Source organism: Cibotium barometz, chromosome 52, assembly GCF_041138505.1.
Source record: "Cibotium barometz isolate CiBa-2024 chromosome 52, ASM4113850v1, whole genome shotgun sequence".
NCBI classification, from domain to species: Eukaryota; Viridiplantae; Streptophyta; class Polypodiopsida; order Cyatheales; family Cibotiaceae; genus Cibotium; species Cibotium barometz.
This window is the reverse complement of record NC_141097.1, coordinates 2583103-2655191: the sequence shown is the minus strand read 5'-3', so window position 1 is coordinate 2655191 and position 72089 is coordinate 2583103. Positions and strand designations below refer to the sequence as shown.

Here is a 72089-nt window from a genome sequence, read left to right as displayed (position 1 = left end):
ATCCCTCAACTTTTGTAGTTATCAAGTGCACACTGCATACTTGTGCATCAATGGGTTCAAGGTATGGTCTACCTAAGGCTACCCATGTCTCATAATATGAGATCAGGTTATGACTTGATCTCATATCTATTAGTGTAACACTCATTGCATGGCCTTTAGCTGTAGTGAGTTCCACCTTCAGTCATGCTGGCTTAATGTTCAGTTCCTCTTTGTCCGAGAGAGTCAAGGAGGCCATGTTGAGGTGTAACAATCTCTTATGGAGTAATTGTTTAGCTTTGGCCTCCCTTGCCTCGGCCTCTTCTTGAGCTTGCTGGATTTTTTCCTTTGCGAGTTGTTTTTGTTGTTTAAGATATGTTCTTTGCAAGATCATCTCTTGGGTCACTGTTCCAAAATATTTTCTGAGTGGAGGTGTGATCTCAGACACTCGAAAGGGTACCAGGCCTTTGTATTTGAGTTTCGTTTTTTTGGTGCTTCCTACACCATACATGATGACAAGGTCCCCCGTTTCCAGTTCTTTTTGTTTCAAATTTTTATCACTTCCTACGTAGTTTCTCAACCATGAGTCCATGTGATGCTATTAGCCTGGCCTCATCAAGCTTCTCTAAATCAATTAGCCTTTCAGGTAATGCATTCTCGGTCAAGCATTCTTGCACTACAATCCTTAAGCTCCAAAGTAGGTATTCCATAGGCATTACTTCTTCAACACCATAAGCTAGACAGAAGGGAGTCTATCCCGTCGCTACCTTATATGATATTCGGTGTGCCCACCATAGGGTCGCTATCAGCTTATGTTCCCAGTTCGTTCGACTTGCTTCCAAGGTTTTCGTCAAGATAGTACATAAAATTTTGTTTGTACTCTCTGCTTGACCATTAGCCTGTGGATAATCTTCCTAGCACATTGTCTTTGCCCAACTTATATAGTTCTCCCACAATTAATTGATAAGGTGCAGCAAGCTTGATAAGCCACTGCATTTTATCTTTGTTCAAGGGTTTTTTCGATGGAAAACCATGAGCTAGATAATCAGATATCTCCTCACTCCATTCAGGTACCATGTCCAGTTTAAACAAACAAGCATCAGGGAGATAATCTTCAACACTAGGTTCCCCATTTGGAATTCTTGACATATGATCAACTAACACCTATTGTGCCCCTTTTCTTACCGTAACTGTAAAGTCAAATTCTAACAGTAATAGCAACCATCGTGTGATTCTTCCCGTGGTGCAAGGCTTTTTGACTAAGTACAACAAGGCTTCATGGTCCACAAAGAATATGAATTTGTTGGCCCAATAGGTAGTGTCGATACTTCTTGATAGCATAAACCATGGCCAATCCTTCTCTCTCTGTGGTGGTGTAGTTCACCTCTGCATCATTTAATTGAAGACTAGCGAAGCAGACTAGATAGTCCAATTTGAACTCACCGAGCTGGGCTAGTACGCATCCAATAGCAAAGTTTGATGCGTCAATATGCACATGAAATATAAGGTCCCAATTGGGGGGTTGTAGAATTGGCACGTTAGCCAATGCCTAATGCAATCGATTATATGCTTCCTGGCATTCCTCAGTCCATTCAAAGACAATGAGTAGCTTGTACAATGGCCTAGCAATTTTAGCATAGAAAATTATGAAGTGACGGTAATACCCAACATGGTTCATAAATCTTTGCACACCTTTGTAGTTAGTGGGTGGTGGTAGCTCCAATATCAATTTGACTTTGCTATCATCCATGGATATACTGTTCTTTGAGATAATGTATCCCAATATCACACCATGTTTGACCCAAAATTGGCACTTTAAAAGGGTTCAGGGTTCAGGGATATATGATATAATCGACATTGCTCGAACACCTTCCTTAAGTAAGCCAGATGGTCCACCCATCAAGAGTGTGCACACAGATCATCACAATGAATACCTCCAACCACTTCTGCAAGTAGTCTTTGAAGGCTATGCACATCAATCATTGGAATGTTGTTGGGGCATTGGTGAGACTGAAGGGCATGACTTTGTATATAAATGTCTCCCACATTGTATTGAAAGCTATCTTATGCTAGTCTTCTGATGCTATATGGACACCTGATTGTAGCTGGAGAATCCATCCAAGAAGCTATAAGCTTCTTCACCAGCCACTCTCTCCAAAACATGTTCCATAGAGGGCAATGGATAATGGTCTTTCCTAGTCACTGCGTTGACCTTTTTAAGATTGACACATACCCTAAGTTCCCCATTCTTTTTTGGCACTATTACGATTGGTAACAACTAATCTATGTGCTCTATCTCATAGATGAAATCCACAGCAACAATGAGCTTGTCTATTTCCTCCTTTACAATCGTCACATACTTAGGATTCATCTAGTATGGTTTTTGCCTGGTTAGCCTTGATCCTTCCATAATTGGAATCGTAATGCTGCACTACCTCAAGTGGTACACCCTTCATCTCCTTGTAATTCCAGGTGAAACAGTCCTTAAATTCCTTAAGCAGAGCAACGAAATCATCTTCTTCCAGCCGAAGTCCAAGTCCTTGGCAATGAATACAGATCTGGATTCCTCCCCTAATCTCGCAATATCAACTTCCTTGACTTCCACTGGGCCATCGTATGATGTGGATAGTCCATCCTCCTTAACCCTTGTTGCCGTCAATCGGACCACTTTCCATTCGTCAATAGTGTAGGTTTTGAAGTGGTCTGGTATTGAGAGAAAGTCTGGTTTTTTCTCATTCTCACTTTTTTTGTTTTAGCTATGACTTTTCTAGCCTCACATTCGGCTTTTGCCCAAATTTCTATTCTGTTTTTTACGCCCATCTTTTGTAAGCTTAGGTGTTTCTAGCTCTTGAAGGGTGACTGTCTCCTTGTGTTTTCCTTCCAGTGATATCTTGCCTAATTCCTCACCCCAATCCTTGGAAAACTCATCATGTACCTTAGTGGCCTCAAGGTATCTCAGCCACTCGGCATCCGTGGGTTTTCTTCATAATAGGGCATTTCATCGGGCATTATATCATTTCGGTTTTTGCCACCTTTTGAGGTGTTGAGCGTTGATATGGCCTTGTGTTACGGTCGCTTCTATGCTAGAGGTCTCCTCTTTTGATTTTTCATCAATGGTTTGCATATTAACCATACAAACATAAGTCGTAGGGATAGTTCCATATCCCATATACTGGGTCCCCCTGGGTTGCATCACATCCATGGTAGCTAGCGCATGCATCCACTTTTCACTGAAGTCCAAAGGAGGAAGTGATGCATACATTTCCATTTCCTCTTCTTCCTTAGAATTTTCCACCATGGTTTGGCATATTTGTACTACAGATGCGGTCCGCTCCATCGTGACCAAATCATTATCAAACAATTGCCCTTCTATGAGGTGTGCTTTCCATGTTCTCAGATCTATCTTTAAAATTTACGAATCCCTACGCACATACACGTGACCTAATGCCCAATCATGCACCAATTTGGATTCCCTCATGAAGGGTCTCCCCAATATTATGTCATATGAGTCAGGTTGGCACAAGAAGTCCATTACCACAAATGTATGATGGTAGGGAAATGTAAAGAGTTTGAGTTTCACATTCTCCAGAAGTCCAATGGGCCTTGAAGATGTTCTGTCAGTTATTTTAACGATTAGATCTACCCTTTTTAGATCGGGTTTTCCCCAATTCTCCCAACAACATTTTGTGATGATGCTAACCACCGCCCCACCATCCAGGATAGCCAATGCTTGGTACCCGCCATGATGAATCAGGATTGTAGCATTTGTGTTATCGCTTTTGTAAATAACGTGCCAGTTGATTAACTGGTATCTTAATGACTCGAGTTTTCCTTGTGTATATTAGGGTTCTTTCTACAAAGGTGGTAGAACCTCGTCTATAGTATCGGCGGTGGCTGGCTTTAGTCCGATAGCTGTGGACAGTATAGCTATTGCGAGACTTCCTATGTCTCTGGGTTCTCTAGTGATTAAGGGTTCTCCCCAAGTATGTGTCTCATATTCATCCATGGGGAAGGAATGGATGGACTCACCCAGCACATTTTCCTCAAACATTCTAGACATTGTGTTTGCTTGATATCCCTCTTCTGTTTCTTCTGGAATTGGAGTAGGTACGTCCAATTCCCTTTCCCTTGTTGACTCGTTTCGTGGTGGATGCATTGTATCCCTGACTTGGTTAGCCCTCCTTAGCTTGGCTTCACGAAGCCATTGACATCCTTCTACTACGGACCTGGCGTCTTTGATCTTTCTTATCTCCTCATTGGCATTGGGGTACTCACCGACTCCTTTACGAGTTGATGGTCGCTCCCTTTTTTCCTCTAGTAAAGGAGTCGGTGGTCGCTCCCTTTGTTCCTCTAGGTCCGGCCCTTTGTGGTTGATCCCTTGATCCCCATCTTCTCTCGACTGGGTGGATCCAGTATCCATCGTATCTTCTTCGGATCCATCTTAGATTGTGACCCTTGTGTCACCCTTACCCACTTTTTTCACTTTTCTTCTACGACCACTTCTAGAAATAGTCACATCTGCTCGGTTCTTCACCTTGTCTTCCAATTGGGCTTGGGTTCGTGTCAGGACATTGAGTGGTGTGATATTTCCAGGCTGCACACTAATGGTTCGGATGGTCTCTTGATTAGAAGTGGAAGCCGAACCACTTGTGCGATATGGACAATCCTTGATCAAATGATCAATACCACATTTAGTACAAGTAAGTACAAGCATGTCATTGGGCAAAGCAGTCACTTATTGGGGTTGTTGTGTATGAACCACATTCTTGTTTGGGCACTCAACGATTCGATACAGCCCTCCGCAGCCAATACCGTTTTTAGTGTCTTGGCAACTGTGAAGGGCACTGACCACGGAGTGCAAAGCTTTAATGGATGCAGTAATGCAGGTAGAGAGAGAGAGAGAGAGAGAGAGAGAGAGAGAGTATGTGGGTACAATGATGATGTACCACTAAGGTTTTTCAGATAGGTATATGAATAATGGTACAACCCCGAAGGGTGCCCAGACACTAGGCGGGCACGATGGCCCTTTATTCCCAACAACCTCCCCCCTAAAGGCAACGTGCCTAAAGGTAGAGGGAAAGAATCAACTAAAGTCTAAGTATGTACAGAGCTGAAAATCTATACCTATCCAACTCCCATCATCTGCCGCGGCAATGGGCAAACTGCTCTGCTGGAAGACCCTTTGTGAGAAGGTCTACAGGGTTATCATCAGTATGTACCTTGACTAGCTCAATGCTCTTGCTGTCAAGTACTTCCCTGATGAAATGATACTTCACCTGTATGTGTTTTATCTTTGCATGAAAGACAGGGTTCTGTGCTAACATGATAGCACTCTGACTATCACAGTGGAGGACAGGAACCTTAGTGATACCAAGCTGCTCAGGAACCAAATGTGACAACCATAAGGCCTCTTTGCATGCCTCAGTGGTAGCCACAGACTCTGCCTCTGTAGTAGACAGTGCAACACACTTCTACAGCCTAGATATCCAAGAGATAGATCCCCCTGTGAAGGTAAACACATACCCTGAAGTGGACTTCCTGCAGTCCGCATGTCCAGCATAGTCTGCATCCATAAAGCCAACGACAGATGCCTTCTGCTTACCAAAGTAGATGCACAAATCCCTTGTGCCCTTGATGTATCTCATAATACCTTTCACACTGCTTCCCAATGCTTCTTGCCAGGGTTTGCCATGTACCTGCTAACCACTCCCACTGCAAAGGCAATATTAGGACGTGTAGCAACCATGGCATACATCAAACTACCAACAGCTGAAGCATACAGAATCTTGGCCTTTTCTGTAACGTCCCTCCCAAGCCATGTATGTATGTGTCTCTTTTAATATAGATTTCAATAAGAAAAGAGAGTGTAATTAGAAAGAGTGAGACAATAAGGCTAGAAACATTAGAAAAGTGTTAGAATAAAAATATTAGCTCCAAAAATCCTAAAAGAAATAAGAATATAAGAATAGTTCTATTAAGAGATAAGTATCCCCAAAAATAGAATTTCGATTTTAGGTGATAAGAGGTCATATTTAGAGTACTTTTACACATTTAGAGTCCATGCATACTAAAAATGTGGAAAAATAATGCGTTTCTAAAGATGGTGCGTTTGTAGCTATATACAGACGTTTTTGCCTATTCTTCCCGCGTTGGCTTGTAGACTGAATGTCTTCCCGTTCTTTTGACTGGTTATATGACCATATTCTGAGTTTTTATCAGAGAGTTATGGCCAAAACAATTTGCTGTTTCTGTTAGGGTCTTTACATAGAGAAAACTGTGAGAAGACAGCAAGTAGCCTCAAGGTAATCCTAGAGTTTGAGATGCATATATCCCTTCATTCTTATCTAATATCTCAGAAAAGAAGCTTAGATTGCTATAGTCTTTCGGAGGAAGAGACCAAAACTCCATAGCTTTTCTTTTAGAGAAAGAATAGTATGCCGTAGCCCTGTAGGAGAAGGCTATTTTGCCATAGATCTTAGAAAGAGAGAAGAATCACAGTATGAGTAAGAGGAGAAAGCTTGGAGATTATTGGATGATTTCAATCAAAGGACAAGGTATTAGAAGACTCTATTCTCATATGTCAAGTTCTAAAGCTCTTGTTGACAAGAAAGGACAACGAGATAAATGATAAATTTCTATAAGGTATATACATATTTTGTTTTTTATTTACATATCATTCTTAGGGGTTGAGGTATGGCCCCGGCTTCTCTATTGATTGTTACAGTGATCTATTTGATTGATTTACCATTTAAAGTTTGTATTCTTTTAAGCAATAGCATATGCCTTAATAAAGAATGTCTTATCGCAATCTCAAGTTGAAATGCTAAAATCTTTGTGAAAAAGATTGTTTTCTTAAAGAAGGTGACATGAATCCTAGTCATATGGTTTAGTGAGTAAATGGATTATTATCTTGGTTAAATTAAGGAACAGGTACAACTTCTCCCTGCCTTGACGTTGCCCCGTTCTTGTGCTTGTGTAGCCGGACGGCGGAGACGTTAGTAAGGCCCGGAGTTGGCCCATGGTATCCCTCATACCATTGGGAGAATGAGGTTTGCCGATTGAGGCAAGTGATTGTGATGATGCTGCCTAGTTCTGAGGGCCCAGGCTAGTGCGGTAAATTAGCCCACCCTAGTGCGCAGACATCCCTCTGAGGGGCGGGAGGATCGAGCGATGGAGCCTGAGAGGGCGACAGGCCGGCTTGAGTCCTCGCCAGCGGCCGACGATGAGGTGTATGGTCCCGTAGGGTTTTGCCCAGCATGTGGAGGCTGGAAGACCGAATTCTAGATCATCGGCGGTATAAAAGAAAAGAATAAGAGAGCCAGTTTGGCTTGTATGAAATTGATTCATGTTTAAACTTTGTTTTTATAAATCTTATCTTTGGTATTATTGTATTGTGGAAAAAGGCAAAGGCTGTTTTAATAAACCTTGTGAAAGGGCCTTAATTAAGGAACATGTTTGTTTATGTCAAACAGTGTGGTAGGATTAATTAGAAAACAAATTGACGCGTGAGTAGGGTGGAAAGTGGGAGGATGGAATGCCCTGACGGCACCATCCTACGGACGGGTGGACCCGATTAGTCGGGTAGCTTTCCAACAGATTAAGTGAAAGCCCTACGTTAGATAAATAGATTCTCGAGCAATTCTATTCTAGAAGACTAGGCCAACGGCTGTGCCTTGCATGGATGAGAAAAAAAGCGTTGCCTCTAGAAATCAAGTCTTGTAGTTGCCCAATTTATGTGATCAATTACCCTATGGGTGATTTGATTTTAGAAGACCACGCTCCCCCTGCGGGATAGAACTAAGTCTTACCTATGAATCGTATCCTTGAATCTCTGTATGGTCAAGGTGTCAATGAGTAAGAAATTTTCTCTAAGATAAGACTTAGCGGACTATCTTAAATGTTTTCCCTATTTGTGGAAGGGGGGAACCTTACAAGTGGTATCAGAGCCGATCTTAGTTCCTAGGATTTATTTTTCATAGGTTAACTATCAAAGGGATTAAAACGAGTGATTGTTTATCATATGAGGACGAATCAATCATCTCTACTGGCCATAGAAGTGGTTTGAATATCCTCACATGTTGAGACAATCATCCTATGAAATTGTGCTTGTATCTTGGGGGTGCACACGCAAGATATTTGTACAATAAATTTGAGAAATGAGATTGGGGAGAAAACCTTTTGTGAGGAAAACATAGGGTGATCAAATTAAGAAACTAGTGAGAGACTGAATGACTAGAAGGATAGACCGAAACTTGTTTAGAGAAATTTTCAGGATATATCTCATTAACTTGCATATTATAAATTATTAAGATTGTAACTCCATTAAGATTTGAATAGTTGACGTGTGAATGCCATCCATTCGATACTGTACACTAGGACGATCATCCAAGATCTTTAATCCATCTCAGAAAGACAAACATGGGTCTTGGATGTGTAATTCCCAAAGGATCATGCTCTTAGATGTGTTAGTCCCAAGATACCAGACGTGTAATTCTCAAAAAAATGAAGATCTCAGATGTATTAATCCTGACTGCCTTCAAATGTGGTGCTATGATAAGTATTTGATAGTTTTGAACTTTTAATGGATACAATGAAAAAAGTAAGCTCACCCTTGCTCGCGTCTAAAAATCGTAAGAAATGCCAAATTAGTTGGAAGCATTGTTGTCAATCTAACCATTGGGGCTAGAAAGTTAGAAGCATTGTTGTCAATCTAACCACTGGAGCTAGAATCAGTTATGAGATGCCATGAAAGTACACCTTCGTGAAGGGTTTTGTCCTCTAGGATTTCGAGAGGATAAAATGAACAAATTTTTGGAGCTAACCCAAGAAGAAAGACCCTAAAAAAATACCACCCAACTTTTGTTAAACTTCTCCAATTTGCTCTCTAGAGACAGATGAGGTAACTCTTCTCCACCATCGATTCATTTAGAAGCTTAATCTACCTTTGAATAACCTCATCAAGAATGTAAAACTATCCTCTATTTTAGAAGCCATAATTATAGCTAGAGATTGTGATAAAGTTTTTTTTTTTAATATAGAAAGTGTCGAGAAGGACATGAGTCCTTCCATGTTAATCAAGAAGAGGTCTCCTAATTCAAGAGGAACGTCAAGCCCATCCCTTGCTACAAGGAATCATGAGCTAGAGCAAAAATTAGGTCAAGCAATATGGATAGCTGGGTTAAAGATAACTGAATTTAACAAGTATTTCTATGAGTAAATAGAAGAGGATTGGTGCAAGATTCATATGAAGTAATGTGCATGATGAATAGAGGTATTCTACTAGACGATACTAAGATTATGAAATTGCTATCATAGGATAGATTGCATAAAGGATTGATTCCCTTATGTTTTTCCATGATAATTTGTTAAGTACCATATTACATGGGGGTATGGAATAAGGAATTCGAAGATTCATATCATATGAGAGGTATATGGATGCATGAAATTAGAATAATAAGGCCAATTAACTTTAGAATAATAAAGACCTTTTGGAGGTACGACAAAATGAGCCAAACACTTGAAATAAAGGACTCTTTAAGAACAATGTTTAGATAAAAGAAGATTTTTACCTAGTGGAGATACCACTTTGAAAGAGACAAGAGGATTTACTTAGATACTACCCTAGCTCGCGAGATGAGGACATCTCGAATCTTTTAAGTGGGGGAGATTGTAACGTCCCTCCCAAGCCATGTATGTATGTATCTCTTTTAATATAGATTTCAATAAGAAAAGAGAGTGTAATTAGAAAGAGTGAGACAATAAGGCTAGAAACATTAGAAAAGTGTTAGAATAAAAATATTAGCTCCAAAAATCCTAAAAGAAATAAGAACATAAGAATAGTTCTATTAAGAGATAAGTATCCCCAAAAATAGAATTTCGATTTTAGGTGATAAGAGGTCATATTTAGAGTACTTTTACACATTTAGAGTCCATGCATACTAAAAATGTGGAAAAATAATGCGTTTCTAAAGATGGTGCGTTTGTGGCCATATACAGACGTTTTTGCCTATTCTTCCCGCGTTGGCTTGTAGACTGAATGTCTTCCCGTTCTTTTGACTGGTTATATGACCATATTCTGAGTTTTTATCAGAGAGTTATGGCCAAAACAATTTGCTGTTTCTGTCAGGGTCTTTACATAGAGAAAACTGTGAGAAGACAGCAAGTAGCCTCAAGGTAATCCTAGAGTTTGAGATGCATATATCCCTTCATTCTTATCTAATATCTCAGAAAAGAAGCTTAGATTGCTATAGTCTTTCGGACGAAGAGACCAAAACTCCATAGCTTTTCTTTTAGAGAAAGAATAGTATGCCGTAGCCCTGTAGGAGAAGGCTATTTTGCCATAGATCTTAGAAAGAGAGAAGAATCACAGTATGAGTAAGAGGAGAAAGCTTGGAGATTATTGGATGATTTCAATCAAAGGACAAGGTATTAGAAGACTCTATTCTCATATGTCAAGTTCTAAAGCTCTTGTTGACAAGCAAGGACAACGAGATAAATGATAAATTTCTATAAGGTATATACATATTTTGTTTTTTATTTACATATCATTCTTAGGGGTTGAGGTATGGCCCCAGCTTCTCTATTGATTGTTACAGTGATCTATTTGATTAATTTACCATTTAAAGTTTGTATTCTTTTAAGCAATAGCATACGCCTTAATAAAGAATGTCTTATCGCAATCTCAAGTTGAAATGCTAAAATCTTTGTGAAAAAGATTGTTTTTTTAAAGAAGGTGACATGAATCCTAGTCATATGGTTTAGTGAGTAAATGGATTATTATCTTGGTTAAATTAAGGAACAGGTACAACTTCTCCCTGCCTTGACGTTGCCCCGTTCTTGTGCTTGTGTAGCCGGACGGCGGAGATGTTAGTAAGGCCCGGAGTTGGCCCATGGTATCCCTCATACCATTGGGGGAGAATGAGGTTTGCCGATTGAGGCAAGTGATTGTGATGATGCTGCCTAGTTCTGAGGGCCCAGGCTAGTGCGGTAAATTAGCCCACCCTAGTGCGCAGACATCCCTCTGAGGGGCGGGAGGATCGAGCGATGGAGCCTGAGAGGGCGACAGGCCGGCTTGAGTCCTCGCCAGCGGCCGACGATGAGGTGTATGGTCCCGTAGGGTTTTGCCCAGCATGTGGAGGCTGGAAGGCCGAATTCTAGATCATCGACGGTATAAAAGAAAAGAATAAGAGAGCCAGTTTGGCTTGTATGAAATTGATTCATGTTTAAACTTTGTTTTTATAAATCTTATCTTTGGTATTATTGTATTGTGGAAAAAGGCAAAGGCTGTTTTAATAAACCTTGTGAAAGGGCCTTAATTAAGGAACATGTTTGTTTATGTCAAACAGTGTGGTAGGATTAATTAGAAAACAAATTGACGCGTGAGTAGGGTGGAAAGTGGGAGGATGGAATGCCCTGACGGCACCATCCTACGGACGGGTGGACCCGATTAGTCGGGTAGCTTTCCAACAGATTAAGTGAAAGCCCTACGTTAGATAAATAGGTTCTCGAGCAATTCTATTCTAGAAGACTAGGCCAACGGCTGTGCCTTGCATGGATGAGGAAAAAAGCATTGCCTCTAGAAATCAAGTCTTGTAGTTGCCCAATTTATGTGATCAATTACCCTATGGGTGATTTGATTTTAGAAGACCACGCTCCCCCTACGGGATAGAACTAAGTCTTACCTATGAATCGTATCCTTGAATCTCTGTATGGTCAAGGTGTCGATGAGTAGGAAATTTTCTCTAAGATAAGACTTAGCGGACTATCTTAAGTGTTTCCCCTATTTGTGGAAGGGGGGAACCTTACATTTTCAGCCTTCTCATCATCAGATGTAGAGTTGTCCTCTCTGCACTGAGTTTCACATATGGAGGCAATGGAACTCTGATTGCTTTTCCCCCCTCCATATTGAAACGCTGCAAAATCTTGGATACATACTCCTGCTAAGATAAATAGAGTAACCCCTTCAACCTATCTCTGAGTATCCGCATTCCAAGAATGTGATTTGCATCACAAAGATCCTTCATGTCAAAGCTACTGAGGCAGTCCGGGGCGGGCAACAAGAAGAGCGGCCTCTAAGCACTCCTCAAGGCTCTCGTGTTGCTCAATGGGCTTGGGGCACAATGCAACACAGACATAAGAACCCCAAAACCACACACCCAACAAGAAAAGGGGTACCACCTAGTTATGTGTGTGAACTAGGACACTAACGATCTTTCCTTATAGCCAATCAATACAAGCTAACCATATACATCAATTAAAAGACACACACACTCTCAACAAACACTCATAACATATGGTATTATGTGTGGAGGAGACTAGCATAACACAAACAGATGCACACCAAACTTGGAGAAGAACTTAGAGAGACAATATAAGCTTGATTTTGTTGTCGCTATGCACTTGGTCTTAAGGTTACAGGAGTCCTCTCACCATACAACCCTCTTACCATGAATTGAAAGGCAACAAATCAAAAACAAGCCCTCAAGCCTCCAAGCATAAAATCACACCACAAAATACAAGGATCAAATTTACCTTAAATCAAAAATCGGACCGCTTCACTAAATAAACTTTGGAGATGTAGAAGTCCAAGATTTTATACACAATTGCACCCAAACTACTAATCTTCTTGATGCACAAAGGCAAGATACAATTATGATAGGGAGTATGGCATCACTCAAGCCCTCACAATGACATGACTAGCTTCAAGCTTCTCTATGCAATCAAAGGTATTGATGTATAGAGAGAGCTCACAAGTTCACTATCTCCTTACACACTAGAGTTGGGAGTGGTGTACAATGTGTGTAATCTCTCCTTTACAAGGAATGGAGGGGGCTCTATTTATAGGTTTGAGAAGCCCCAATTAGGATTAAGCCTAATCAATCTTATTATAGAAAATCATAGATTATAGATTTTTTATTTTAAAATGAGAGTGGGCCTCTTCTTATCCCTTGAGTCACATGGATGTGGGCTCAAGGTGAGAGAATTATTGAAGAACTAGTCTTCCCTTGATGTAGCAATCTAATATAGGTGTAATGTCCTCATCCATCTCGGCTTGTGAAATTTTTACAACAGGCACACTCTCTTTTGTTTTTCTCCTAGTGCTCACGGCCTTTGTTAATTCCCTCCTAACTTGCGGACATAAGGCTAGAAATTGAGGCCACGAGATATCAGGACCCTTACCTCTCATGTCTTCCAAAAGGTTGTATGGAGCCATACCATGTCCAAGGGGGAAATCTTGGAGGTTTATACGACGTCGTCTCCTCTTGACTTCCTTGTTTTCCTTCACTTTCTTTCCTCGTCCATAGTCACTTTGTGATGCCACACCTTCCTTTTCCTTCTCTTTTCCACGCCCTCGTTTGACACCATTTGCTTCAATGTCTACCTCCTTGGCCTTTGTTACCTCTACCACATGTACATTTGGGTCTGGCAAGGGTGGCATTCCTTCCACTCCTCGTGGAGGTGGTCTTGTTGCATTGGGCCTCTGCAAAATCATCGGTTGTTGTTGACTAGTGCCTTCACCTGCATTCATCACTGGATAATTCATGTTAGGCTTCCCTGGCTCCCCACGAGGCCAAGGACAATTATACATCCCATGCCCTGACTCTCCGCAATTTCCAACATTGCAAGAGTCACCTAGGTCGCTGCTCTCGTTCTTCAACCCTTTTAGCTTGGCCCTTCTGTTCCACAGCTTGTGCAAAGTGGATAGACAAGTTATTTAAAGACTCATTTAACTTTTATATCACCTCGACTGTGACCTCAGGTAATTCTCTACGAGTGCAAGACTGTACCTCTTCCCTAGGCTTTGAGTCATCAAAGATAAAGCCCCCCCAAGCATACACCTCATCTTTCGGAGTTTCTTGGTAGCCCTAGCCTCAGCAGCATCAAATGTTGTGGGCTCTCCTGACTCTACTTGCAGTTTTAGTGATGGGTACATCCCTGCAATAAATCTCTCCTTCTTCAAGAATTCTGCACCATCTCCAGGGTTAGGAAGACTACGCAACCAAAGAGTCCAAAGACGTAAGAATTCTTGCTTATAACTCAAGTAGTCCTCTAGATCCTTTTGCTTATGAGCAACTATTTCTTGCCATAGCTTTTGTGTGTTCAAAGGAGTGAAGTAATTGTCTCGAAAAAGTTGCATGACCCCCTTGTAATCTACTCGTGCGGGTGCAGGTAGAGATTGAAACCAAGTGGAAGCATCTCTTCGTAGGACCAACTCAAACATGTCTAAGCATTCTTGGTCTCCTACCACTCTCTTTATGTGGAGTGCCATTCTAAAGTTTGATAAGAATAACTCGGCATCCTCACCGGGATCTCCAAAGAATAAGGGATAGCCACTCATTTGCCTAGTGGTATCCATGCTTGAGAAGAAGGAAGCACAAATATTATTGCACAAAGGTCTTCCTTCACTCTCTTTCTCTCTCACTTCTTTTTTTCTTTTTTCTTTTTTTCTTTTTTTTTCTTTTTCAAAGTAGAATGAAAATGTAGACGTCAAAGCTTATGTCATAACAAATTAAAGGCAAAATAAATGGATTAACTGAGGCATTAATGGCTGCTACTTGCCTAGGTCCAAACATACAACGAATGACACGCTGAAATTGTAACTTACTACCAACAACTATGTGTATTTCTTGCCTAGCATAAGAGATTGGCCTACGGTATAAGTCTTCTTGATTCATAAAACTAAGCTAAAACAAGATGAAAATATGCACATCAAAGGAAATGGTGTAATCTACAATGGGAAGTATGACAGGATCAGGTGATGCTAAAATCTCACTTAGTCTTTCTGGACCAAAAAGAAGAACCATGCGTTGTTGGTAGAAAATCTTTCTATCAATGCAAACATTTACTCTAATGGAGTGTACCCAATGAAACTGGTTGAATTGAATCCCAAGAGGATTAGGAGGAGGTGGATTGTTCATGAAAGATCACACAAAAGTACCACTTTCCTTCTTAAAATATGATACCCAACAAGCAAACAAGGAAACTTATGTGTTAGAGAGATCGATGTACCTTAAATACCCATTCAAAAACTGCTCGGTCCTCAGTGGGGGCACCAAAATTAAGGCAGTCCGGGGCAAGCAACAAGAAGAGCGGCCTCTAAGCACTCCTCAAGGCTCTCGTGTTGCTCAATGGGCTTGGGGCACAATGCAACACAAACATAAGAACCCCAAAACCACACACCCAGCAAGAAAAGGGGCACCACCTAGTTATGTGTGTGAACTAGGATACCAAAGATCTTTCCTTGTAGCCAATCAATACAAGCTAACCATATACATCAATTAAAAGACACACACACTCTCAACAAACACTCATAACATATGGTATTATGTGTGGAGGAGACTAGCATAACACAAATAGATGCACACTAAACTTGGAGAAGAACTTAGAGAGACAATATAAGCTTGATTTTGTTGTCGCTATGCACTTGGTCTTAAGGTTACGGGAGCCCTCTCACCATACAACCCTCTTACCATGAATTGAAAGGCAACAAATCAAAAACAAGCCCTCAAGCCTCCAAGCATAAAATCACACCACAAAATACAAGGATCAAATTCACCTTAAATCAAAAATCGAACCGCTTCACTAAATAAACTTTGGAGATGTAGGAGTCTAAGATTTTATACACAATTGCACCCAAACTACTAATCTTATTGATGCACAAATGCAAGATACAATTATGATAGGGAGTATGGCATCACTCAAGCCCTCACAATGACATGACTAGCTTCAAGCTTCTCTATGCAATCAAAGGTATTGATGTATAGAGAGAGCTCACAAGTTCACTATCTCCTTACACACTAGAGTTGGGAGTGGTGTACAATGTGTGTAATCTCTCCTTTACAAGGAATGGAGGGGGCTCTATTTATAGGTTTGAGAAGTCCCAATTAGGATTAAGCCTAATCAATCTTATTATGAAAAATCATAGATTATGGATTTTTTATTTTGAAATGAGAGTGGGCCTCTTCTTATCCCTTGAGTCACATGGATGTGGGCTCAAGGTGAGAGAATTATTGAAGATGAGAGGAGAGTGTGATGTAGACGTTTGAGCAAATAACTTGTAGTAATGCCTACTCCAAAAGTAGTAGAGTGGGTGCTTATTTACAAATGTTAGTGGTTAGTAGTTAGTAATCACTATAAAAGGTTAGTAATACAATGTACAAAATGAGTGAGAGAAGTAAAGATTTGGAAAGATCCTTGTGTGGTTGAAAGCTCGAAGAAGCTTGGATTCTCCCGTGTGTAGATCTTTAAGTTAACCGCCGGTCTCCCTCTTGCATTTGACGCCACAAAAGTTGATTGAGGTGAAGAACGTGGGGGTTTTTGTAGATGGAATCCCCATATTTGCAGAGGTTAATAGGATACATTCATGCTGAATTTTATGTATTTTTTGAGATTGGGAAAATAATTTAGTAATATGAAAGTAGTAGGGAGAGAAATGGAGATGAGGTATGGGTGTAGAGTAGATATGAGAGCAAATATGAGTAAGTGTGTAGGAAATGAATGTGTAAGGGAGGTGAGAAGAGACTAGGTGTACCTTGCCAAAAAGTGGGCAGACTGGGGTCCAATAAAAAATTCATATCTCACCACCATTAGCTCCAAAAATTCTCAAAAAAATTGAGCATATTCCTAAGCTCCCGAGCTAACTTTTGTCTTTTCATGACCAGTCCAAATTCGGAGTGGAGGCGGGCGCAAAAAATTCAGCAGGATCATGTATTTTTTGAATTTTTAAAATCTTTGTGTGGGTCCCCATTGGTGGAATTTCTTGATAGCTCCAAGAGTGAGCCCCCCAATACATCATACCCTGACCTTAGAGACTCAAGTGTATGTGGACACTTGCATGGAGGAGATTTTTTCCATTTTATAAAGGATTTACATAATAAGAAAAAACAAGCTAGTATTTAACTAGTCAACATATCATGACAATATGGTTATTATGATAGAAAAATAAAATAAACAAAGAGATCTAATTGTGAATAAAATATACAAAAATAATTGATATATAAAAAAGTATTTAATAAAAATATATAAAATATTTAATAGTAAAAAATATATACAAAAATACTAAACTATGGAAGTCAAAAGGGAGGGAGACCCTCATTATTTTAGGGTAGATGAGAGAATAAAAGATGAAATAGTCTAAGGGAAAAAGTGATTTGGGTAGTAGGCTTTCTACATGGTGTGGATAGAAATGTGAGGGCATTGGATTTACTTATGTATGGTGAAGTTGAAGCATATGTACAATGATGGTCCAAAAGTATTATGAAGAATAATAATAATCGTAATAAATAAATAAAAATATATTTAGGTTTTGTAATACACACACCTAATGAAGTATTTACATAATTAGAGAAAATAGAGACCCCCATATTTAGGCCCTTATATGAAATGAAATATTTACACAAAATGGGCCGTAATAATTTTATGTATTTTTGATGAGTAGCTAGCAAAAAAATATATATATAGAAGATATGGGTAAAGTCCCTAACGCACACACGCCTATTTACAGTGAAAAGGTATTTATGACAAAGAGTTTATATGATTTTCCTTGGCCGAGGTAGCTTCTTGTGGTAATGTGGATAGCCAAAAAAATGGCTATCACTACCATGTAGATTCTATTTCAATGAATCCAAGGCATGAGTATCCCTGCCAGCAAAATCAGCATGTCATCAACATACAAAACCAAGATAATCAGGCTACCATCTGCTGCCTTCTTGGTGTACAAGCAGTGATCAACTTGACTCCTCTGATAGCCTTGAGACTGCATGAAAGTATCAAACTTATGATACCATTCCTGCGGTGCTTGTTTCAGCCCAGACAAACTCCGTTTGAGTTTACATACCATCTTCTCTCTGCCCTTAGCAACCTATCTCTGAGTATCCACATTCCAAGAATGTGATTTGCATCACCAAGATCCTTCGTGTCAAAGCTACCATGTAGATTCTATTTCAATGAATCCAAGACATGAGTATCCCTGCCAGCAAAATCAGCATGTCATCAACATACAAAACCAAGATAATCAGGCTGCCATCTGCTGCCTTCTTGGTGTACAAGCAGTGATCAACTTGACTCCTCTGATAGCCTTGAGACTGCATGAAAGTATTAAACTTATGATACCATTCCTGCGGTGCATGTTTCAGCCCATACAAACTCCGTTTGAGTTTACATACCATCTTCTCTTTGCCCTTAGCAATAAAACCCTCAGGCTGCTGCATATATATGTCCTCATGCAGATCACCATTGTAAGAATGCGGTCTTTACATCCATCTATATGAGCTCCATATCTTCAGCTACAACCAAGCCCAAAATGGTTCTTAGAGTAGTCATCTTGACTACAGGAGAGAAGATTTCATCAAAGTCAATTCCATGTTCCTGCTTGTACCCCTTTGCAACCAATCGTGCTTTGTACTTTGGCGAGGAACTAGAATTGACCTTCATCTTGTAAACCCACTTGCATGGAAGGGTTTTTTGCCCTTTAGGCAACTGCACCAAGTCCCAAGTACCATTCTTTTCAAGTGATTCCATTTCCGACAGCATGGCTTTAAACCACTTTTTGATGTTCGGTCTAGTCATTGCTTCCTGGAAGCATGACGGCTCACCATAGTCACTAACCATGACATAATCAGCAACATACTGTACACCAGGAACAAACCTATCAGGTGGCCTTGATGGTCAGGTCGACCTACGGAGCGAATGCTCAGCATTTGCAGGCTGTGGAACTTGCAATCCTGCATTTTCAACTTGCTGTCCTGAAATTTCAACATGCTGTCCAGCCCCTGCTCTGCTGTCCTAATTGCATATTTTCTTGCTGTGCAACTGTCGAGCATCATGGGAAATACCTTGCTGGTCATTTCCAACACCATTCCTCCCTGCATTTTTAGGGTCATTTACAGCAGGTATACGGTGCTCTCCACCACTGGGCACTAACTGTTGTCTAACAAGTACATCCTGAAAACAACCCTTCTGACCTCCTCAGTCTTCTCGGGTTGATTATGCATGCGATCTTCATGGAAGACAACATCATTGCTGCGTACTCTCTTTCTTTTCTCGGGATCCCATAGTCTGTACCCCATCTCACCCTCGTCACCGTATCCTAGGAATATGCATTTACACGACTTTGGTTGTTCCAGTTTGCTGCGTTCTTCTTTCCGTATTATGTGCATAAAAGCCTCACAGCCAAAAAACTCTCAAATGAGCATAAGAAGGTGGCTTGCCCGACCACTCTTCCTAAGGGACTCTCCCCCCATCATACGGACCTTATCCTGTATGGTTCGATTCATGCGCTCTGCAACTCCGTTTTGGGGTGGATTATGAGGGGCAGTGAGCTCCCTCTTTATCGCCTTACTGTCACAAAAGGCCTGAAAGGCTTTGGATACATACTCCCCACCATTGTCAGAGCGAAGACACTTAAGTGTCTTATCAGTCTCGTTCTCAACCAATGCCACCCAGGAATTTCTAAAACTTGTCAAGCACTTCGTTCTTGCTCTATGAATAGGGTAAACCCATACCTTCCGTGTAGCATCATCGACGACAAAGGTGACAAAGTATTTCTTTCCCCCTAGAGATAACCCTGGCATCTGACATACATCTAAATGTACTAACTCTAGAGGCAAAGATTTCAATGAAAGAGACTTTTTATGAGACGTCTGTGCATGCTTACCACCATAAACACAATGATCACAGTGCTCAAAATCAGCATAACAAAGACAAGGCAAGTAACCCAAACGAGAAAGTACTTTCATTCCTGTCTGACTCATATGTCCCAATCGGCCATGCCATAAGGAAACACTTGGCTGCTCGGTCATGGCAACAACATGGTCATACACACTAGATACATGAAGTGGATACAAGGTATCACTCTTGCAACCTCTGGCAATAACCCTAGATCCCTTACAGATCTTCCATTTCCCATCGCCAAAGGTGGTATGAAAACCATCATCATCTAGTTGCCCACTAGTACTAATCAAGCTCTTCTTGAGCTGTGGTACATGCCTTACATGCTGAAGAGTGAAGACAGATCCATGCTGAAACTGTAGCTGCACACTGCCAATGCCTGCAATGTCACATGCATAATTGTCCCCCAAATGGACAACACCATGTCTGCCCCCAGTCTGAAAACCACTCGCGAGAGGGATGAGGGGTGACATGAAAAGAGAAACCTGAATCTAAAATCCAAGTGTGCATGTCATCATCCGTATCTGCAATCAAGGCATGTGCACTGAAGCAAGAAGAGATAAAGAGTACATCATTCCCAGTGTCGCTCTCATGGCTGACCACATTCACTTCTTCGATCTTTACACTGCTCTTCTTAGCAGGATGACTCTCTTTCTTCTCTTCCTTGTTGTCATCCATCTTCTTGCCCTTTCCTTTCTCTTTCTTCCATCTATAGCAGTCACATTTGTGGTGACCCTTCTTGCCACAGTGATGGCATTCAACATCCTTACCACGAGATTTACTGCGTCCCTTGCTATCAGATTTCCCTTTCTGCTGTGATCTGCCTCTAGTATGCAAAGCACTGGAAGACTTACTAGATGCATTGTTCTGCCGATTCATTTCTTCCATGAGCAGAGAACTCTCTACATCAGAGTACAGCAGCATAGCATTCGAGTTGCTCATAGCTGTCCTAAAAGTATCCCAGCTTTCAGGTAGAGTACATAACAGAAAGGTAGCCTTAAATTCATCATCAATATTGAACTTCAAGGCAGCCAACTAGCTAAAAGTAGAATTAAACTCATTGAGGTGAGTAGACATGGCAGTGCCCTCTTTCATGCGCAAATCCATGAGTTTCTTTAGCCAATAGACTTTACTTGCAGCACTCTTCTGAGCATACAACTCTTCCAGTCTCTCGTCCATGTAGCATAGGCAGTGTCCAATCCCTCTATGTTAAACAACAAAGAGTCTGCAATTGACAGTTCAATGGTAGAGCATGCAAGCTCATCTAGATCATCCCAATCGTCTTGTGCTATGTCGACTGGTCGTACTCCCTTCGTCTTGATAGGCTTCACCTGTTTCTTCTGCACCAAGACATTGTAGCACTGCTTTTGCCAAATTGCAAAGTTATGTGCCCCTTAAAGCTTCTTGATGTGCAATAGATTACTGCTATCACTGCTACTAGCCATGATTACAGCTCAAGTGACAAAAAAAAAACAAGCCAAATCTGTCAAAATAACTAACCAAGAGAATTGCAAGAAACCAAAACTTGCAGTGTATTTTCAGATGTTTAGTTCTAGTTACTGAGCATTTTCAGCATGACAGTGACATTTCAGATCATAAACATGCTTGCAGACATCCCCAAATAGCATCAGATGAGAGTAGGTATCAATCTGCCTGCAAGAGAACCCTGCTGTTTACTATGTACAGCAATGAATGTCTGCAAAAAAATGACCTGTTTTTAGCTCATAAATGAGGCATGACACTATCAATCCACTGCTCAGGTATAGCACCTTATCTCAGTACCAAAACTTGCTTGGAAGTTTCAGTGAGAAGCATACAACTGCATCCAAAGTCCCCTGCAGGTATGACCATGCTGCTTGCAATTTTCCAATAGCCAAGATAATTTTCCCGAGCTCCAAATTAGGCTCAAAACATCCCCAAAGTCATCTCCAGATGATTGGCATTCATGATATGCATGTACAATACATCATGTGTAGCATCCATAAGAGGGGCCCGAATGCATTAGGCATATGAAACCTCTGACAAAACCACTTCAGCCCTAAAGTGTACAGCAGTGATTTACTATGTAAGACTGAGTACTTCATGCCACTAGATCAGCTCCAAGTGATTGCCAGCCAATAGGCATACATCCCCCAAACATTTGACATGCATACATAGGCATACGGGCATCAATGAGTGTGTAGATGAGCTTTAATGTACCTATAAAACTTTGTCTCAGACCTGTAGCAGCAGGTCTGCTACATATTCCACCAAAGGGAAGCTCAGTCCAATGCCTCAAGCCAAGTAGAAAGCATCAATAACCTTCAAACATGATTGCCAAGTGCTCACAAGAGTGCCAAGGTAGATAGGCAATGTCAATAGAGGGCTGGAATGCTGCTGCCAACGCCTGCTGGAAACAAGCGCAACCAGCATGGGGACAGCAATAGGCCTTGCTAGCTAGAACCAGGGTGGGGAGGGGCTATATAAAGTGCCAATGAAGGCCTATCACAAGGCCAATCAAGCCTATAGAGGCTCCAAGCACGGTAAAGTAGAAGCAAGCTCCAATAGGTTGAAGCTATGGCTGCCCCTGCTGTGTACCCTGTGTGCTCACTGAATACATGAAAAAAGACTTCAAATACCTCCTCTGAGTGATGGCCCTGAAGGTGCCCAAGTAGGCCCGGAGGATGCTCGGGAAGATGGAGACCGATCGGAGCTCGAGTAGCTCGACTATGGCTACCAAGAGAGTGAACCAATGGTGTAGGGATTCGAAGGGATGCTGAAGGAGTGCCCGACCTCGCTCAAGACCTCAAGAAGCCATGCTCTGATACCAGTTTGAAGTGCACTAACCATGGACTGCAGAGCTTCAATGGATGCAACAATGCAGGTAGAGAGAGAGAGAGAGAGAGAGAGAGAGAGAGAGAGAGAGAGAGAGAGAGAGAGAGAGAGAGAGAGAGAGAGTATGTGGGTACAATGATGATGTACCACTAAGGTTTTTCAGATAGGTATATGAATAATGGTACAACCCCAAAGGGTGCCCAGACACTAGGCGGGCACGGTGGCCCTTTATTCCCAACAAACTACCCTCATCTTGGTGGAGCCTTGTGATGGCATTACAAGGGACTAATAGAGGCTATTTATACTGGTCTTTTAGCCTCTTGACAAGTTCCCTCATCTTGGTCTAGAGCCCTGCGAATAGCATTAATAAGGGGGGACTACATCCACCTTGTATACGTAACAAGTTAGGCTCGTCAAAGTGTCTGATGCTTCGGCCACCACTGGGGTGATTGTCACTTTGTTGGGACAATCCTTAAAAGCATGTTCGAATCTACACTAGTAACATGTGCCTCCATATGGAGTGACACCAGGATTTATCACTGGATTCGAGGGTGGAGTTGGGATACTTGTGGTGAGATGGGTCTATGATGACACTCAGCAACATGATGCAAGCCCTTGCAATGGAAACATTGTCAAGAGGTGTCCTATGTGACATGTTATTGAAGTCTCTTGCCCTTGGTTACACCATAGCTTTGAACAAGGAGGCACAATGGTTGGGGGTTACTCTGGATATCCGTATATGAATTGTATTGCTCACGTGTAACATAGCTCTCCTACTGTGGACTCTCAAAGTCCACTAGTAAAGTCATCGAGTATCACTGTTGTTTGTACCGATGGAATTCCAAGAGGAACTGATTAAGATGGTAGTACCAAAGGTGGGTATGGAATTGGTGGCGGTCCATAGATATCTCTCAATATAGGGTTTTAAAAAACAAGCATGCAGTAGGGCCAGTGGTTACTTTGGCATTGTGAGCAGAGGTTATGGTGCCAGGTTTCCATGGTACCAATAGTGGGTTGTGTTCTAGTTCCCATGTCACCATGGCATCCATAATTAGCACAATATTGTTGCTATCTAGGCCTCAATATCGAGCACTTGGTGCTTATATGGTTTCAGTGGTAAATTACACACCGAATCATCTCTCTGTGGAAATAAATGTGGGTGTCCCGGTTGAGGAACTGACCGGGGCCTTGAGGTTGGCCCTACCAACCAATGGTTTAGCATATTTTTTGCCAACTCGTCCATGCTCATGTTCTTGACTAGGGCTCTAGTCGGTGCTAGTTGGGTACCCTCAGCCCATTGAGGAACTAACGGGGGTTAGCCTTGAGGTTTGGCCTTGCTAATAGTGGCCTAAATGGTTTAGAAAATGTTCTACCAACTCTTCCTTGCTCATTTTCTTAACTAGGACTCTAGCCATAGTGCTGGCTAGGTACCCTCAATCGTTGAGGCCTTGGATCTCCCTTGGACAATGCATCCCCTATCTCTTGGTTCGAGTGGACGACTTCCACATCCCCTATCTCTTGGTTCGCGTGGACGACTTCCACATCCTTGTCTTGTAGATTATCTACTAGGTCTATTGCCTAACGACAACACTCATCAAAGATGTAGTGTCTAGACTTGATGAGATGGTCATGAAGCCTCTTGCTATTGAGACCGATCATGAATCGATCGATGAATGGTAAGTTATCTAGTCTTCTAACCTTTCACAACAAGTCTTTCGTGGGTAGGTGCTGCATCTCATAAGGAGATATTTGGTTCTAGCAATGTAATCACGCATTTGTTTTCTCCCTCTTCTTACTTGAGGTTATAGATATATGCAATAGGGCTCCATTAGGTGAGAATTCCACAATGAATGTGTGTCTCAAGACCTCGTAGTTGGCTTTTTCAAGCAGGTCTTGGTTCAAGTGGATGACTTCTATATCATTGTCTTGTAGATTATCTAGTAGGCCTATGCCTTGTGGCAACATTCATCGAAGATGTAGTGTCTATCCTTGTAGAGATGGTCATGAAACCTCTTGCTCTTGAGACTGATCATGAATCAATCGATGAGCGATAAGTTATCCAATCTTTCGTGGTGCTCCATCTCATATATAGAGATACTTGGTTTATCACGCATATTTTTCTCTCTTCCTGCTTGAGGTTTTAGATTTGTGCAATAGGGCTCTATCTAGTTCCACTAGGCAACAATCCCACAATAAATGTGTGTATCAAGACCTCATAGTGTAGCTAGCCTTTTCAAGTAGGTTTAGGGATCTAAACCACTAGTGTGCTTTGCCTTCAAGGTAAAGTATAATGATCAGACCTTGGTGGGATCATCAATCTATCCCATGGCCTTGCAAATTTGATCGAATTTCTCTAGATACTGATGACATATATAGTTCCATCAAATTTGGCCATCATCCTTGTAGATTGGCTTTTTCTGCCCAACTCTGAGGTTCTAGGTATACAATATGATGGCTGTATGAATCACTTAACCCTAAGGCTATGATAGCAAGGGCCTCCTCATCTTTGACCAGCCAAGCAACTTCTCATTCCCGAGTTGTTGGCTTCTTCTCTTTTCCTTTTGCCACATTCCATATCCCTTTTCTCATAAGGGTGAATTTGATCTATGTCTGCTAGGTGCAGAAGTCTTATCCTTCAAATTTGTTGATTTTTGTTTGAATAGCCATAATTAATAATAAGGATAGGTCTTAATCTTGGCTTATAGGTCAAGAGTAGTGTCTAAATCCTTTTACAAAATTTTAGATCACTCTACACAATTTTTCCCCTTGATCAAAAACTCAATGAAAAGAATTAGAAGAAGGTGAAGTCAAAGTGTTCATAAGATGATTGACGGCGGTCTTAGCCTTTACCTATCACATTCACATAAAAAAGCAAGAGAAAATAAATTGACTCTTCCAATGAAATGTTCATTTATATGAGGCCCATGGGCACATGCTGTTTCCTATCCATGTGAACAACCCTTTAGAAGAAAATTTGATCCTAAATGTTGTAAAGTATTTAAACACAAGAACCTTTGGTGGAAATTGGATGATTGGCATTGCGTTAGGTGGAGTGAGGATTTTTGTAGGAGTTCTTTTTTTTTTTTCCGGGAAGGATATATTTGTGGGTGCATTGGTTCGATACCTAAGGGCTACACAAAGGATGGCAGCACACTTGGAGTGGTATGGTTCTATTCACCACACGTGTGGACTGGTATGGTTCTATTCACCACACGTGTGGACTGGTATGGTTCTATGTGAATAGCCCTTTGGAGGCGGGTAACGGAGATGACACATGGTGTTTCTGACATCGAGGTGGGTTGAGAAGACTACTATTGGTTGACGTCAGCAAGTTGTGCTGACGTAAACGAATAGACCAATGTAACAGCAAGCGTAGCGAAGACTGAGGTTGAAGGTAGCAGTAGAGACGGGCAAGTAGTCAAATTTCATTGCAATTGATGCCCGGAGTGTAGTCGCCTGCTCCTCCATTGCAAGTCGCAGCACCGACGGAGCAAACAGTAGTGCATTAAGCTTTGACAGGTAGCAGCACATCACACGGGGAAGCACAACAACAACAGGTCTACCTAGCTCCGATGCCGTTTGATGGATTGGATTTTAGATTAGCAAGATCTGAGCTATGGAGATTTGAAGGTATCCATGGTGTGTGGGAGAGAGAGAGAGAGAGAGAGATGAAGTTTAAGAGAAAGAATATGCACTACTTAATGATGATTAGATTGCATGTTGAACCTCCACCAAAAGTACATCCTTTTTGCCTATCTTTTGACTAAGTCACACACACATAAACAATGACATATGGCATAAGCATTGTCATTATTGATTACACTCACACTCACATAATATCTACCTTAGAGGTTGTCTACACACAAACACACATTAGTCCACTCATAAGAACTGTTCACACACAGTCTCCAACAACAGATTATGTAAATGTCCTTGTGGATCCCTTTGGTTTGAGGTAGTCCTAGACATTGGCTCTTTACTCTTTCCTCTTGTTTCATGTCTCTTGCCCGAAGGAAGAGAAGAGCTAGTCCGTGTGGTGAAGATGCTTCTATAATGAGCTCATGTGGAAAGTGGGACTCTTGCTTCTATAATGATCTTCTGTGTGGAAAGTGTGACTCTTTCTTACACTATGTGTGCTTATTGTTGTGTGTTCTAAGGAACACTTATCCCTAATGGTACAACAAAAGAGACATATCCTGATTGTCAACTATTGTTGTTAGGTTGCTAGTTTCTTATGGTCAGAACTTAGGATAAACCCAACTTGGGATCAACACCAAATACTTGAAATATTATGGCGTCACACATGGTTTGACTACTTTTTGAGGGAGCAGAACTCAAGTTCTTGGTCCTTCCCACTCTTTCACTAGAGCTTTGCTAAAAAATAGGACCTTGTAATTCCCTTTTTCATGAAGTTTATGGTACTGTTTACAGAGCGAGTCAGTGAATCTAGGGCTTGGAGGACCATGGCGAACCTTGAGATTCTTGGTCATCCTGCTTCTACTCTTTCATTGGAGCTTCACCCAAAAATAGGACAATTTAATATCCTTTTGATGAAGTTCATGTAGTCAATAAAGCTGGGGCTCGAAGGACCATGGGCGGCTCATGTTTCCAAGTATTTCATTGTTTCTCCGCTCACATTTACATTTAGTTAGCTCATTTCGTCTCAAGCCTCCTTACTTGAGGTGGATCAAAAGGAGTTTTACCTTCTTAATAGAGGAATGCTTTGGTGAGGACCAAAGGCTAGGTAGGTTTGAGGAAGTGTGATTTGATGTACTATAGTCGATTGTATCGTCGCTTCTAACAATTAACCTAGATCGGGATCACATGAAAGGTCTCACTCTAGTGAATTGGTCTCTAGTGCTTCTTGAAGCAGGTCTGATATTAATTTTAAACACGTTTATTTTCTGCTCAAGCCAGTAGCGGTGGGTGGCACCAAAAAATATATTTAAGTCAAGAGCCATGCATTGAACCCGTACCTAGCTATGGTCAAGGAGTAATGATGGTTGATGAGAAGGAAGCGATGGATATAGGATATAGTGCTTTCCCATACCCTCAAAAATCCTTTTATCACCTCAAAATAATTATTTTGGGGCTTATCAAATATCATATAAAGTAGCAATTGGGTATACCTAACCTATGATGTTGTGATGCCCATGGAATACATAGTTCCTAGTTTGAGAATTACAATCAACAATGAGAGGTTAATGGAAAATGCTATGGTTGAGACACTAATCGATGTGGAAAAACTAAAAGAGACCAGACTATTATAGCCATGCATGGGCTAGTAGTATAAACACTTTGGTGCAAAAAAATGGTTTGACCAAAGTGTTAAGGCCAAGGAGCTTAAAGAGGAAAACCTAGTATTATTATTTGGAATAGGGAGAAATAAACAAAAAAAACTTAAAGTTTGGAGATTGGGGCACTTTAGGATTACTAAAATTACTTCACCTGGGTTGATCAGAATTGAGACCCTTGTTAATGGTATCAAGACTAATGGGTATAACAATGGGAATAAGCTAAAAAACTATTATAAACCCCTGATCCAAGACATGGTCATTATATTTCCTTTGCACTCTATATATTGTCTTATGCTATGTTATAATTGTTTCCCACTTCCCACGTACACAACCAAACCCTAGTTCACAGCATCTCCTCTTGCCTATTGCTTATTTGGTTTTACATATGGTTAATTTCAACACAATGGGTGGATGTGTTGTACATGCCAATTAAAAAATGGTTCACCCTATCTACTTTTGCAGTAGAATGAAAAAAGGTTTCTTGTGTTTGTTATAACTTTTCACCTTTTGAGCATGCAAATTTTGACAGTAGTTAACCACACTGGTTAACATCATTTTTCAAGCGTAGTTACGCTTCTTGTAATCCAATGTTATGTAACTGCGCTAAGCTCTTAATGAAAAAGATATATGGGATGACCGAGCTTACGACTTCTGTAATGTCGATCATAGGAATGAGCCTAGATGTACATAGAGCTAGGAAGTTAGTTTTGGGGCCCCAATTGTAAATGGGCAGCCGGCCATTGTAAAAAGAGAGCTCATGTATATAAGTGATCTATGAAATATAAAAAGAGATAATCCCATTATCACAATTGAGTCTTGCCTTCTCTCTCTCTCTCTCTCTCTCTCTCTCTCTCTCTCTCTCTCTCTCTCTCTCTCTCTCTCTCTCTCTCTCTCTCTCTCTCTCTCTCTCTCTCGTGGCTATAGTGGTAGGCTTGTATCGGTTGATGCATGCTTACTTGATTGTGGTGTGTGCATGTAGGAGATGAGTCTCCTAACCGACCCTTGTATAGCATCTTTCTCTTTTTCTCTCCCTCTCTTATGTAAGGTGGTATGTTGACTTGGTTAACCTCTTTGGCGCCGCTACCAAGAAAGGGCATCTAGCTTAGGGTCCTCCACACTCTATCACTTGCTAAAGTCATTGCATAGCCCTGTTGGAGTGCAAATCCATCTCGGTGGTTGTATGTCTGATATGTTTGTTTGTTGTTTGATCTTATCTACTTGAACCATGCAGTTCAATGGAGCATAAAGAGCTTGGGAGTCTTCATCGGAAGCGAGAGACACAAGTGCCTAAACTTTGCTCTTGAAGTTCATGAATTTGTGATGTCTTCAACATTTGTCAAACTTTGCACAAATAGCTTAATACCTTAATTATTCTTAGGTAATTAGATTTTATTAAGCATTCTAGGTATCATTGGATAGCTGGAGACTAGCTCTAGCCAGCCACAAAAAGAAAAACACACAAAAAAAAATCATCAACAATGGACCCAAAACCTCAAAAATCAGGGGAGGAGGAGATTCACATTTTTTACTCTGTATGCCTTCGGAGAAGAGTACAGCCGTGTCTTCCTTTGCCACGCCCGTATCTTCCTCCAAGGCAAATCCTTCAGAACATATCTCATTAATACAAGGTATAAAGGGCATTAAAAAGGGGTACGAATTGAGAATTGTTGTACTGTCAAGGAAATATCAGAAGGAGGCAGTCATTTTAGAAGACACGTCTACCCTGCACAATTAATAAATCTACTTGACCCGACAAGCGTGCGATTATACCTTTATAAGAGTATGTACGTGTCCTTCTCAGAGTATGCACGTGTCCTCCTCAAGCCACGCTCGTACCTTTCCTCAAGTATGCCCATTCCTTCTGCACCCCGCCCCATGGTCATGTCTTTCACCAGCGCATGCTCATATCTTCCTTCTTCCAAGCGTATGCCTATACCCTTCTATTAGCCATGTTCGTGTCTTTTGGAAAGCATACGCCTGTTTCGTCTTTCAAGCATATGCACGTACCTTAACCAACGTACGATCGTACCTTCCAAAAAAAAGAGAAAAAAAATAAAAGCTGTCTAGAGGAAGATCCAGCACTACCACTTCCCACTTTCATGCACTTATGCTCGGGAAAATTGGTGCAAAACAACCCTCTTTTCGATAATATAGATCTTCCTAACTTCCCCTTGCTTAAAAGATCAAACCCTTCGATCAACACAGCATGAAGACAAACGGTGTTGGTCTTTGACAGCACCAGTGAGAGTGAGGAGCATCCTAGCACGGGGTGCGCTACCCCTGACTTAGAGACAAGAGTAGTGGTGGCTCTGTGCATGGACAGACCACCTACCTTAAAGTAAGAACCAAAGTACCCTACACATTCATAAAGAAGTCTTGCTTTAAGACTCCAAAACTTTATCTTGGGAAAAACACAATCAGACAATCTGCAACCCAAGGATAGAGACATGGAACGTCATCTCGAAAGAGAGCCCACACCGCCTCTAGACCATAGAATGGAAATGGGGCAAAGCAAAAGTAACCCAACCCAGTCTAATCCACCATTCTAGGGGCCCATGCCCACCATTGGAATGGCCAACTCATACCAAGAACATAGGCCAGTGCTAAACCTAGGTCACAAACTAGCTCTCCAAGGGCTAGACACACACAAAGATGGAAGACTGAAATCTTCTTCTCCTTGTTACTCTCAAAAGAGGTCTACAAAAGATAAGTGAAAGCCAATATAAGTACTAGAGTACTATATGTACAAGCAGTCCATAATGTGAACATGCTAAATAGGTGAGCTTGCAAGATAAGTATGACATAACTTGGTTGGACTAAGTACATGTAGTCAAGCTATAGAATCACTAGCGAAGATCCATCGTGTCAGCTACCAAACATGCCAATGGTGTAAAGGTGGAATGGTCACCCATGCACATCATGAGTGTGATCTCGTGTTGAGCTTGACATCTCAACATAAAAGACAATCAAAGAAAGAGTAGAACACATTCGAGAATAGGATCGAAAATCATGCAAACTGTCTCCCATAGCTCATGGCCTTTCTAACATTGATGGAATTGTCATCAAGCAATTTTTGTATGGAATCGCTACACAAAGCTAAAATTATAGAAGTGTTCCTAATTATGATGCTATTCATCACTTCACATGTGGGACTGTAAGTGACACCTTAGAAGAGGCAAAGTTAAGGGACCAATAGTGTCACTTTAAGTATCATATGTCTATTATTTATGTATGGGGAGGGAGGGATTATTTTTTAATAACACCGTACAGAGGAAAAGGATGAGAGTTGAACATGATGTAAAGAGTACTTTCTTCTAAAAATTGACTTCAAGGGATGTTACAAGTTCATGACATATGATGTCCAAAACTCTGTGAAGATAGTTGGAAGCCTATTGACTCCTTTTGTATAAGAGACCTTTTTAAATGGTCCTTTATAGTTGATCCCCATTGTTATGGGGGAATCTTCATGTAGTAATCAATTACTACAAACTCCACATGCACTTGTCTTTTTTTAAAAATTTATTACCATGTACATACAAATAGTATAAGAATATCTTGCAATGTTTTAAGGATCACCAATATTTTTATTGCAAGAGAAATCCCTTGATCAAGAAGATCCAATACTTTTGAAAATCACTCATAAACCTTGTAGCAACCAATATATAAGAAAGATAAATATAATCTAGTATTGGACACTCTTCATAGCATGTTCTAAGAAATCCATTACAAATGACATAATTCTTTCCTAATTATGCTAAAAAAGCCACAAACACATGCACATAAAAGTATATACTCAATCTATCAATCTTCGAATCTGTCAAAGGCATGTCTAAAACTAGTTATTTATCTCAATAAAAATATAAGTATAAAAAAGAATCAATGACTTCTTGAATGTTTTTGAATCAAAGTTGAAATGACATCCTTTGAATTAATATATTTTAAGTGTGAACAACTTCCTCTCTTGTTGATGCAAAGTTTGGGAGTAGAAGATCACCAAACAAAGAGTCTTTAGTTGATCCCCATTGTTTTGGGGGGGATCTTCATGTTGTGATCAAATACTTCAAACTCCAACATGCAAGTGTTTTTTTCAAATTTATTATCATCTACATGCACATAATATCTTGCAGTGTTTCAGGGATCACCCATATTTTTATTACAAGGAAGGGCCCTTGATCAAGAAGATCCAATACTCTTGAAAGTGCTATTCTCATAAACCTAGCAACAAATACATAAGAGAGCCAAATCCAACCTATTATCACACTATTCATCAAGTCACATGCAAGACTATACAAGTGACACCTTAGAAGAGGCAAATTTAAGGGACCCATAGTGTCACTTTAAGTATCTACTTTGTCTACTTGCATCTATTGTTTATGTATGGGGAGGGAGAGATTATTTTGAAAATAGCACCGTACAAATGGCAAGCATTTCATAAGAAAAAGGGAGGGAGAATTGAACATGATATAAAGAGTACTTTCTTTTAAAACCCGACTTCAAGGGATGTTACAAGTTTATGAGATATGATGTCCAAAATTCTGTGAAGATAGTTGGGAGCCTATTGACCTCATTTTGCATAAAAGACCTTTTCTAATGATCCTCTTTAGTTGATCCCCATTGTTACGGGGAAATCCTCATTAAGGCTCCTTGGTGATGAGACTAAAAGATGACTCTCAATAGTCAACAATGGGCTCTCCGAAGTTGAGGTTGGTAGGGATGGCGCAAGGCAAGTCGAAGAGCTTCGCCACGATGACCTTGAACACCTTGTGCACGTTAATGTTGTGAGTAACACTCGAGAAGAAGAGAGAGGCTCCCATGGCCCTTGCATACACTCTCGCCTACAATAATATAAACAAACTTTAATAAGAGAAACATTGATTAAAAATCTATAATTTAAATTTTTAACACCGTAACCCCCTTACTCACCTGGTGAATGATCGCACACTGGATGTCTTGGGGCAACTCCACAAATTGATCATACTTGGTCCCAATTATCACCACAATGGCTGTCTTTATTCACAAAATTGAACAATTCCAAACAATTATAATGCTCAAAAAACATGTTTTTTTAACCCTTAAAATTAAAGGCAATGCTAAAACCTAACCACGATCTAGAGCTAAAAATCTTTAAAAACCATACTAATTCCAAGATTTATAACTAGAACATTTAAATTTCATCCCTTAAAATTAAAGATAGTGCCAAATTTCAACCGAAAAAATTACACTACAAACCGGATTATGTGAGCATTGAATTGGATCTTGCTACACACAGATGTATGTGAGCTTGGATGTATAGGGGGTTGATCAATAATTATGTGGTTGAGAGGATGTTAAGGGGGTTGATCAATAATCATGTGGTTGATGGGATGTTAAGGACGACGTTTAGTGCTTGAGTAGTAATGGTGATTTATAGACAAAACAATTCCTAGTTGATTAATAATGTTCATTGATAGAGACCAAGGTGGTACAAATTGATTGTACCTTGTTGCACTTCCTCACTTGCACAAACCAATCCTTAATGCTGCAGGCAACAAAAGTAATGCAACGCGATTAATCACATGTTTATGTTTAGATTATCCTAATTTCAAAAAAAATAAACGTGTACCTGTTGAGCGTTGACCTTCTCGTGAGATCGAACATTATGAGAACGGCAGCTGCCTCCCGGCACATCATGGGAAGCATACTATCACATTGCCAATGCCCTAATCACACATGATTAACCACAAATGCGATTCGAAAATAGATTAAAAAGGGCCTTAACCTATGATATAAAAAAATATGATTTAATTATTGATGTTAAAGGGCCTTTACTCCTAAACGTGAGTAACTCCAAACACAATGAGTGACAAGCCCTCAAATCCTTCACTTACATGGTCACTTAATTCTAATTGCTAGTCATTTATTGATTTGATGATTAAATCCTTCAAAGCTAAGGAATGCTTACTGAAAATTTACCACCGAAATCCCAAATGCTGAAGATAATGTCAGTATTTTGGACGTGCAGCACCTTTTCTACCGTGGCAACGCCCATGGTCTCTACAGACTCTGGGCGGAGCTGCTCCGAGCAAGCGTATTTTGCCTAACCACATTCCGAACCATGAGATTAGAAAGAATTTAGGGACTAACTATGGCATTAGAGAAAGAATTTAGGGACTAACTATGGCATTAGAGACATCTAAACCAGGATTACCATGAAGCTCGTCTTCCCGGTGGCTGAGTCGCCCAAGATGCTCACTTTGAGCACTACGCTGTTGTCTGCGCCGCTGTGGCCGTTAACGTAGGGTTGCTCCGACACAGCGTCGGTGTCGCCGCCATGATTGTTCCTGCTGCTGCTGCTACCGCAACCTGTGACGGTTTCGTCCGGCGCGGCTGGTTTAAGGCGGAGATAATGGCCCGCCGGCCGCGCGCCGCCCAACCTATCTGAAGGGTTGCTTCCATAGCACGCGGTCAACGACACCATTATCTGCTCCAGCACGCCGCTGCTCACTACCCGCCTCCACGCCTTCTTGAAGCTGCGGGCCTGCGCGCGCAGCACCCCCCTCCCTCTCACACTCATGATGATTCCTCTCTATGTGATAATAATGAAGCATTAAGAATGCTAATTATCACCCATTCTGTCAAAATCGCAATAACCCTTGCTAATCTCCATCTTAATCATGCTAGCATCATCATACGAGTCAATCAATGGCAATACGGAGATCGATCCATTAAGGGGTTGTTAGTGTTGCTACGTGAGGTTTAGAAGCTAATTATCACGCGTTTATGACCATTGAACAGCCGAAGCCTGAAAGCCATCATCAAATGACAAAAACACCCTGCTAATCTCCAGCTTAATCATCTTTGATTAACAGCCGAGCATCATAATAGGATTCCATATTCAACAGCAATACGGAGATCAATCGATTAAAGGCAACTCTGTGCTGCTAGATGAGATGATTACCTCCGCCAGCACGCAAAGCGATGAGGCAATGGGAAAGGAAGAACGATGCGTGCAATCAAAGCCTAAGCAAATGCCATTAATAGGGCACATATATGAGATAATCTCTACAGGATTTTGAGCAATAATCAAGCTTCGGCTAAAAGATTAGTGATTAGGGGAGTTAAGGACGTCACGATCTCAACAGAGGACGGAGCTGAGAGTAGTAAATACTTTCGAAAGGACTCCCGCAGGGACTAAGTGTGTGAAGTTTCAGAACTTTATATGAAGGATCCAAGGTATTATTAGTTAGCCTATCCTCTTAGTCCGGCCCGAGTGGCTATTAATCTGTTCTCGTCGTCCGATGCCACCATAAATAATATTCACAACATTAGTAAAGAGGGCCCCTCTGCACGCATTTTCACGATAGCATTCTCATTCCAATGCTCCCCCGTCATACTATTCTTTCAGTTCACACCAACGCCACCACCACCACCACCCGCCTACCTTCAAACAACTCCGTCATACCTTGCACTCATGTCTACATCTTTACTCTATTTTTTTTTTCAAAAAACTGGTTGTTTATATTAAGAAGTTAGAAAGAGACAGGTTACAACATGTAGAACTCTAATGAGACCAATGACTATGCACATGATATACAGTTCCGCAAGCACTAAGCTTGCCTTTGACTATTGAGAAGTTTCTCTAGCTGTGAAACCAGCTTTTCCCTCTTTTCGTGAGTGTGGCTTTCAAAGGCATAGAGTGCTTTGATGAGCAACACATCCTTGGAGATGACGGCCTCTCTCATCTTCCACAATTCCTGAATTTGCTGTGTTATCTGATCCACTTGCTTTCCTTTAGCTTTTTCCTACAGCCGATGAGTCCATGCCTTTCAACCTTCTTTGTCCTACATGAATCAAGTTCTCTTTCGGCCTGAAATTGTTAGTATGCATGCTATAAAAAATGGAATCAAGTCTATTTAACCATAAGCACCATAACATTTCGGTTCTCAGGACAGCCCATACTTCCCCAGTGCACCCGATGCCTTCTCCAAGTAACATGTCTTTCTAGCCAAGGGTGTAACCATTCCATAGCTGAATGCATTTGGCCAAAGACTCGAAACATTTCTTTGCAATAGGGCAATGCATGAAAATGTGCAGGTCATCCTTCTCCTCCTTGCATCTGTGGCACATCCCATCCCCTATGTTAAGTCTGAAGGCTTTAAGCTGGGTCCAAATAGCTTTGAACATGACCAACCAAGCTAGGCATGCTTTTTTTGGTTCCACATACTTATTCCATAGCTTCTCAAATAGAAAATACCATTGCACTCTGTCCAGAAGGATTCCCCATCTCTTGTTTAGTGTGCAATGGATAGGATCCGTCCTCTGTTTGGGGGGAATAGGGAGAAGTCCTTTTTGATTCTTCCATTGGAAAGCTTTGTGCACTTGCATATCTTTAATCGAAAGCAACCACGTGTCCGATTGGTGCCATAATCTGATTCTTACCCCAATAAGGTCTAATTCTGCATATGAGACATTATAATCTCTAATGAGATCAGCTCTGGACATCCAAGCATTGATGTCTCTATCCCAAATATCCCACCAACAGCATATTCCTTTCCTGTGCATTCTCAAAGCCGCTTCAGCTTGGGCATTATCAATTGGGAGGAGGGGAATGCTTGGCCACCAGATGGAATCTCTCCCGTGTACCCCCCATGTGGGTGGTTGCAAGATGAGGTTATCTAGTTTCATGTCGTGGGCGCCCTTGGCTTTAGCTGGAAAACAGGCATTTTTTCAAGAAGAATAGCCAATCTCTCATAGTTAGCCAAGGAGTTTCACTTCAAGGTCTTCTAATGAAACATCATATGCAAAGTTGGGCACCTAAAACTATAATCTGATCGAATATCCAATAATTATAAATCCCCTTTTCTTTGGGAACCAAGTTTGTATACAGGCCCTGTCCTAGGTTTAGACAGGTATAGTGAATGTGAGTAAATTGCCTATAACTTTTACATTATTACTCATATGATGTTTCCACTTTGCATATCACAAATACAAATAACATAGAGCTTAACTTGATTTATCGAGTAATTTTTGATGTGTTTTACTATTTTCTATATTATTTAAAAGATATTAGAATTGTTAAAAAAACATACTATTTTATCCTCCCACCACATCTACCATTTAAAATGCTCAAATTGTATGGATCTAGTGATGATTAGATTAGGAAAGATTAGTATAATGTGGGTATAAGGTAAAATTACAAATCTAACGGTTTGATTTTTGTAGATTTACTTTGGAAAATTTATTATGACTGTTAGAGGCCCATTAAATCAATAGTAATTTAATTCTAGAAAATTAAATATTGAATCTTTCAATCTAAAAACTCAAGGGATCAATACTCTTATTGCCATGAATTTATTAAAAAAAATTTGGCTTGATTTGAGTATGGGAAGGTCCATTTTCAATCCTCCCAAGTGAAAATTCCCATATTGTGTCCACTCTCCCCTTTTCAAGTCTAAAACCAATCCTAGTTAGGTTTGGAAATCTAGGCTTGGTAAACTTCACAGCTTAGGTTTCATTCCATGTGTGAGGCTTGGGTAGGCACAAACCTTATATATGCATGCCACTTTATGTCCACGTGAGCATCGAGAGGATCCACATAAGCAGCTTGCCATCTCCACCCTCCATGTCAACATGGTCAACCTAGTTGACTCCCCACCTCATCATCCTAGTCATTATTGATGCCACATCATCTTGCCACCTTTGCATGCCACCTCGCACATGGTGACATGGCATGCCACATCATGGAATTGCCACATCAACCATAATAGTGCCACATGTCAAGAGAATGCCACGTGTCATGCACGCTTGTGACACATGGCATCTCCTTCCCACCTCCCCTCTTTTTTCAAAAACATATTTTTGAAAAAGTTAATTTAGTAATTTAGAGAAATAGAATATAGAAATTTAAATAATAAAATATATGTAACTTATTAAATAAAAGAATTTAAAATCACTAATTTTAAAGGATTATATTTTGGGATTAGATCAATAAAAATATTATTAAAGATCATATTATTAATTTAAAAATAAATAAATTTTTAAATTTTATATTTCTTAAAATTTTTTTTATGTAGAATAAACCTTTGAATAAAATTTAAAAAAAATACTTTATTTAAAAAAAGCAGTTATATAATTATAAAATAAAAGATATCTTTAAAGATATATTTATATATCTAGTAATGATAAATATTTAGACTTGTTAATAAATATTATAAATAATATTAATTTTTAAGTGGATAATAGTTTATCTTTAATTATCTTTATGTTTATCTTAGTTATCCAATCAATCTTAGATAGGAAATCCAATGAGATTTGAAGTGGATAACCTATTTTTCCTATATAATCACACATCTCTAGTACTATCCCACACTTATCTCTAGTACTATCCCATCATTGAGCCTTTATAATATTTTCTCTCTTAGCTTCCTTGAGAATGGGTTCTCAAAGTCGTAGGAGTCGGAAACGTGATAGGATTAGACTCCCCCCCATCCACCAAGTTCAAGAGGAGGAGAGGAGAAGGGTAGCTCGTGAGAGAAAGAGAGAGTGGAGAGCACGTCAACGAGCAACACCTTCCGTTGGCGATGATCCAAGCCTTGCTCCTCCTCTTCCACTTCCTCTCCCTTCGCGCTCTTCCCCCCCACTACCCCTTAGTTTAGATAATCCACATGAACCCGCCCTTCTTGAGTCCTCTCTTCTATAAGAACCCACCCCCCCTCCTTTGGGCGCCCTTCATGTGGATAGGAAAGAACTATCAAAGTCAGGGACACATCGTCGTGCCCATGCAATCTTCCATTCCTATTTCAAAGACCTCACGTCTTCATCACAGGCATGTGTGCTTGATGCTTTGATTGATCTGCCCAACATGGCCAACTGCAGGGCGCTTTCTGACATTGGAGGTCGAAGAGAGAGGAGAGCTGGCATGGCGGTGCTACAAAGTGTTCGTCATTCCTATATAGTTAACAAGAAGAGGAACTCTGCGGACGCTTTGGCTGCTCGACGGGCTATTGTGGCAGCCATAAGTAGCTCCCAAATGAAGGGTAAGGTTAGTGCCACATCTCGCATCCTTTCCATAGCACCACACGCACTTAGAGTTGGGTCTATTAGGCGACAAAGTTTAGATGCCAATGAGGTTGGTGCTATGTGGGCGAGTAGTGGTCGTGTAGCTAGGCATGATCGCCTACTAGATGAAACCACTAGAACCTTGATAGAAAGTTTTTGGGAGGAGAATTGTCGTGCATTGCCAGTTTTCAAGAAAGCTTTGCGTAAGAGAGTGACAAGAGGAGTGTTCATTGAGCACGGTGCTTGCTTTCTTGAAATGACCCAAACTGAGTTGTATTCTCAGTTTGTGGCTTCGTATCCAGAGCTTAAAATTGGGCAAAGGTCATTTGAGGGGTGTAAGCCTTGGTTTGTGAGGTACTCATGTCAGCGTGACACATGTTGTTGTCGCTACCATGTTGAGTTCAAACTTTTTTATGATGTGTTCCGTTCTCTTAGTGGGCATAGAGAGTTGCCTCGTAGTCCACGTGATTTCATCCACTCTCTTTTGTGTGCACGCACGGAGGATGCCCAGTTCCATAGGATGCCTTGTGTGGAGAGCAATTGCACATCATGTGGTTCACTTGCACATCTACAGATGGTAGATCTTGATGCAAGTGACCAAGAGATAGTGGCATGGCAACGTTATGAGTATGTGACACACCAGCTCCAGAGTGGTGGACAATCCAGGAAGTTGCAGCTCGTGGACAAACATACACCACGTTGTCACTTCACAGCCACATTTAGGGAGCAGATCTACCCCTACATACGGCACAGTCATTATGCCAAGTGGCAAGATCGTCAGTTCTGAGCATGCCTAGCAGAGTTTCCTATTGGTGTGGTCGTCTCTGTGATTGATTTTGCAGAGAACTACACTTTCACACCTTTTCAGGAGATACAATCTGAGTATTACTTCTCAGAGCAGGTAATGGTTATATTTTGTAATATTTGTTTTATGTTTGAGCTACATTACTTAATTGATTTTTTGTGTCCTAAACGTATGTATTGCTTACCTCACCAGGTTGCTATTTTGGTCCACATTAGCTACTATCGACATGCAGAGGCTCATGTAGATGGGATAGCGAGTACCCCCGAGACCCGTGTCATTATTCGAGAGTATCATTTCTATATCAGTGATGATCGTTCACATGATGCACATTTTGTGCAACACTGTTTTCGTCTCCATGACGATTTTTTAGGAGATTGTGGGATCAGACATGTCCAGCGATGGGTTTGGTCGGATGGTTGTGGCGCACAGTTCAAGTCATCACGTCAATTCTATTGGCTCTACAGATAGTACTTATGGCTTTCTTACATTTACAATTAAACTAAATTCACTAGAACATCTTAAAGAAAACAATAACTAAGACTATCTTTTATGGATTTATAGGTGGCATGTGCAGTCTAGTATCCCAGTGATTTGGTCATTCTTTGAGACTGGTCACGGGAAGGGAGAGCATGATGGTGCGGGCGCGTGTGTGAAACGTGCCTTGAGGCGTCATCAGCTGCGACAGGATGCTCAGCGGTTCAGAGATGTGGGCCACGTAGTCGAGTGGTGCTCCCAACATTTGTGTGGGAGTGCAGCATCATCGTACCCCAAACGTGATGCTCGGATTGTCAGGAGATTTTTTTGGCATGTGGATGGTGGCATGATTGACCGTAGAGCCTCCCATGATTGTGACACAGTACCTGGCACCTTGGGCTTACATTCCATCAGGAGCATGTGCATGGCGGTCCCCACGATTTACACACGACGGTTTGCATGCTTCTGTGGAGCATGTATGGATGGCGATTGGTCACATTGTGCCTCAAGAGGATGGGCAGATGCATGGATACAGACATTCCTCTCCCCTGAGCATCCTTCACATCCACCAGTGGTGTCTGATGAGCACACAGGTCCTGCGTTCATGGTCAGTTATGATGACCTGACAGATTTGCTACAGGAGGGTGATGTATTTGCTGTTATTGCCAGTGAGGGAAATAGCGAGGGAGTAGACTACTATCTGATGAGTTGCACTAGGCCAAAGTGCATGCTTGACCAGGATACAGTGGATGGTCATGGGTTTTCTTATGACGCCCATAGCATGATTGTGGCAGGCCGGTTCTACCAGCAGATTCGACTTCATCGGCTTGAGTTCCAGCAGTGGAAGTGGGAGTTAGAGGCATTTCAGTTCTCTCATCTAGTGGTTGCTACCAGGCTCACTCTTGTTCGAGTACAGAGCCGAAAACACAGTTCTCACCCTCGTTTTCGGCTGCAGTTGAGAGCTAGAGAGGGTGCTGCTGACTAGATCTCTATCTTGATAGTGACTAAACTCAGACTAGCTGGGTTAGCTCACTTACATTGTACTTAGATTTTTGGGCAGTGACTAACCTCAGACTAGCTGGGGTAGCTCATTTTCATTCTGATGTACTTATTTGATGTTTATATCATTATGAGTTTTCTCATTATTGAGTATCATTACATTTTAGTTGATGTTCTTGATTTTATTATATTTTTTAACACTTTGGCTATCATATTGTTTGTTGAAAATCTCCATGCCATCGTACCCAAACATGCATCTGATGGGGACCAAACTTTGCAAGCATGGGGAGGGGACCCACCCCCACATGCTTGCAAAGTTTGGTCACAATCAGAGCATGTTTGGATTGGTAATTAGCGCCCAGTCCGGATTTTTCAAGTCTCTTGGTGCTCAAGAGGCCATGGAAAATCCAGGCCTTCCCCATACCATTGCACCCAAACATGCTCCGATGGGGACCAAACTTTGCAAGCATGGGGGGAGGACCCACCCCCACATGCTTGCAAAGTTTAGTCACAATCAGAGCATGTTTGGATTGGTAATTAGCACCCAGTCTGGATTTTTCAAGTCTCTTGGTGCTTAAGAGGCCATGGAAAATCCGGGCCTTCCCCATACCATCGTACCCAAACATGCTCTGATGGGGACCAAACTTTGCAAGCATGTGGGGGGGGGGTCCCGGATTTTCCATGGCCTCTTAAGCACCAAGAGACTTCAAAAACCCGCACACTGGGCACCAATTACCAATCCAAACATGCTCTGATTGTGACCAAACTTTGGAAGCATGTGGGGGGGACCCACCCCCACATGCTTGCAAAGTTTGGTCCCTATCGGAGTATGTTTGGGTACGATGGTATGGGGAAGGCCCGGATTTTCCATGGCCTCTTAAGCACCAAGAGACTTGAAAAATCCGGACTGGGCGCTAATTACCAATCCAAACATGCTCTGATTGTGACCAAACTTTGCAAGAATGTGGGGGGGACCCACCCCCACATGCTTGCAAAGTTTGGTCCCTATCGGAGCATGTTTAGGTACGATGGTATGGGGAAGGCCCGGATTTTCCATGGCCTCTTAAGCACCAAGAGACTTGAAAAACCCGCACTGGGCGCTAATTACCAATCCAAACATGCTCTGATTGTGACCAAACTTTGCAAGCATGTGGGGGGGACCCACCCCTACATGCTTGCAAAGTTTGGTCCCCATCGGAGCATGTTTGGGTACGATGGTATGGGGAAGGCTCGGATTTTCCATGGCCTCTTAAGCACCAAGAGACTTCAAAAACCCGCACTGGGCGCTAATTACCAATCCAAACATGCTCTGATTGTGACCAAACTTTGCAAGCATGTGGGGGTGGGTGCCCCCCCCATGCTTGCAAAGTTTGGTCCCCATCAGAGCATGTTTGGGTACGATGGTATGGGGAAGGCCCGGATTTTCCATGGCCTCTTAAGCACCAAGAGACTTAAAAAACCCGCACTGGGCGCTAATTACCAATCCAAACATGCTCTGATTGTGACCAAACTTTGCAAACATGTGGGGGGGACCCACCCCCACATGCTTGCAAAGTTTGGTCCCCATCGGAGCATGTTTGGGTACGATGGTATGGGGAAGGCCCGGATTTTCCATGGCCTCTTAAGCACCAAGAGACTTGAAAAACCCGCACTGGGCGCTAATTACCAATCCAAACATGCTTTGATTGTGACCAAACTTTGCAAGCATGTGGGGGGGACCCACCCCCACATGCTTGCAAAGTTTGGTCCCCATTGGAGCATGTTTGGGTACAATGGTATGGGGAAGGCCCGGATTTTCCATGGCCTCTTAAGCACCAAGAGACTTGAAAACCCGTATGGGCGCTAATTACCAATCCAAACATGCTCTGATTGTGACCAAACTTTGCAAGCATGTGGGGGGGGACCCACCCCCACATGCTTGCAAAGTTTGGTCCCCATCGGAGCATGTTTGGGTACGATGATATGGGGAAGGCCCGGATTTTCAATGGCCTCTTAAGCACCAAGAGACTTGAAAAATCCGGACTGGGCACTAATTACCAATCCAAACATGCTTTGATTGTGACCAAACTTTGCAAGCATGTGGGGGGGACCCACCCCCACATGCTTGCAAAGTTTGGTCCCTATCGGAGCATGTTTGGGTACGATGGTATGGGGAAGGCCGGACTTTCCATGGCCTCTTAAGCACCAAGAGACTTGAAAAACCCACACTGGGCGCTAATTACCAATCCAAACATGCTCTGATTGTGACCAAACTTTGCAAGCATGTGGGGGGGACCCACACCCCACATGCTTGCAAAGTTTGGTCCCCATCGGAGCATGTTTGGGTACGATGGTATGGGGAAGGCCCGGATTTTCCATGGCCTCTTAAGCACCAAGAGACTTCAAAAACCCGCACTGGGCGCTAATTACCAATCCAAACATGATCTGATTGTGACCAAACTTTGCAAGCATGTGGGGGTGGGTGCCCCCCCCATGCTTGCAAAGTTTGGTCCCCATCAGAGCATGTTTGGGTACGATGGTATGGGGAAGGCCCGGATTTTCCATGGCCTCTTAAGCACCAAGAGACTTGAAAAACCCGGACTGGGCGCTAATTACCAATCCAAACATGCTCTGATTGTGACCAAACTTTGCAAGCATGTGGGGGTGGGTGCCCCCCCCATGCTTGCAAAGTTTGGTCCCCATCAGAGCATGTTTGGGTACGATGGCATGGAGATTTTCAACAAACAATATGATAGCGAAAGTGTTAAAAAATATAATAAAATCAAGAACATCAACTAAAATGTAATGATACTCAATAATGAAAAAACTCATAATGATATAAACATCAAATAAGTACATCAGAATGAAAATGAGCTACCCCAGCTAGTCTGAGGTTAGTCACTGCCCAAAAATCTAAGTACAATGTAAGTGAGCTAACCCAGCTAGTCTGAGTTTAGTCACTATCAACAGCAACCCAATCAAAATCGTCATCTCTAACTGCCGGTCGACGTGCGCGTCGAGGCTGCTGTGCACGTCGAGGAGGCTGTGCCGGCTGCGGGGGTCGTCGAATGTCTGCGGGGAGGTCTGCCTCAAAGGCAGGATCGTGAGCTGGTGCCGGTGTACTCGGGAGCTCACGAGTCCCAAAAGCTGCTATGGCCCTCTCTCTCTCTCTACGTCGTGCTAATGCAAGATGCCTCTGTCTGTAAACCCAAAATCTATAATCTACAATGGTACGTGTCTGCCACTCTGCTCGTGTAAGCTCCTCTACTGTAAGGACACGTTGCTCATGAGAAGCAGCACTGCTGCTAGCACCATCACCCGAGGTGCCACTAGGGCCAGCACCACCCACGCGCTCATATGCTGTGACCTGGCTCTCATGTAGGACTCTCTGGTAAGCGTCGAACTCATGTGAGCTCCACTCTATCTCAGGAGGCACCTCAGGCTCCTGGGCTCTATCGTCGAAGGCGTCGAGTCCCAAGTCCATAGCTGATGTAAAGTCGACAAGCCTGCCAGTCCTGGCATCTACTCGAACGAGGCCTGGGTGAAGATCATCGATGCCCAATACCCTGTACGTCGCTAGGTCGACGCGTGCACGGCAGGAGGGGCATGCTGAGAACCGGACTAGCTCCTGGGTGATGCAAGACAAGTGGAAAATATGTCCACATCCCAAGGCATATCCACCTCTACTATCAATGTCCTCGATACATAAAGAGCAGCACGCATCACGTAGGAAGGGTGGTGCATCCTGCGGGAGAGGTCGTCGAAAAACCTCTGTGTGACAGGCCGTGGATATAAAGGTAGGTAAGGCACTGTCACGTCCGAGGATCTACGAAACTCTCGAACATGCAGCATCAGCTGCTCTGCCCTGTGCTGGGCAATCTGCTCCATAATCTGATGATGCTGTGCCTCAACTCTAGAGCTCTCTACCTCGATCCGAGCCTATGCAAAAAAGTAAAGCATTAAAATAATTGATTAGTCTCTCATTAGGTATTACTTAAAGAAATTTATAACTTAGGACCTTAATTATAACTCTTTCACGTGCAAGAGAAACCTACCTACTGGATGTCGGACTCTCTCAGATGCTGTGCCTCTGCAGTAGCTGCCTCTGCCATCTGTAATGCAGCTCTGAGGCGGTCAATCTCCGCTCTCGCCTCTACCAACTCCTGAGTGAGCCTCTCAGTGGTAGGTGTGGGAACCTACGTGACACAATCAACCATGCTGCTCATGTAAAAATATAGAAAAGTATATATAAACATGAAGATAAATGACCAAAAAAACTTAAGACGTAATATATATGTAAATACCTCGACATCTGTCGTCGGTATAGATCGTGAGAACAGGCGCACCACGTGCTGGATGCTCTCCGTGGTACTCCGTACGTCAATGCCGACCTGGGTGCCAAGAGCCTCTACTGTTGACAATGGCACAAATGAAGGATCTGTGGTAGGTGCTACACGAAGGGCTGGTGGAGGCCGCCTACCCTGGTCCTGGAGACGGCCTCGGCCAGCACCACCACCCGGACGATGGCTGGTGTAATCCACCTCCTCCCCTAAGACAAACTCCGCATATAACTGCTTTGCGAAGTATATGGGAATCTGGCGGTTGTTCGGCATCCTCCCATATGCGGCAACATATCGACTATAGATATGTGCCGTCATACGAGGATGCGAACACCGCGAAATAGTGAGGGGCTTGCCGCCCCAGGCCTCATCCCACGACTATCGAGGAAAAGATCTAGGTAGGCTCCATCCCTAATAGGAGCAAGATCACAGACCTGACGATATGTCAGGCCATGTGACACAGGAGCAACGCAATGGTGGGCTATCCACTCATCTACATAAACAATATCGTGAAGGCTACGAAGGGACGCAAGCATCGCCTCCAAGTCTGCCACGATATGTAATGTAGACGGAGTGTCTCTAGCACTCCTACGGATAGCCGCTAACTCGCGGTCTATCTCCGCGATGAGGTCCGCAATAGATGAGCGGCCCTCCTCGTGGCTCTCCTCGTGTGACTCCATGCTAAAACCTAAGCCAAATGTGAAGGGTCCAATGTGAAGGGTCTAATGCTAAAACCTAAGCCAAATGTGAAGGGTCCAATGTGAAGGGTCCAATGTGAAGGGTCTAATGTGAAGGGTCTAATGCTTAGTGCTAAGTAGCACTAATGAAGCTATAAAACAATGCTAATGGGCTCACTAATGCTAATCCAAATCAAGAGAGCAAGGCGAGTGAAAACGACTTGTGACAATGAGGCAAAAAAAAAAGTTTTCTGGTTTTATAACCTCGATCGAGGTTCGGTAACATCATGCAATTTAGGGTTTGCAAGATTAACGCTCTGGATATTAGGGTTAGTGCAACATACGGCCAAGATACACACCTAACTTTAGGGTTGGGGAAGGATCGACGGCTGAGATTTGATATTACTATCTCGTTCGAGGTACATGGATGGCCACGATTTAAAGGCATTACCACGACAAGGTATCTCGACGGTCAAGATTCATTATATACCTCGATCGAGATATTTAAATGGCCGAGATCGCATCTTCCAACGTACGTGAATGGACGGTATAGATTGCGTTTACGTATCTCGATCGAGATAATTGAATGGTGGATATTGCATCTACGTATCTCGATCGAGATATTTGGACGGTGCAGATTGTATCTCTGTATCTCGATTGAGATATTTGGACGGCTGAGATTTGATCTCAGTATCTCGATCGAGATATGGGGACGGTGGAGATTGTATCCCATTACCTCGAACAATGAATGGTCGCGATTTGATGTTAATTTCTCGTTCGAGATACGTGGACGATGGAGATGTGCTAGTCAAATATGCCTAGGGGGATACAGCGTGGCCCTGATGTGGATCCGAGTGGCATAGATATCTCGATCGAGATAATGTAGTGGCGGTGACATGTATTGGTGACATGGATGACGCCTGGAAACCCGGACCTGCTAGCGTGGCATTAGTTGGCATCTCGATCGAGATATGTCGATTTAGGCTCGGGAGGCACGTGTCGTCTTTTAATTCGCGGCACTATCACGATCGAGGTACTCCGCCTGAGATGCATGGATGTCCCAATTTTAGAGAGAGTGAACGAAAGTGAGTACCCTCATCTTGCAACCACCCATGTGTAGCTAGGCTTCTCAGACAGGATAAGGTCTGTCTTGATAGCATTCCAGGCAGACAGCAGACATTAGGAGCTCATTTTGGGGCCTTTGGACGCGGGCGGGGATCGATAGTAGTAACCTACAACGCCCACGCAGAGGCCTTCCATAGTGGATTCCAGCCGCAATGGGAGAGGAAGGGGTGTGACAGCACATCCAGCTGTGTGCCCACAACACCACTAGCCCGTGTGCTGCCTTCATCCGGTTGGCAAAGCCAGATGACATGCGCTCGTGCCCTCGATACCACCAGCCCGTGCAGTGCCGCCTCCATCCGGTTGGCGAAGCCTGATGGCCTACGCTTGGACCACACACCACCCACAAAAATCTAGCTTCCACTCACTCACAGGGCCAACTCACGAATTTGCTCCCAAGAAAGCTCAGCTATGCTGCGTGCTTGCCTTTCCAGCTCCGAGGAAGGTGCCAGCCTTTCCAGCTACACTGCAAGCGCCGCTCGTCACACCGCCCCACGCCTCCCCTGTGTTCGTCGGAGATTTTAGAGGGCAAAAATGAACTCTGTGCGGCTTCTATAGCGTTTCATTCCATGGGTTGGGGAAGGGCCCAAGAAAGTCTTGGGCCGCATTTAGTGCCATGCTCTTGAGCTCATAGAAGGTGTTGAGGAGGACGGTGAATGTGCTTGCAGTGGCGATGGAAGAAGAGTCATTGGTAATGGCTCTCTCCGCATTCAATATAAGCCTGCCAACTTGCCCCAATGCTTTTCAATTTTTTTTTCAAATGAACATGTCTCTTATCATCTTTGGGTACCTCCATCCGGTTACAACAGTCTGACCCCTCAGGGTAGGCCGTAGGAGTTGCCTAAAAAACTTGTCACCTAACAACTCCAAAGTTGCCCTGTAAGATATATATATATATAGAAGAGGGGAAGGTCACTTCTCTTCTCTATCTCTATATTATCTTAAGGAAGAAGGTCGATGTGCATTAGAAATGAACTCACGCCAATCTCAAGGTAATCAAATGAAAAAAATTTAAAATTTCACCCACTCCCTACCACCTGACCCTCCACTCTCGATGATGATCTCCTTGCCTGCTTGTTGATGCCCGCTTGATGAGTTCTAAGAGTTACATCAAACGAAAAAAAATCAAATTTTTACCCACTCCCTACCGCCTACAACACCTGAACCTCCGTCTACCTAGTGACGTACCTCCATGACCTGCCTCTTGCTGTGTAACGCCCATTGTGACGAGCTCCAAGCCTACAACACTTGGCCCTCCACTTTGGTATGCCTGCACAACCTGCCTGCTGCTGTGCTGTCGGCTGCTAAGCTCCACGTGAAGAAGACAAGAGATAGCTCCTCAACTATTAAAACTCCTACAAAAATGTACACTACATGGAACCATGGGAGCAGGACAAGCCGAGGAGGCAAGTTGGAGTTGAAGGCACATAGGACGGAGAGGGGCTTAAGCGAGGGGTAGAAGAGGAAGGTGTGTGAGGGTAGGGGGTGGGGCCTTGACATGTAGGAGGGTGTTAAGGAGGGCCTTGACATGCAAGAGGGTGTCAGATTGGAGTTGAAGGCGAAGAGGGCGACGGGGGGCTTGAGCGAGGGGTAGAAGAGGAAGGTGTGTGAGGATAGGGGGTGGGGCCTTGATGTGTAGGAGGGTGTTAAGGAGGGCCTTGGCATGCAAGAGGGTGTTGAATTGGAGTTGAAGGCGAAGAGGGCAACGGGGGGCTTGAGCGAGGGGTGGAAGGGGAGGGTGTGTGATTGGAGTTGAAGGCAAAGAGGGCGACAGGGGGGATTGAGCGAGGGGTGGAAGGGGAGGGTGTGTGAGGATAGGGGGCGATGCCTTGACATGCAGGAGGGTGCCAAGGGGGGCCTTCACGTGCAAGAGGGTGCCACATGTGTTGGAATTGAAGGCGCAAAGGGCAACGAGGGGCTTGAGCGAGGGATAGAAGAGGAAGGTGTGTAAGGATAGGGGGCGGGGCCTTTATGTGCACGAGGGTGGTTCAAGAGGGTGTCGAGGGGGGCCTTGATGTGTAGGAGGGTGCCAAGTTGAAGTTGAAGGTGTAGAGGGCAGCGAGGCCTTGACGTTATGTGGTGGCTGGGTGATGGCCTCTACTACACCACCTGCAAGCAATGGGATTAGAGCTGGGGGGGACACCAGGACCCTAGCTCCAAGGGCACCAACCAACTTGGCTTCTGTCCCCAGCCCTGGGACACTTCAACAGCCTCCCAAACTCCCTATCTAGCCCAGTTGTCCTCCCAGGTCAACACTGGCCTCCAACACCTCTGAACATATACCTCTTAGTCTCTCCTGACCTCAGTTGACCAAAATCTCCTCTAAATGACTTAGAATTGGTTGATTGTGCCTCCAAAATCCTCCATTAGTACCCAACCAGAAAATTATCCTCCAAGCCTCCAAAATGTCCTCTAACTATCAGCTCACCTTGAAACCCTGCTCCAGAACCTCTCTAGACTTATTATCAGCACCCCTCAGTTGACACTCCTCTGACACCCTTCTGATTACACTATTTGAGACAAACCCCATTGTTTGAAATATAGTAAACTGACCTCTGTGTCAAACTTCCTCTCCTTTTTTTCCACCACTGATACCTTAAACCCTCAAACTCTCAGATCCCCCAAGACCCAAAACAACCAACCCTCAACGTGACAATAGCTGACTCACAGCAATAGAAACACCTTTAGCTCACTAGCCCTTCTTCTGACTCTTGACAATTGATAGCTCTGTGAGACTAACAAAAACAAATTATTTTTTGTTTTGAGTCTCAACAAAAATCCTTCAACATGCTTAAGCATATTCTTACACATCGCATGTACTTCAATTACCTGATTTTTATGGACCTTTCTTCCTTGTTGTCACTGATGCTAGTGGATCCAGTATTGGTGCAGTCCTCATGCAAGATGGTAACCCTCTTACATATGAAAGTCGTAAACTTAAACCATCTAAAACTAAATATAGTACATACGACAAAGAACTTCTTGCTGTTATACATGCACTTTGTACGTGGAAACATTATTTTATGGGTTCTGAATTCCTCATTAAAAACAAACCAACAGAGTATACGACATCTGCTCACCCAAATATTGATATCTGTAACCATCACATTAAATGGGCATCATTTATTCAAAGTTTTCATCCTCTTATTTAATATTAACCACAGGAAAATAAAATGGTGTAGCTGATGCACTAAGTAGAGTCCTTCAATTACAAACATTTTCGTTCTTGATATGCATTTTTTTGATACTATGCATGACACTTATGAGAATGACCTTGACTTTCATCATGTATGGTTGAAACTACACTAATAATTACTTGCCTACTTACAATTATTCATATCATGATGGATTTACTTTCTTTGAGAAGCATTTATGCATAACACTTACATTTAGACAACTGTTTTTGGAAGAATTGCATAATCCGCCTTACATTGGCCATAGAGGAGCCATTACTACTCTCAAATATATGCTTGATAATTTTTATTGGCCTAATGTAAAGAATGTTTCCAACTTTGTTTTTGAATGTCTTATTTCCAATGAGTCAAATGACATCATGGAAAACAGCATGGCTTACTAATGCCTTTGGCTATTCGTGAAGGTCCTTGGCAAGAAATATCTATGGATTTCATTACGGTTTACATGTTACTTCTACACAAAATGATATACTTTGGACTATTGTTGATAGATTTAGTAAGCAAGCATATTTCATTGCATGTAAAAAGACATTGACTACTTCACAAGAAGTTGCACATCTTTTCATCAAATATGTTTTCACACACCATGGTCTACCTAAAGTTATTGTATCCAACCGTGGCTCTAGGTTTTGTAATCATTTTTATATTACTTTACTTTCAGATCTAGAATCTAAAATTGATTTCACATCTGCTTTCCATCTTGAAGGCAATGACCAGCAGACCGAAGCTAGATTTATTGAGGTCTTACACAATCTCCACATTAGCAAGTGGGGACAACCATCTTCATTTACTACAATTTGCTTACAACAATACATCACACTCAACTACAAGAAAAGATCCTTTTAAAGTAGTGTATGGTAAGAAATTACCAACACCTGCTTCTTGATTTTCACACAATGTTCTCGTCGCCTTGACTTCGCTGATGATTTCATTAAAGATCATACCCGTATATTACAACAAGTACATGAGGCTATAGCTAAATCCCAAACAAAATATACTACTCAAGAAAATCTATAAGAAATGCAAGCCATTTTCTTTCAACCAAGGTGATTATGTATGGCTTCATGTTGAAAAAAAAGACTTAAAAGTGTCAACAGACATCCCACAATTAAATTAGCCCCTAGATTTTACGGCCCATTCAAGGTTCTAATACAAATTAATGACAATGCCTATTGTGTCGACATTTCATCACATTAGCATATTCATAACTCTTTTCACATTAGTCTACTAAAACCATTTAGAGAAGTTCTTCTTGCCTATCGAGTATATGATGACCCACCAATATTAGATGAAGATTCTGAAACCATAAAGCCATAAATTATTTTGGACTGTGAGAAAACTACCACAAGGAAAGGCAATGTTTATCATAGATATCTAGTCAAGTATAAAGAACACCCCATCGAAGATTCTCAATGGTTACCCGATCATGCCCTCGTTGCCTATCCATCCTTGATTGCATCTTACATGGATAGTAGCCTATGATTATTATTGATGATTTTGTGACAACAGAAGACATTTGCTTGTTATCCCCGGGTATGTTATGAGGATGAATTCATGGAACATTTTATATATTTTCATGTTGTGTATCTATGGATTCTTAAAAGAATTCATGGATTTTTTCTCAGGTTTTTATGTTATGAATTCTCCTAGACAGGTTTAGATTGGGATGCCTTTCTAAATCCAGGTGATCGTAGCCTACTTTACGAGTGAATCCGTACATGTGTGGGAGTATTGGTTGCATCGTCTTATTGATATGAAGTTTCATATGGATGTTTATTTTTAATCAATTAATTTATTAAATTGATTGGCTTAGTTGATGCAAGTTTAGATCATTGGGCCGCCAGATAAGGGAGGTAAGCTGGTGTTGGTCAAGAAATATTTTGAGATGACCAATTTTGAATGTTGACAAATAATATGTGATATTGTGCCAACAAGTGCCATTAATTTATTTGGTTGCTATTCATATTTATTAGCAATGTGTAGATGTTAATTGGGACATGTGAAAGCTTCCTTGTGTATACTTTATTTTTCAAGACATGTGCACTTTTATGAGGTTCAAGGCTCACACATATGTTTAAAATAAGCCTTGCTTACACGCTCAAGAAAGCTATTTTTGAAGCAAGCTCCTTTTGAAGAATATCATTCTTGAAGAAGACATTTTTATAAAGCATACTATTTTTAAGCCCCAAAAGCTACCCCCCATGAAATATATTTAAGTACACCAAGTGGAAGTGTGGGCTCACTCTTGTGTGGGGGAAAATTGGACCCAATATGGTGTATTGAGAATTTTGTTTGTTCTATTTATCTTCAATATTTTATTTGTTGCAATCACTATTATGGGTTCATGTCAAACCTCCCACAACACAAGGTGGCCGGGTTTCCTAAAAAGGGTGACCAATGTCGGTGGCCATTCCCTAGTCCTTTACATTGGCTCATGATACATATCACGTTTGAGGCAGGGGTTGCTTGTTGCTTCGCAAAACACACAAACCCAAATCATAGTGCATTTTTTGTTTGCTTTTCAAAAAAGTGCATGCACACAATGCTATAAAGAATTTCAAAATGTAGAATATTGAAAAAGTGGTGTGTGTTATAAAGAATTTGAGAACGTAGAGTATCAATAGTCTGACCCAACATCGTATTTTGAGATTATTTAGACATGGAATTAATTTTTTCTTATCCACCTTAGCTAAAAGAGAAAAGATTAATGTTTTGAACTTTAGCTAAAAGAGAAAAGATTAATGTTTTTTCTTATCCACCTTAGCTAAAAGAGAAAAGATGTTTTGAACTTTAAGTGTGGATGATTAATGTTTTTTCAAATGAAATATTCATGTTTTCAAAGGGTACCACCTCCTCTTGCCCTTGTTTGTAAGGAATTAGATCATGGCCAATGTGACGGGCACTAGGGTACCACGAGAGGACGAAGTGGAGTGGACATAGAAGGAGGACACAATGCAAGAGGAGGCAAATAAGGGGATAGGTGGAGGATAAGGTTGAAAACCTTAGCTTGTGATAGGGGGATTAATCAATTAATACCAGAGTGAAATGGGACAATTAATAAGAGAGTGATAGGGGGATTAATTAATACCATAGAGTGATAGGGGGATTAATTAATACCATAGTGTTTGAATTTTGCACAAAACACCCCCTAAAAACAAAGAAAATTATCACACACACACACACACACACACACACACACACGTGTACATATATATACACGATTTTATCATCCATGCATGATATAGTTGGCCTCCTTCAAAGAATGTGTATCACTCGATGCCAAGAAATATGGCCCTGATGGTGGGGCCCATCCACTTGTCTCCTCTTGCCATTGCACTAGAATGCTTAGGACACCCATAGCGTACTACTAGTAAATGACCCATGGTTTCGCTTGCTTTTTGAAAGTTCTCTCCCTCTCTCCCCAAACCTCTTTCTCCTGAACTTGCCATGTGTAATTCTTCCTCTCTCAAACCTACCATGTGCAAAGCACATTGGAATAGTGAAAATGAAGAATAGATGTAGATTATATTGTCCTCGTAATTCTAACTTCTCTCTCTTGATTGATTGATGTTTTATCCATTCTTTCATCATGCGGTAGTAGATACTATGCCTTTTGTGATCTTGAGCCTCTTTTACTTTGAAGTCAATGAATGCCTACTGTTTCAAATATATACTTTCATAATGGGATACTACTCAAAATCTTGTAAGTTGTGATCTAGAGTAGCGCTCGAAAAAAACTCGAGTTTAGTGTAATATCACTTTCAAATTTTTAAAAATACCTGCAAATTTATAGCTTGAAGGTGCCAATACTTGCAAAATTTGAAGGAATATAGTACAAATACCTTCAAAAATTTAAAAAAAACTCTTCATTATAATTTCTTAATTTTATATATGAAGGTTTTTCAATTTTTGAGAAAATAAATTTTTAGAGCACTAATCTAGAGCCTCTTACTTTGAAGCCTCTTAAAAGTGAAAAAAAATAATGATAAAGACTTGTATCTATTAATGAAGAAGCACAATATATTATTTAGTTGAGTGTATGGGTTACAAAGATGCCGTCAAATGTATATAGCAGATCAAGGGAGATTAATTACAATGAAGCATTGCATGAGATATTTTACTCATGAGATTAATTACACATTATATGGGATTAGTGTTGTCGATGAGGAGTTAGGAGTATACTCATTTACAAAAGAGTATGTTTGTGACACTGACTATGACACAGAGAGATGTGTTCTCTTTTGAGAGATTCTCTATACTAGAGGCTTGGACCTTATTCAATACGTATAGGAGTTTCTCCCTTCGATACGAGTATTTTATGGTGTCTGACAAAGCTCTATTTGAATCTTCATTTGTGTCAAATAAGATTAACTATAACTATAATAGATTTATGGTAAATTTTTAATTAATGTTTTATCAATAATTCTCTCTTTTCTTTGTAGGATCACAATGAAGCATTGCATGAGATGCTTTACTCATGAGATTAATTACACATTATATGGGACTAGTGTTGTCGATGAGGAGTTAAGAGTATACTTATTTACAAAAGAGTATGTTTGTGACACTGACTGACACACAAAGATGTGTTCTCTTTTGAGGGATTCTCTATACCAGAGGCTTGGACCTTATTCAATACGTACAGGAGTTTCTCCCTTCGATATGAGTATTTTGTGGTGTCTGACAAAGCTCTATTTAAATCTTCATTTGTGTCAAATAAGATTAACTATAACTATAATAGATTTATGGTAAATTTTTAATTAATATTTTATCAATATTTCTCTTTTCTTTGTAGGACCACGAGTGAAGAAGACATCTACACTTGATGGTCAATGTAGTGGAGATGCGTCAGTTGCATACCATGTTCAATGACGATGTCATGCATTCCCTGTCTCGTTCATGACTCTAGGAAGCGGAAGCTTCACTTCTCTACTGATCAGGAGATCAATTAACTTATTATCACTCCTTTTGCTTCTTTTTTTTTGTGTTCATCTTTTTCATTGCTCTGCGGAGCGAGGATGCTATTTGGATATTAAGTTGAAAATCGTTACTTATTCGATGATGAAAATCTTTATCGCTACACGAGGATGTTTATTTGCATGTTTAGTTAAAAATTGTTACATATTTATACATATGTTTGTGCTCATTTCATATGGAGAGAGAGAGAGAGAGAGAGAGAGAGAGAGAGAGAGAGAAATACATACGTATATATAACATAGAGAGAGACACAAATACGTATATATAACATAGAGAGAGACACACAAACATGTAAGAACATTCATTATATATGTGTTATAGTAGCGTGCATGGTAGGACAAGGAAAGAGATCATTGTGTGCAATCATGTGTACGTTAAAAAATGAACGCTTTATTTTTTTGTGCTATGGTAAGAGAGAGAGAGAGAGAGAGAGAGAGAGAGAGAGAGGGACAAGCTCCTATTAATCTAGAATTTGAAAAATATCAAGCTAGGAATTCTACTTTCAAACCTTTGATAACAACTTCGTCCACTCCACTGACAACAAGTATATCTGTCCTATCAATTTATCAATTTGTTCCCAACCAACACATACATGTCGGAACATTCAATTTATGACTTTTATATTTATATCTTTTTCTCTACTATCAATTTTAATCATCGAGGAGAGCACGGACACATGGCAAGACAAGAGAAGAGTGCAGTCGTGTACGCTAGGAAACGAATACTTTGATTTTTTGTGCTACGGTAAGAGAGAGAGAGAGAGGGGGGGTAGGCTCCTATTACTCTAGGATTTGAAAAATATGGTGTTAGGAATCCTACTTCCAAACCTTTGACAATGACTTCATCTTATCACTTTGCCCATTTGTTCCATTTGGGACAACCAATTATATACATACTAAGCATGGGTCACAAAAGAAAAGTTCCACAAAATTACTATGTGGCACAAATTCAGAGGTTAGAGGTGACCTGCTAGCCCACTAGTATTATTTAGTTGAGTGTATGCCTTACAAAGATGCCGTCGGATGTATACAGCAGATCAAGGGAGATTAATTACAATGAAGCATTGCATGAGATGCTCTACTCATGAGATTAATTACACATTATATGGAGCAAAACTCTTCTGCTGCACTAATTACACTTCTGAGACAAGCTTGTAGCGACGACCAGCAATTCGCTTCGTCTTCTTGATGAGCTGATGGTCGACGAATGCTGCTGCTTCACGGGTGCAAGGCTCATAAAGATCAACACCCACAGTGGCCTTTGCTTGCTTCTGATCAGCAATTATTTCCCCTTTATTGATTATATCAGCACACCAATTGCACACCCCTGCATAAGTTGATCTTTCCTGTGGATACCAATTGCTACAATACCTGGCCACCACCACCCACCATAGAAGCGGATGTAAGCGTATTGTGCTAAGAAATTAATTATAAGCAAACGAGAGGCCGGGTAAATGCTAATGGATTGGTAGGAATTGAATCTGGAATGACATTATACAATCCTGCTCTGATTTTGTACCAGTCATCTCAATCATGAACACGTGTCCATTGGGGGCAGTTAAATGGCTGTTCATACGGAGGGCCAGTGTACACATTCCGGCCACTTGGAGGCATGCGCAGTGCGCATCGCTTGACCGTTTCTCCTGCACTGGCATGTGACCCTTGTGGCCACCGTTTTGAGGTAGGCCCGGTTGGGTGTCGAGCCCAGTAGGCCCATTCGGTAGCGTGTTGTGGACTTACTTGCATGGCATTTAAATGCCTTGGGACTTAAAGCACCATATGCTCGGGCAGACATCGAGTACGGTGAAGTTTTATTGGGAGGGGAATGGGGGACGTTAAACATTGCTAGCATGGCATGTTAGTTTTTTGGGAGTTGAATACCGAGCTGTCCACCTCTCTCCATCTCCACGCATGAACTAAGGCTACACGGTATCTTTGGCCACCGCAACTCCTCCATATCTGCGCAAGCACATTGCTCGGACCTCAGGTGCTCGTGTAGACACGGGACGGGGTTGGGTGTTTTGGAAGGGGGAGGGGACTTCATGCATTACTAGCATGCTACATGCAATGGGATTTGACGTACCATAGACTATCAAGTTGGGTGTAGTTTTTTGGAGGGGGATGGGGATATTGTGAAACATTGCTAACAAGTGCTTTGGGAGTTGAACACTCCTAGCCACCTCTCTCCATCTCCATGCACAAACTAAAGGCTACCTTTCGGAGTTGAATACTGACATGGCCACGTCTTTTCATTTCCACGCACAAACTAAAGGCTAGGGTATATCTTTGGGAGTTGAACACCGACCTAGTCAACCCAGAGTAACCCAAAGAGCGGCTTCCATGGGCGGACCATGGAAGGCTTCGTGCGTTGCCTGAGCGGGAGACGGGAAGCGCGACGGAGAAGGAGCCGCCCTGTTGAGTTCGGCTGGACGAGGTGCATTGAACTGGAGAAGAGAAGGCGCATTCAGATGCCACGCGTTAGGTTGAGGGTAGCCTGACGCGGCGGCCATGCACACAGCCTTGGCCCCGGTGAGACTAATGATGGACTGGAGTTGGACTGGAGTTGAGAGCTTCTGTTAATCCACTGTTAAACCTCTGCAAAGCGCGGATTAATTACCGCTGGGTGCCTTCCTTTTCTTCTCGAGAGAGCATTCTGATTATTAAAATTTCACGTTGTCACAGTTTGACATTCATGTGAAAGTTCTGTAATTCTTGGTGCCACATGGGATTTTGCTGGGGAGGGGCCAGGCCCATCACACCAAAAAATGCCCATTTCCCATTTGGACACCAGATTTGTACGTATGATGATAGCCTTTAAATAACGTAACCCTAGAATGCGTCTGATGGTTGCCGCCATTGCAGACAGATAGAGATGATGCAGGTAAGGAGCGGGCACGGAAAAGCAGATAGATAGAGATGGCGCAGATCAGGCTCCTTACAGACTATCAATTATCCCAGTCTGCGTTTCCTGACCTGCCCGCTAGATTGAGTCAAAGACGTAGCAAATCTTGCACGGAACCTGTTGCTCCAAGAAGCTTCTCTGAGATTCGGCCATGGCAGGGATTTCTTTCTGATGCAGCTGCACTTTCCGCATCGAGACTTGACAACCAAATTCAACGGAATGCTGACCCTCTAACCACCATTGACGCTTTGGAACCAGCTGCTGATGAAGTAGGTGTTCGAGTGCCGTTGGAGGCCCATCTTTTTGGGCAAACTAACAGGTTGGCAAGGAGGCTCGGCTTACAGTTTAGGTACAAAGGAGGAGGGAGCAATCGAAGCTTCAGTTACACGGACCTGGTTATACTCGATGATAGCCAACTACACCCTCTCCTGGGTGATCGCCAGCAATTGTCCATTCGGATTTTCGGCAACGGAGAGGCCAAGGGTCCGTGGCAGTGGGACCTGGCTGCCAATGAAACCTTGGAGCAAGCATTCGCTATCGCTAAAAATCAAAAGAAACTCACAGAGGCTATACAGCAGCTGCTAGGTGATATGGTCTTGGATGAGACCAAATATGATGGGTTCATCACCAATTACAACAAGACGGTCTTCTTCAGACGAGTAAGTGGTCATTTGAAAGTCCTAGAGTTCTCTCCGGTGGTGAAGATTGATGATGCCCCCATAGAGAAATTTCTTTATGTCCTTGAGACCAAATATGATGGGTTCATCACCAATTACAACAAGACGGTCTTCTTCAGACGAGTAAGTGGTCATTTGAAAGTCCTAGAGTTCTCTCCGGTGGTGAAGATTGATGATGCCCCCATAGAGAAATTTCTTTATGTCCTTGATCTGACAGAACTCGAGCAGTCTCACTGAAGCCTAGTTTCTCCAGGCTTCTAGTAAAATACACGCCCCCGAGGGTTATCGGGTGCTCCTGCCTCAAGTACAGAGTGTCACACGTTCAGGTAGATCTTCAAAGCGCCCAATTCAGACTGTACAAGTACATCCTAGGGCTGGTACAAAGAGGAAGGTTGTTCAGAAAGTACAATTTTATGGTGAGGAGAGCTTGGGGCAAATACCAACGTTTGATATGGAGGACTTGGGTATTTCAGGAGCAGTAATTGCCCCTGGAAAACTTGGGAATGTCGTAGAAGGGAACGTCCAAGGGATGAAGATAGCTTTGAAGCTATTTGATTTGCGCTTTGAGGAGGCATCGATTGCTTTGGTAAGGGAACAAAAAGCATACCAAAGACTTGAAGCACTCCAAGGAACACATGTCCCTTTGTTGCTAGGTGTTGGAAGGATTCCGCATTCCACATAATAACACATGTCCCTTTGTTGCTAGGTGTTGGAAGGATTCCGCATTCCACATATTATGTGGAATGCGGAATCCTTCCAACACCTAGCAACAAAGGGACATGTGTTATTATGTGGAATGCGGAATCCTTCCAACACCTAGCAACAAAGGGACATGTGTTCCTTGGAGTGCTTCAAGTCTTTGGTATGCTTTTTGTTCCCTTACCAAAGCAATCGATGCCTCCTCAAAGCGCAAATCAAATAGCTTCAAAGCTATCTTCATCCCTTGGACGTTCCCTTCTACGACATTCCCAAGTTTTCCAGGGGCAATTACTGCTCCTGAAATACCCAAGTCCTCCATATCAAACGTTGGTATTTGCCCCAAGCTCTCCTCACCATAAAATTGTACTTTCTGAACAACCTTCCTCTTTGTACCAGCCCTAGGATGTACTTGTACAGTCTGAATTGGGCGCTTTGAAGATCTACCTGAACGTGTGACACTCTGTACTTGAGGCAGGAGCACCCGATAACCCCTCGGGGACGTGTATTTTACTAGAAGCCTGGAGAAACTAGGCTTCAATGACTGCTCGAGTTCTGTAAGATCAAGGACACACAGAAATTTCTCTATGGGGGCATCATCAATCTTCACCACCGGAGAGAACTCTAGGACTTTCAAATGACCACTTACTCGTCTGAAGAAGACCGTCTTGTTGTAATTGGTGATGAACCCATATTTGGTCTCATCCAAGACCATATCACCTAGCAGCTGCTGTATAGCCTCTTCGGATTTTTAGCGATAGCGAATGCTTGCTCCAAGGTTTCATTGGCAGCTAGGTCCCACTGCCACGGACCCTTGGCCTCTCCGTTGCCGAAAATCCGAATGGACAATTGCTGGCGATCACCCAGGAGAGGGTGTGGTTGGCTATCATAGAGTATAACCAGGTCCGTGTAGCTGAAGCTTCGATTGCTCCCACCTCCTTTGTACCTAAACTGTAAGCCAAGCCTGCTTGCCAACCTGTTAGTTTGCCCAAAAAGATGGGCCTCCAACGGCACTCGAACACCTACTTCATCAGCAGCTGGTTCCAAAGCGTCAATGGTGGTTAGAGGGTCAGCATTCCGTTGAATTTGGTTGTCGAGTCTCGATGCGGAAAGTGTAGCTGCATCAGAAAGAAATCCCTGCCATGGCCGAATCTCAGAGAAGCTTCTTGGAGCAACAGGTTCCATGCAAGATTTGCTACGTCTTTGACTCAATCTAGCGGGCAGGTCAGGAAACGCAGACTGGGATAATTGATAGTCTGTAAGGAGCCTGATCTGCGCCATCTCTATCTATCTGCTTTTCCGTGCCCGCTCCTTACCTGCATCATCTCTATCTGTCTGCAATGGCGGCAACCATCAGACGCATTCTAGGGTTACGTTATTTAAAGGCTATCATCATACGTACAAATTTGGTGTCCAAATGGGAAATGGGCATTTTTTGGTGTGACGGGCCTGGCCCCTCCCCAGCAAAATCCCATGTGGCACCAAGAATTACAGAACTTTCACATGAATGTCAAACTGTGACAACGTGAAATTTTAATAATCAGAATGCTCTCTCGCGAAGAAAAGGAAGGCACCCAGCGGTAATTAATCCGCGCTTTGCAGAGGTTTAACAGTGGATTAACAGAAGCTCTCAACTCCAGTCCAACTCCAGTCCATCATTAGTCTCACCGGGGCCGAGGCTGTGTGCATGGCCGCCGCGTCAGGCTACCCTCAGCCTAACGCGTGGCATCTGCATGCGCCTTCTCTTCTCCAGTTCAATGCACCTCGTCCAGCCGAACTCAACGGGGCGGCTCCTTCTCCGTCGCGCTTCCCGTCTCCTGCTTAGGCAACGCACGAAGCCTTCCATGGTCCGCCCATGGAAGCCGCTCTCAAGCCTCATGGGATTATCGCCGGCTCTGCCCTGAATCTCCCGCCTTCGCTGGCGGATGTCCATGGTCCCTCTTCATCCGACCGTTTCTGCAACGGGGGCGTGGGCGCTGCTGGAGCAGATTCACACATTGGAGGTAAGCCCTCAGTCACCCTTCCTTCTTCTCAAATCCGAAGAATACAGCACGACCTGGAGAATAGGGCTCTTATCGGTCTGCTGGCGAGTCCTAGACCCCCAGCAGAGGCTATCAGAAACTGGATCTGACTCCAGTGGGGTGCGATTGGTGCTGAAGTGGAAACCATACAAGCCCTCCCCAAAAACCACTATCTGTTCGTTTTCAAGCTCCCGCATATGGCGTTTGATGTCCTCAGCAGAGGCCAGTGGCTCATCCGCAATCCCCCCCTCAGCCTTTTTCGATGGAACAAAGATTTCAATCCTGAAGCTTCTGCCTTGGTTAACTACCCTGTCTGGGTCGAGTTCCCTAATCTGCCCCTCCACTACCATAATCACCTAGGAGTCATTGGATCGAAACTGGGGAAAGTCCTGGGAGGAAAACCCCGTTCTGACTATGTGCCTTCTTGGCACCCTCAAGTTCTCATAAAAATGGACATTTCGCTGGATCTCCCCTCAGCGATTGATATCTTCACCGACGATGGTGAACATTTTGAGCAAGCCATAGTTTATAAATACCTCCCTTCCGCCTGTTTTCACTGTGGTGCCACTGGGCACTTCGTCAGAAACTGTCCTCGGCTTACCTCTGTCAACGCCCCTTCCCCTGCTTCCCCTGATGCCACCCCGCTCCAGCAAGCCCCTAAAGCAGCTAGAGCCACCCCCCCTAAGAGGTCTACCAAAGAATCCTGGCAGGATGCTTCCAAAACTAGGGCCAAATCTGTTTACAAGTTTGCCCTCCTTGCCTCTCTGCCGGAATGGGTTGATACGGAAGTTGATGAGTCTCTTCTCTCGGGCTCTGATGAAGAAGCAGAGATGGGAAAATCTCTGGAAGATCAGGTCAATGAAAATGATCAAGCTGTAATGCGAGAAGTGAACCCTAATTTAGGGGCGGGAGACACCTCTGCTTTAAAAGGCAAGGAAGCTCAGGTGGAGGAGGCTGGGCTGTCCACTCCTATGGAGATTCACAAAGATCACAAAAGACCTATGCAAGCTACTTCACAAGCTTCGCCCATCAGAGTTCAAACCAAGAAATCCAATAAGAAGTCCCATAAATGAGGATTACCTCATGGAACATCAAGGGGCTTTCAGACCCCATCAAAGCCAGGAAGCTGAAACAGTGGTTCCGCTCTAACCAATCTGAGATAGTAGCTCTCCAGGAGGTCAAAACCATTGGCATCGATCTATCTAGCCGTCTTAAGGAGGTCTCTGAGAATCATAGATGGTTCTCTTCGTCGCATTCTAGAGGCTCTGGAGGTGCTGTCCTGGGTGTACCTGCTAATTGGGATGTCTCCCTTAACTCGGTTGTTGGGGGTTCTAACTGGATTTCAGCCAAGATTGATAAACCTGTTAAGTTTCAGATTTGCTCCATCTATGCAAGGGGTGCTGCTGCTGATAGAGCCAATTTGTGGAGTGAGCTTAGTGCAATGGATGGACCAGTAGTCATTGTAGGAGATTTCAACATGGTGGAGTCCATAGCGGATAGATACAAAGGCCTGGGACAAATAATCAAAGGACTAGAGAAAGAGAGGTGGGACCAAGTCAAAGAGCTCTTTTCTTTGTGGGATGTAGGAGAGGAATCTGAGTTCACTTGGCAGAACTACTCCTCTGGCGATAATGCCAGGAAGGCAAGACTAGACAGATGCTACATCTCCTCGGATCTAGCCAACTTATACTCCAGAGTCAAGTCCAAACCTAAATTCTCCTCCTGTTTGTCGGATCATTATCCCCTAGTAGTCACCTTGGATGACAAAGCCACTAAAGTTAGAAATTCATGGTTTCACACTGACGCTTCCCTCTTCCATCTTAAGGTGGTGCAAAATGAACTCAAGAAGATCTGGGTGAGAGCATTCAGCAAAGCTCACTCCCCTGCTGCGGCCTGGTCTCAAGCTCTGAGGGAGTCACAAAAAGCTCTCGTTGGTTTTAGGAAAGAGGTGACTATCATTAGGAGGAAAAGGAGAGAATCTATCTATCTCCAGCTTATGGAACTTGAAGCCAAGAGCAATGCTGCAGCTGAGGAACAAGAAGTGATCACAAAGCTAAGGGCCCATATTAGATCTAAGGAGGAACTAGCCTTCAAGCATGCCACGGTGTTCTTTAGAGAGTGGTGGGCTGGAAAGATAGACCGCCCGTCTAAAAAATGTTCAAGATACTGAGGAAAAAACAAGTGAGGGATCTTGTACCCCTGCTGTCCACAGATGATGGCACGGCTAGGACTGAGGAGGAAAATTGTGTGCTGGTCCGTAATCACTTTCAAAAGCTCTTTAGTTCACCTGAAGTGCCCAGTGAGCTGAAGGCTAAAGCACGTGACACTGTCTGGGAGGCTAGATATAAGGTCATCTCTGCAGAGCTGGCAAGGCAACTTGATGTACCTATTTCAATTTCAGAAATTAAGATGGCCATAGAGTGTCTGAAACCTAACAAAACTCCTGGATTGGATGGTATGCCGGGTGAGTTCTTCCTTGCATTTAAAGATTGGATTGCCCCTTTCATTCAGAAGGTTTGGGAGAATCGGTGAAGTTCTCTGCCCTGCCCACTATTATTAATACGGGAGTGATAAAACTTATCCACAAACGTGGTCCTAAGGATCTCCTTGAGAATTGGAGGCCTCTGACTATGCTGAACTCTGTATACAAAGTGCTCGCCAAAGTGATAGCCTGCAGGATCACTCCCAGCTTAATGAAACACATCTCAGTTGAGCAGAAAGGGTTCATACGTGGAAGAAGACTTATTGAAGCTGTAATCTCAATTTGGGAAGGAGTAGAGTATGCTCAGGAGAAAGGTATAGACTTTATTTTTGCCAAAGTTGATTTTGACAAAGCATATGACAGACTGGAGTGGAGTTTTGTATTACTCAGTCTGGAGAAGATGGGGTTTGGCCCAAGCTTGATCCAGTTTGTTAAGACTCTTTTTGGCAACGCTTCAGCTAGAGTGGCGCTTAACAACTCATTGTCAGATGTTTTCCCCCTGGCCAAGTCGGTCAGACAAGGCTGTCCTCTTGCTCCTCTGCTGTTTGTGATAGCTGTGGATAGCTTGAATTGTATGGTGCAAAGATCCCAGAGATTGGGGCTAATCCAAGGCATTCCCTTTCCGAGTTCAAATGGTGTTCAGATTCTATCTCAGTTTGCGGATGACACCAACGCCTTGCTCATCAATGATCAGAATTCTCTCCTGACCTTCTGGACTGTGTTGGACACCTTCTGTCTAGCTTCTGGCTCAAGGGTTAATCATACAAAAACCGGCGTGTTCTCTGTAGAAGGAAATCTCTCTTTGTGGCTGACTCAGCAGGGCTGTCAGAGCATTAGGGCTGGTGAAATCTTTCGGTTACTGGGCATTCCTATGGGCTTCGGAGTTACCCTGAAACAAAGGTGGGACTGGGTAGTTGAAAAATTCAGGGGTAAGCTGAATAGATGGGTGGGTATGCAGCTTTCGTTAGCAGGCAGAGTGCTGGTAATTAATCATTTCTTAGCTGCTTACGTCCTTTTCTTCCTCACCTGTTGGAGACCCCCAGACTCCCATCTTAAGGAAATTGAAAAGTTGTGTAGGAACTTTCTTTGGTCAGGAGACCCTTTCAGGAGAGGAGCTGCCAAAGTCAAATGGGAGTTCTGCTGCCTTCCCAGGGACAAAGGGGGTTTGGGGGTAGTAGATATTCTTGCTAGGGCTGACCGTCTTGCCGTTAAGGCTATTATAATAGCTGTTTCTCACCCTGAGGAATATTCTTCCCGTTTGCTTTTCAGGAACTCTGACCAATTCTCCTTGGAAAACTTCTCAGGATGGAAGGATTTGCCTTGGATTACCATCTTGATAGGTCATGAATCTGTCAAACCGAAAGGTTCTGATCTGCTTCGCTCTTTATGGAAAGCTTGGAACAAATATCGTGACAAAGTAGGAGTTGTGTGGGAAAGTAGACACAGTTTCGCTATCAGAGCCTCCGACTCGCTGTGGTTTCCTCTTAGTCCAGTGCCTCCGGTGTCCAGCATCTCAATACATACTGCACTACGTATTCACAAAAAAGGAATCAAAGTTTGGGCTGACGTGTGGCACCTTCCCTCCCATAGGTGGATGACTAATGATGAGCTGCTTTTAAAATTCTCCTCCCTTGGGAAGTGAGGCTGGTGCACGAACGTATCAGCATCTTTCTTGAAGAAGCGGCCTGGCAGATTTCAGTCTCCGAGCCCATCTCCCTCAAAGGCCTATGTTGGAGAGGAGGCACAGCGTTCTGTCACCCTCCCTGTGTGCCAACTACTCTATCTACCCCTGTACATGTGATTCTCAATAAAAGATGGGCAGTCCTCTATGATAGACGCCAATGGAACTTCAAATTCAGCTCACTTTGGTCTAAAGAGATTCAGCCTAAGAAATCTGTGTTAATGTGGTTGATTATGCATAAAGCCATCTGGACAGGTGACAAATGTAGGAAATGTGGAATCTCAGATGGGATTTGTGTTAGATGTAAACTTTGCATCGAAGATATTGGGCACCTATTCAGAAATTGTCAGAGATCTGTTGACATACTATCTCCGATTTGGGTTACTCTGGGTTGCCTGCCATCTGCTAAACAACTCCTTCCAGGAGACTTGGTTGGGGTGCTCTCTCGTTGCTGGGCCGGAGTTAGAGCTGAATTCCTCTGGTTAATTTGGAAAGATAGATGTGTGACTGCTTTTGAGGCTGCTTACCAAATTCCAAATCTGAGAATGTTGTTTGATGATTTTCATGTGCAGATCCATGACATCCACCTGGTTCAGATGAGATTGTATACCTCACAAGATGCAGTACTTGGAGAACTTTCAATGCAATCAAGTAATCCGACACAAGCTCAGCAACGTGCACTCCAAATGAAGAAGGAGGAGACCTTTCGCTTTTTATATACTTTGCAATCCAGAATTGAAGATATGAGATAATGAGTTTTGTAATTGTTATAAGTGTTGGGCTGTTTCCCAGCCAGACTGTGTAAATTCTGTCTCTCTTAATTAATTCTTGCGCTTGTTGGTTTTTTTAAAAAAAAACACCGACCTAGTCCCTCTTCATCTCCACACAAACTAGAGGCCAGGGTATCTTTGGCCACCCCAACTGAAACATATGCGAGCAGATTGCTCAGACCCGTAGTGCTCAGTAAGCCACTTGGTGACCCCGTTGTGGCCACCATTTTGAAGTGGGCCCGTGCGGATAGTGGGTTGGGTGTTTTGGAAGGGGGAGGTGACTTCAAGTCCTAACACCCTTGGAACTTGAAGCACTATAGGCTCGGGCAGACATCAAGTTAGGTGGTAGTGTTTTTGGAGGGGAATGGGGACATTAAACGTTGCTAGCATGGCATTTTAGTGCTTCGAGAGTTGAATACTGAGCTGACCACCTCTCTCCATCTCCACGCATGAACTAAAGGCTAAGGTATCTTTGGCCACCCCAACTCCTTAGAAGCTCATCTCAGATCTACGCGGGCACATTGCTCGGACCTCACGTGCTTGTTGGTAAGGCACTAGGTGGACCCTTTTGGGTGCCGTTTGAAGAACACCTGTGAGGACATCAAGTTAGAGGGGACTTTACACATCACTAGCATGGCATTCAAATGCTAGCAAGGCATTCAAATGCCTTTGGACTTAAACCACCGTAGTCTTGGGCATACATCGCGTTGGGTGTAGTTTTCTGGAGGGGAATGGGGACGTCAAAACATTGCTAGTGTGGCATTTTAGCGCTTTGGACCCCCTCTCTATCTCTGCGCACGAACTAAAGGATCCTTGGCCACCCCAACTGCTCTGGCTCTGTAAGATCTATGTGAGCACATTGCTCGGACTTCGGTTGCTCAATAAGCCTTTAGGTGGGCCCCTTGTGGCCGCCGTTTTGAAGTAGGCCCGTGCAGACACCAGGTTGGCTGTTTTGGAAAGGGGAGGGGACTTCAGACATTACTAGCGTAGCATTTAAATGGCTTGGGACTTGAAGCACCATAGGCTCAAGCAGACATCAAGTTGGGTGTAGTTTTTTGGAGGGGAATGGGGACGTTAAACCTTGCTAGCATGGCATTTTAGTGCTTTTTGGGAGTTGAATACCATCTCTCCATCTCCATGCACTAACTAAAGGCCAAGGTATGTTTGGCCACTCCATTTGCTCGGTAGTAGGCCGCATGTGCTGCCTTAGCACTTCAAGCACCCTACGCTTGGGTACACATTGAAGGAACGTAAAAACATTGCTAGCATGGCATTTTAGTGCTTTGAGAGTTGAACACCAACCTAGCCACCTCCCGCCATCTCCACGCATGAGCTAAAAGCTAGAGTATCTTTGTCCACCCCTGCTCGGACCCTAGCTGCTCTGTAGGCCGATTGAGATGTTATGCGAGCACGCTGCTACTCGGACCTCAAGTGCTCGGTAAGCCACGTGAGAGCTTGCACGAGCTCATGCTACCTTTGCATTGCGTGAAGCTTTTTGGAGAGCATTAAACATTAGTAACATGGCATTTTAGTGCTTTGGGAGTTGAACATCCATGCATGAACTGCTCGGACCCTACTTGCTCGGTAGGCCGATTGAGATGTTATGTAAGCACGTTGCTCAGAACTCAAGTGCTTGGTAAGCCATCTGAGAGCTTGTGTGAGCTCGTGGTTGCCTTTGAAGTTGGGTGATGTTTTTAGGAGGGGAATGGAAACGTTAAAGATTGCTAGCGTGGCATTTTGGTGCTTTGGGGGCTGAACACCAACAACCTAGCCACCTCTCTCTCCATCTCCACGCATAAACTAAAGGTTAGTTACTCGGGAGATGTTACACAAGCAGGTTGCTTGGACCTCAAGCGGTAAGCCACCTGAGAGCTTGCGCAAGCTTGTCGCTGCCTTTGAAGTCAAGTGAAGTTTTTTTGGAGGGGAGTGGGAACGTTAAACGAGCGTTAAACATTGTTAGCGTGACATTTTAGTGTTTTGGGGGTTGAACACCAACCTAGCCACCTCTCTCCATCTACACGCACAAACAAAAGGCTACAGTACCTTTGGGCACCCCAACTGGTAGGACGATTGATTGTTACGCAAGCACATTGCTCAGGCCCCAGATGCTCGATAAGCCACTTGAGAGCTTGCGCGAGCTCATGGCTACCTTTGAAATTGGGTAAAGTTTTTGGAGGGGAATGGGAATGGGGCTCGATAAGCGATTTCAAGTGCTCAGTAAGCCACCTGAGAGCTTGCGTGAGCTTGTGGCTGCCTTTGAAGCACCCCGTGTGAACAACCCTTTAGCCATTTCACACACAAAGTAAAGGGTAGGGTACCTTTGGCCACCCCAACTGGTAGGTTCATTGATTGTTACGCAAGCACATTGCTGACACCTGAGGTGCTCACTTGAGAGCTTGGGCGAGATCATGGCTACCTTTGAAATTGGGTAAAGTTTTTTGGAGGGGAATGGGAACGTTAAACATTGCTAGCATGGCATTTTAGTGCTTTGGGGGTTGAACACACCAACCTAGCCACCTCTCTCACAAACTAAAGGCGAGGGTATTTTTGAGAGCTTCGTTTCAAGTGCTGGGTAAGCCACCCGAGAGCTTACGCGAGCTCGTGGCTGCACCCCCGTGTGAACAGCCCTTTAGCCATTACAATAAATCCGCGAACGGTTAAATGAGCCGAAAACTATATTCACAGGCAGGTAGTATTGTGCCACAGCATATGGGATTATTTATCCAGTAACTATCCAAACATGACCAAGCCATGAAAAGGAGAATAGTAGAATGCAGCATAGTAAAAAAAAAAAAAAACAATCCATGCCTACAGTACGTGCGTATGTGTGCACAAGGGAGAACACACGTGTGCTGGTATCGGTAGGAGCATTTGGTGCACCGGAACAGCTTCTTTCTCAATCCGATGTCTCCACACATGCTGCATTCGACCTGCACACTGATCGTTGCGCGGTTATCTTCTTCTTCTTCTCTTGCGCTCTTGACAGGCACTGCAAACATTTCCTAAGTGATTAGCAGGAGGTAAAGCAGGGGCTTAAAATTTGGCGAATTATAAGTGGGTTTTGAGATTAAATCAGGTGGGTACAAGCTGCCTACAATCAAACTCATCAAATATATACCTGAAGAATGATGGGCATCATGCAAAGGAGCGTCCGAGGCCATATCCAAGCTTCAATCAAACCAGAATGATTATAGCTACAAAAAGAAGAGCATATAAGCCTAGTTTCATGGGGGAGCTACAGAGCAAGTTATAAAAGCAAGGTTTACAGTCCTCTTCGTGAAGACCTAAGGGGGGGAAAAGCAAGACCAAATTGGCAAGAAGAAAAAGGAGAGAAGAACGGATGGTGGATAGAACCCATAAGATTTTTCCTCCGTTCCATTGCCACATGTCAAGACACAGCACCTTTGAAGTGACGCTCTATCGACTTTACCAACGGCGCGTCAGCTGTTGGTGCGTGCGTGTGCCTGCAACGCTTCACCCCAACGCAAATAATAATACCTTGGTACTTCATCCATATCTCCGTTCCGAGACATTGGTTGAGATTGTCCAACATATATACCTTTAATTAAATGGCATGGTTCAGTGTTCCATACCCCCCCCCCCCCCCCAAAAAAAATTCAACCGATCCACGTCAAGGTGATTTTCCAAAGTACTCGGAATTATAAAGCACTAAAAATTAGACAAATGCTGTAACTTACAAATGTAAAAGGAGGTTTTTTGTAAATGGCTTCTTTTATGCTATAAATATAATCATCTTATTGTTTCCTAAAAAGAAAAAGACAAATGCTCAGATTTTAGCTAAAATGTAAAATTTGTGTCCCTTAAAATAACTCAGAAAAACAAATGCAATGCCCAATTTCAACTAGGATTTTTTAAGTCTAGCATTGTAACCTTGAAGATGGTCCTTGAAAGTATCTGTCATCATCGCCAATCGTGTGAAATGAATTCTAGATCATTTGGCAGAATATCAATAACGTGCCGCAACTCAGCATCACATAATTTCTTCCATGAAAGCAGAAGACTAACATGGTAGAAGCTTAGCAACTGATCTAGCATTGTTTTTTACTATGACAAAACTAGTTTTGTTATAGTTAAAACTTTCATTAGTTTGGTTAGTCAGTCAAAATATTTCCTTCTTATAAACATTGGAGTTCAAAATCAGTTAGGTCTTAGAGGGACTAGCGTGAGAACTCATCGATAGAACCTCTCTTGATGTGGACACTAAGAAATTATCCTATATGATCTCTCTAGATGGTTGAGATTGCTCGGACATTTAGAAAAGTTGACCTTCAGTTTCCACCCAATTTGGTGGTAGCTCAAACTAAACTTGTGATATTTGCTGGTTCATGAAGGTTAGAGAGTAACTCTTTATGGTATCTAGAAGAGCTTTTTATTTCCTATCCAGTGGATGGCTCAAGGATTGCAAGATGACTTGGGAGTTTGAATGAATCAAAGAATCAGACCTATTTTAGGCCAAGGCTTGCAGTGTCTTGGGAGAATGATTGGTTTTCTAGGAACAAGTTCCTTCAATGAGTAATCTTCTCTACGAGCAAGAAGTTTGGTGATTGAAGGAGGATCTCTCACTTGAAGTCAAGGTTCAAGGTTCTAAGACTAAAACAAACTCTAATGAAAATATGGAGTGTTGATAGAGAAGGGAGTTGGCAATTATGCCCTTACAAAATTGGAAGCAGTTATTAGAGCAATAATTGGACAAAGGAGATCTTATGACTATACATAGTCTCTCATTTAGCTTTGGACAAGGGAGATCTTGTGGTTGGTATGTTATACCTTGAGTAAATGGTATATCCTCAGAGGAATTGTCTCACGTGAACAATTGTTTCATATGCTTAGGTATTGCAATGAAGGGACCTAGGGAATTGCACTCATTAGCATAGAGTACACTATCCCACTTATCATAGGGAGTAGCACCAAGACATGAAAAGACTACCCGATGAATCGGCCATGAAAGCTTGGGAATAAGCTCTAAGAAGATAAGATGTCTATCATATCAAATGATCAAGAAGATATAAAAAAGATTACAATAGTCCTAGGGCTAAAGCCTTTTATAGTCCCAAGGCCCACATGCCCTAGCAACTATCCTTAAGCCCCATGTGCCTAGGCCCATCCCCTAGTGCATGTGCATTCTAAAATCCCTCTGTTACAAACCATCCCATCCTACAATGATTTCTTCCTCGAAATTGAAGGATGGTCATGCACAAAAGACACATAGAAAAGGCTATATACAAAATCTAAAAACCACATTTAAAACTAATGTCACTGTTATCATCAAGGGCATATGACCTCTCCTGGATCAAATGGAAAGGAACATAGTGCAATGCTGACGAAGCTAACAATACGCCCTCCAGGGTTGAATGTGAAACAAGGAGTCACTAATCATAGCCATTGATCTCATGCCACCTAGATTAGAAGGGTAAGTAACGAGTCATTCAAAATTACAACAAAATCACCAAAACTACACCCCATATCAAAGTTTACCTTAAAATT

General features: G+C 42.7%; 2 protein-coding genes across 3 annotated transcripts; both read right to left on the bottom strand.

Moving 5' to 3' along the window:
- Positions 1–32207: 32207 nt before the first annotated feature.
- On the bottom strand, positions 32208–34900 carry LOC147608680 (septum-promoting GTP-binding protein 1-like). The gene is made up of 6 exons (XM_086788440.1): positions 33943–34900; positions 33708–33831; positions 33358–33454; positions 33234–33273; positions 32679–32762; positions 32208–32590 (listed from the first exon to the last, which is right to left on the bottom strand). The coding sequence occupies exons 1-6, from the start codon at positions 34306–34308 to the stop codon at positions 32426–32428; spliced, it is 876 nt and encodes a 291-aa protein (XP_086644566.1). The 5' UTR covers positions 34309–34900; the 3' UTR covers positions 32208–32425.
- Positions 34901–56064: 21164 nt separating this feature from the next.
- LOC147608679 (uncharacterized) lies at positions 56065–70115 on the bottom strand. Of its 2 annotated transcripts, none has more exons than XM_086788383.1 (3): positions 69703–70115; positions 69465–69573; positions 56065–56726 (listed from the first exon to the last, which is right to left on the bottom strand). In XM_086788383.1, the coding sequence occupies exons 1-3, from the start codon at positions 69743–69745 to the stop codon at positions 56489–56491; spliced, it is 390 nt and encodes a 129-aa protein (XP_086644509.1). In that variant the 5' UTR covers positions 69746–70115; the 3' UTR covers positions 56065–56488. The 2 variants fall into 2 exon arrangements, with proteins under 2 accessions (XP_086644509.1, XP_086644508.1); XM_086788382.1 differs by having other exon boundaries at positions 69432–69573; positions 69703–70097.
- Positions 70116–72089: the final 1974 nt, after the last annotated feature.

Coding starts and splice junctions, on each gene's coding strand:
- LOC147608679 (XM_086788382.1), bottom strand. CDS start 69,745: ATGGCCTCGGACGCTCCTTTGCATGATGCCCATCATTCTTCAG. Junction 69,574..69,702: donor TGATGCCCATCATTCTTCAG/GTATATATTTGA, acceptor AAATGTTTGCAG/TGCCTGTCAAGAGCGCAAGA. Junction 56,727..69,431: donor TCCTACCGATACCAGCACAC/GTGTGTTCTCCC, acceptor GGTGGTGGCCAG/GTATTGTAGCAATTGGTATC.
- LOC147608680 (XM_086788440.1), bottom strand. CDS start 34,308: ATGAGTGTGAGAGGGAGGGGGGTGCTGCGCGCGCAGGCCCGCAGCTTC. Junction 33,455..33,707: donor CAGCATTTGGGATTTCGGTG/GTAAATTTTCAG, acceptor ATGTGTGATTAG/GGCATTGGCAATGTGATAGT. Junction 32,591..32,678: donor AGTGTGCGATCATTCACCAG/GTGAGTAAGGGG, acceptor ATATTATTGTAG/GCGAGAGTGTATGCAAGGGC.